This window comes from Salvelinus sp. IW2-2015, linkage group LG11, assembly GCF_002910315.2.
Source record: "Salvelinus sp. IW2-2015 linkage group LG11, ASM291031v2, whole genome shotgun sequence".
Classification (NCBI taxonomy): Eukaryota; Metazoa; Chordata; class Actinopteri; order Salmoniformes; family Salmonidae; genus Salvelinus; species Salvelinus sp. IW2-2015.
The window spans coordinates 33,573,916-33,640,232 of NC_036851.1; the positions used below are offsets into that span (position 1 = coordinate 33,573,916).

General features: G+C 42.2%; 3 protein-coding genes, 1 long non-coding RNA gene and 1 pseudogene across 5 annotated transcripts in view; 2 read left to right on the forward strand and 3 right to left on the reverse strand.

Moving 5' to 3' along the window:
• Positions 1-5,944: 5,944 nt before the first annotated feature.
• Positions 5,945-6,852, reverse strand: LOC111970638 (uncharacterized). The gene is made up of 3 exons (XR_002878139.2): positions 6,636-6,852; positions 6,293-6,355; positions 5,945-6,181 (listed from the first exon to the last, which is right to left on the reverse strand). It is a non-coding gene; the product is annotated as an uncharacterized lncRNA (long non-coding RNA).
• A 20,561-nt stretch (positions 6,853-27,413) lies between these two features.
• On the forward strand, positions 27,414-38,066 carry LOC111970248 (TBC1 domain family member 20). Of its 2 annotated transcripts, none has more exons than XM_023996889.2 (8): positions 27,414-27,665; positions 28,362-28,594; positions 28,728-28,808; positions 34,461-34,647; positions 34,997-35,098; positions 35,220-35,361; positions 35,836-36,020; positions 36,539-38,066. In XM_023996889.2, exons 2-8 carry the CDS (start codon positions 28,399-28,401, stop codon positions 36,804-36,806), a joined length of 1,161 nt encoding a protein of 386 aa, XP_023852657.1. In that variant the 5' UTR covers positions 27,414-27,665; positions 28,362-28,398; the 3' UTR covers positions 36,807-38,066. The 2 variants fall into 2 exon arrangements, with proteins under 2 accessions (XP_023852657.1, XP_023852656.1); XM_023996888.2 differs by having other exon boundaries at positions 28,409-28,594.
• A 6,019-nt stretch (positions 38,067-44,085) lies between these two features.
• On the reverse strand, positions 44,086-53,736 carry LOC111970692 (ranBP-type and C3HC4-type zinc finger-containing protein 1-like; annotated as a pseudogene).
• Positions 53,737-56,002: 2,266 nt separating this feature from the next.
• LOC111970249 (repressor of RNA polymerase III transcription MAF1 homolog) lies at positions 56,003-60,161 on the forward strand. The gene is made up of 7 exons (XM_023996890.2): positions 56,003-56,790; positions 57,005-57,133; positions 57,478-57,646; positions 58,055-58,176; positions 58,457-58,576; positions 59,379-59,468; positions 59,651-60,161. The coding sequence occupies exons 1-7, from the start codon at positions 56,708-56,710 to the stop codon at positions 59,676-59,678; spliced, it is 741 nt and encodes a 246-aa protein (XP_023852658.1). The 5' UTR covers positions 56,003-56,707; the 3' UTR covers positions 59,679-60,161.
• A 2,012-nt stretch (positions 60,162-62,173) lies between these two features.
• Positions 62,174-66,317, reverse strand: part of LOC111970250 (tribbles homolog 2) — a 10,228-nt gene continuing 6,084 nt past the window's right edge. Inside the window, exons 3-4 of the mRNA XM_023996892.2 lie at positions 65,645-65,937; positions 62,174-64,924 (exon numbers count right to left, since the gene is read on the reverse strand). Of these exons, the coding sequence (XP_023852660.1) occupies positions 64,453-64,924; positions 65,645-65,937 (765 nt within the window). The 3' untranslated portion in view covers positions 62,174-64,452. The remainder of the gene's footprint in view (positions 64,925-65,644; positions 65,938-66,317) is intronic.

Sequence of the window (66,317 nt, forward strand, 5' to 3'; positions counted from 1 at the left end):
AGACAAGTTTCATGGGAACGTTGCAAGAACATTGTGTCCAGTTTTCGGTGGGTTCTGAGAATATTCCATCAACGTCCTCCTAACCACTGTCCTAATAAGGGATAGCTCTAGGGCATGTGCTTATTGGACCAGTAGTTATGCTCTGTCCTGTCTAGAAGAAACCCTAACCTCTACTCCGTAGGCACATGTGTAGATCTGAAACAAAACAAATCAAATTTTATTTGTCACATGCGCCGAATACCTTACCGTGAAATGTTTACTTACAAGGCCTTAACCAACAATGCAGTTTTAAGAAAAATATTTACTAAACAAACTAAAGTAAAAAATAAGAGCATCAATAAAATAATAACGAGGCTATATACATGGGGTACCGGTACAGAGTCAGTGTGCGGGGGTACAGGTTAGTCGAGGTAATTGAAGTAATATGTACATGTAGGTAGGGGTAAAGTGACTATGCATTGATAATAGATAATAAACAGTGAGTAGCAGCAGCCTAAAAAAATGGGTGGGGGTCAATGCAAATAGCCCGGGTAGCCATTTGATCAGCTATTCAGCAGTCTTATGGCTTGGGGGTAGAAGCTGTTAAGAAGCCTTTTGGACCTAGACTTGGCGCTCCGGTACCTCTTGTCGTGTGGTAGCAGAGAGAACAGCCTATGACTAGGGTGGCTGGAGTCTTTGGCAATTTTTAGGGCCTCCTCTGACACCGCGTGGTATATAGGTCCTGGATGGCAGGAAGCTTGGCCCCAGTGATGTACACCAAGCGGTGATGCAACCAGTCAGGATGCTCTCGATGGTGCAGCTGTATAACTTGTTGACGATCTGCGGACCCATGCCATATCTTTTCGGTCTCCTGAGGGGGAATAGGCATTGTCGTGCCCTCTTCACGACTGTATTGGTGTGTTTGGACCATGATAGTTTGTTGATGATGTGGACACCAAGGATCTTGAAGCTCTCAACCTGCTCCGCTACAGCCCCGTCGATGAGAATGGGAGRGTGCTTAGCCCTCCTTTTCATGTAGTCCACAATCATCTCCTTTGTCTTGATCACGTTGAGGGAGAGGTTGGTGTCTTGGCACCACACTTCCAGGTCTCTGACCTCATCCCAATAGGCTGTCAAATAGTTGTCGGTGATCAGACCTACCAACGTTGTGTCGTTAGCGAACTTAATGGTATTGGAGTCGGGCTTGGCCACACAGTTATGGGTGAACAGGGAGTACAGTGGGGGACTTAGCATGCACCCCAAAGGGGCCCGTGTTGAGGATCAGCGTGGCAGATGTGTTGTTTTGTAAGGCTGTAAGCAAAGGCTGTAAGCAAAGACTAAGCAAAAAAGCTGTAAGCAAATGCACTTCGAAGTAGATCTCAGCTTTATTAAAAGTACACTCAATATTTGTTTTTATTGATAATAGTGATTCAGGWGTATCATCAAAACATGTTTAAAACTTCTTAAGACTAGGGGGCGATATTTTCGTTTTTGGCTAAAAACACGTACCCATTTGAAACTGCCTATTTCTCAGCCCCCGAAACTAGAATATGCATATAATTGTCCGATTAGGATAGAAAACACTCTGAAGTTTCCAAAACTGTAATTTCTTTGTCTGTGAGTTAAACAGAACTGATATTGCAGGCTAAAACCTGAGGAAAATCCAATCAGGAAGTGCCCCTGTTCTTGAAACCTCTCTGTTCCTATGCATCCCTATTGCCCATATAAAGGGATATCAACCAGACTTCTTTTTCTATGGCTTCCCTAAGGTGTCAACAGCCTTTAGACATAGTTTCAGGCTTTTATTTTGAAGAATGAGCGTGAACGACCACATTGCGTAAGTGGATAGGTGGGGGCTCTCAGAGTGAGTTGTGCGCAAAAGYGAAAGGCAGCCATTGTTACTCCCGGTCCTAGTGAAAAGCCAACTGTCCCGGTTGATATATTATCGAATAGATATTTGAAAAACACCCTGAGGATGGATTATAAAAAARGTTTGACATGTTTCTGTGGACATTATGGATATAATTTGGAATTTTTGTCMGCGTTGTCGRGACCGCTCTTTCCGGTGGATTCCTGGGCATAACGCATCAAACTAACGGAGGTATTTGGATATAAAAAATATCTTTATGGAACAAAAGGAACATTTGTTGTCTAACTGGGAGTCTCGTGAGTGAAAACATCCGAAGATCATCAAAGGTAAACGATTCATTTGATTGCTTTTCTGATTTTCGTGACCGAGTTACCTGATGRTAGGTGTACTTATTGTTTTGTCAAGCGATCGATAAACTTACACTAACGCTTGTATTGCTTTCGCTGTAAAGCATAATTTCAAAATCTGAGACGACAGATGGATTAACAAAAGGCTAAGCTGTGTTTTGCAATATTGCACTTGTGATTTCATGAAATTATATTATATTATATACCTGTGGCGCTAGGCTAGGCTATGCTAGTCAGCGTTTCTGATGACAATTATCCCGGATCCGGGATGGGTGGTTCAGAAAGGTTAAACATGCCCCACCAACATTAGACAACCCGTGGTTGTCATGGTAATGGGTGAAGTACTCCAGGGTTTTTGGGGTCAACTCTTGACTCCTGTGGTTGAAATCAAAGGAGCTGGCTCTTGCTCGACTCTGCGCACATGTACACACCACCTCATTATTGGGAGTCCTACTAGGAAAACTAATATTGCGTTATAGAGAGGATTGGCATGTGCATGAAGCTTTGCATTTGCTCATTAACTTAAGACAATAAAAGGCCTATTTTGTTTGAATATAGAAGGTGATGTGTAGGAACTAGAATATTTCAGTGATATTCCTGCTGTGGACTGCCTTGACAGATCCCATGGGATGACATGCTGCATTCTATGCTGATAAGCATTTTCTTTACCGTGTTATATAATTATTTTCCAAGCATGTGCGTTATTCCAGAGGACGATTCACACAGGATTAGTTTTTCCCCCCCAAAATGTATTTATTTAATTGACTCTTATGACGGAAACCTGGAGTTTTTTATTCTAGGCATGAATATATTGTAACGAAATGGTGACTGTCTTAACAATAGAACTGTAATAGGCTTTTCGGTATCACATGCACTTATGTCAGTCCCATTAAAGGGGAAAGGAAACAGTATGATTTAGAACGCCAGCTAACTGTAAATCGCCATATTGCATTGTTGCGTCACTGGCAGGAGAGAACATTTTGGAACTCCCCAAAATGCCTAGGGGTTTGAGAAATTCTACAAAAAGGAAAGCTTTATTTTTATACTGTAAACGCAGTAATGCAGATTTTGTCCTTCTTCAGGAAACTCATTCGGGTGAAAGTGATTTGAAATTTTGGAAAGCACAATGGGGAGATATGGCCTATTTCAGTCATGGATCAAATCATTCTGCTGGTGTTTTGACACTTATACACAAGTTTAAAGGTGACATTCTAGAATCCACATCTTCACAAGACGGCAGATGGGTCATAGTAACTGTTAAACTTGACAATGCTATTTTCATAATCTGTAATGTATACGGACATAACTCACATGCTCCTAATAAGACCCTTTTTACCCAATTTACCAGGAAAGTACAGGATTTAAACAACAAATACTCAGAGGCTTTTCTAATTATTTCAGGGGATTTTAACGAAACACCTGATGCATCTGCTGATCGTTTTCCTCCTAGAACGAGTCAAAACCCTCAAAATAGTAACATTATCATTACATTATGCAAGGATCTCTGTGTTGAGGATGCCTGGCGTTATTTCAATCCGGATGCTAAGGGTTATACCTGGACCAACAAAACTATGTCACGTAAATCTAGAATAGATTTATTCCTAATTTCTCCTTTTTTGTTACAATTTGTTATAGATGTAGATCATCAGTTGGCTCCCTTTTCTGATCATCACTTGATTTCCCTGAATTTACAAGCTACTAAAAAATCWAAAGGTACTCGAGGATATTGGAAATGAAACAATACACTTCTTAAAGATACTGATCTCATTGAAAACATCAAATCATTAGCTAAAGATATTTTTGCAAGAAAAGACTTGGGTCATGGWAGTAGATGGGAATTTTTCAAATATAAAGTCAGAGTGGTAGCCATTAAACGCGCCAAAGAGCTGGTGCAATTAAAGAACCATAGAGAAAAGGAGATGATGAGCAAGCTTGACAGTTTTCTAAAGAAAGATAATCTATCTGAAGAAGAGGAGTCTGTGTTCAGGTCTTTACAACTAGAATTAGAACAGACTTACACGGATCTGGCAAAGGGCGCCTTTGTAAGGTCAAGAGCAAAATTGATTGAAGAGGGGGAAAGAAACACTAGTTACATTTTTGCACTTGAAAAGAGAAACTACAAAAGAAAATCTATAACTGCACTCAAAATTAACGATGTTTTATGTTTTATCCATTACAATATCAGCATTTGTCAATTCCTTTTATGAAAACCTTTACAGCTCTCAATTTCAGGAAGATGGTTGTGAAAGTTACATTTGCCACATTCAGAATTGTGTCCCGGTAATTGAGGATGATTTCCACTCAGTTTGCGATTCACCTGTGTCAATTGGTGAAATTAGAGAGGCTCTGAATTCAATGAAAAAAGGGAAATCACCTGGCCCTGATGGCCTGTCAGTTGAATTCTATAGACAGTTTTGGGAGTTGCTAGAAGACCCGATTTTCAATATGTTTCAAGATTGCATTAATAATGGGGAAATGGTCTCCACTATGAAACAGGGCCTTATTTCATTGATTCCGAAGCCTGATAAAGACCCCTCTCTCATTGACAATTGGAGACCAATTACTTTATTAAATGTTGATTACAAATTGATTGCTCTGGTTTATGCCAAAAGATTAACGAAAGGAATAGATACCATTATAAATGAGAATCAAACAGGATTTATGAAGGGCCGTCACATAAGCTCTAACATTCGTTTAGTCTTGGACCTTATAGATTATTCAGATGCAATTGACTCAGATGCGGTTGTCCTATTTCTGGACTTCTGTAAAGCCTTTGACACAATTGAACATGACTTTCTCTTTAGGTCTCTTAAACTTTTTGGATTTGGTGAACATTTTATTAAAGTAATTTGCAAGTTTTACAAAGATATAAATAGTTCTGTGCTACTAAACCTTAATACTTCCAAAAGATTTAGTATCAACAGAAGTTGATACTACTTTGACCAAGCTAGTTGGCATGGTCAAAGTAGACTTTAATAATATATATGCCATTTAGCAGATGCCTTTATCCAAAGCGAACTGGGTACATGGTAGTGGAAACAGATCATAGAAACAGTATTACAATTTTGATATCATGGATGGTCAGTCCCTTCCACTACCTCTGTTATGAATTTGAGTGGTTATTGTTTCTACTGCTGATTGCCACTTTAAGAAGTTAAAATGCAGATTAAATACACACCAAAATATGTTACAGATACTATAAAAATGACCCATCACTCAGACAGTACACAGCATCCAGCACAGCGAACAATCAATCAAATCAAAGTTTATTTGTCACGTGCGCAGAATACAACAGGCGTAGTAGACCTTACAGTGAAATGCTTACTAACCAACAGTGCAAAAAAGGTATTAGGTGAACAATAGGTAAGTAAAGAAATAAAAACAGTAAAAAGATAGTGAAAAATAACAGTAGCGTAAAACCAAATGTATTTTATAAAAGCCCTTTTACATTCAAATAATAACCACAGTGGTTATAGACTAGAGGGTGCAACAGTTCAACACCTCAGGAGCAAATGTCAGTTCGCTTTTCATAGCTGAGCATTCATAGGTTGAGAGAGAGTCGAAACAGCAGAACCGGGACATGGTAGCACATCCATTGAAACGGGTAAAAATTCCACTCCGATTCCCTTTATGGATGGGTGTATCTTTGAATTCGCTGTTGACTGGCCTGCTCCTTCTCCATTTTCGGAACACCATCCCACTCCCCCAAAGTGATTGATAGTACATCTTGGCTCGCACTGTGATGATTGTGATTCTYAGCTCTCAGGTTCATATAGCGAGTTATGGTCTTCACTGATCTCACTCTCCATCAGCTCCATCTGGGGCGTATAGGGGCAGGCCTCGGTTGTATGCTGATGGTCGTGAGCTCAATCTAGCTGGGCCCGAGCTCTTTAGTGATGGTCCCGGTGGACCTCTTTTCCACCGCAGCACAGCAACACTCTGGCACCCAGAGGTCAGTTTAGCATGCTGTACTAACCGTTCTTTCCTGTTGGTAGAAAACAATTCAGGCATCTATTAGGCTACAGGTATATTCAAGAATCACTGCATATACTTGAAATAAACAATAGTCTTAGAAATAACATGGATTTGCATGTACCACCCCTGCCTCCTGCACAGTCTCCTCCAGGATGAAAACAGTTTCAGGGATGAAGATGTCATCCTGAAAACAAACAAACGTTTTGTTAAGACAACTGAACCCAAATATATTAGTTGGCATTAACAAGTTACCTGTCTTGTATGCTTTGTCAACACACACAAACACACCCACACAGTAAATACAGGGACATTTATTTTTCAGCAAACATTAGCTACGTCAACTTCAGTCTAGCTAAATGAGGTGGAGCTAACAAAACATTACAAAAACGAATCTGTCAACAAAATGTATTACAGTACTCGTCATCTGAGCTGGAAGCTAGCTACAGTAACTAACGTTAACTTACCTAATAACAGGGGTAACTACACGGATAAACTGTGTTGCAAATTTAGTTGCGGTTGAGTAACTTGCTAACATTAATTGCTGGGAAGGTGTTACACAAAACACAAAAGACGCAAACTTTCAACTACAGTTGCAACAAAGTGTTCCAGTGTCTAACGCTTGCCCAGTCAACAACAGTCCAGACCGGTTACCGTTACCTCAGCTCCATTGCAATGACTCACGTCGCCTCGTCTGTTCAGTTGGTTTTGCTTGACTCCAAAGTCAGCGATGTTGATTTTCTTTTCTTTCAGTTTATTAATTCGACCATTTAAAAAAAACAAGCACACGTAAAACTTAAAAGCCATACATGCACATGAATAAAATCATAGAAGATAACACAATAAAGTCTGGGACTTATTTCCATTGTGGTCCTCTTGAGACAAGATGGCTAGACAAGATCAAACACAGTATGGCAGTGAAATAATAAAACAAAAACATAGAAGAACATCTCATCATTCCAGTTACATCATAGGGGTTATTCATATGGGCACAGAAGACAAACATATTTTAACTTTATTTTTAAAGCTGTCCAGAGAGGACGTTGTTTTTATAGGCAGAGGCAACTCATTCCATTCTGAGGCTCCAGTATACAAGAAAGTACCTTTCCCAGCATTACTCCTGAACCTATATAAGCACACATCAGCAACACCTGATCTGGTGCTGGGATTGTGTGCATCCCTAACACGAGGAAAGTAAACTCACTTAGATATCTGGGCGCAGGACTATAAATACTCCTGTAAACCAAACCTAGTCTAATCTGGGACACCCTAGCCTCAACAGGCAGCCAGGTTAGTTCCTGAAAGCAGCTCCTGCCTATGTGAGTACGTAGACTCACCTTCAATACTACCCTGATCAGCTTATTCTGGGCTATCTGGAGCTTCCCCTTCATAAATTTAGATAAACCCCAAACCAGGAAGTACAAGCTGTCAGGACCCGGTTACGAACTCGGGTCTCCGGTGTGAGAAACAGTCACTTAGCAAACTGAGCCACTAATAGTCGGCAGAACCCAGAAGATGAGGCAGACACAGCAGTACTTGAGACAGTGTTTTAATAAAGAAAAAAGGAACGTTCTTCAGGCAAAAATATAAATCCACAACGTCAAAAGTAATTCCAAGAGAAAAAGGTAATCCTCCAAGTCAAAAGGTAAATCCACAAGGTGGTAGGTACAGCAGGAAAAAGCCTCAAAAGATAATCAAAAATAAATAAACGAGAACAAAACAGAGTACCACAAGAGAGTCCAACTGGCGCAACAAATGTTCACAGCATCACTAGGGCTGGGTGCTAACATTCAAACACAGAGCAAAGAACTGAGGAAAACTAAGGGTTTAAATACATTCAAGGGAAACGAGGCACAGGTGCAAATATTAACTGGAAACAAGGGAAAACAAAAGGGTCAAAAAAGCACAATGGGGGCATCTAGTGGTCAAAACCGGAACAATCCTGGCCAAATCCTGACACAAGCATAGTCAAAATGGCATTGAATGAGGGCAGTAGCTAGCACTTTCATGGAGTCCTTATCAAGCAGCTTGGACTTTCTAGCCAATAACTTAGTCCTGGCATTAACCTTCCCTAGCACCTTATTGGCCATGCTCACACCTCCCAAGCTTCCATCAAGGATACATCCCAAGTAGCTAACAGAGGTTTTAGTAGTCAGCACCTCACCCCCTAACTCCACTCTGATTTCAGACGACCTACACAATTTATGTCTGGATCCCAAAATAATTGCTTCAGTTTTCCCTAAGTGCAGAGATAGCTTATTATCTCCAAGCCGTTTGCTAATGTTAGTAAGCTCTGTGCTAAGTATGCTCTCCAACATAGTTTTGCTTTTGTGAGACACCAGAAGTGTAGAGTCATAAAGAAAAAGACGGCAAGAACAAGCATCTTTCATATCGTTAATATACAATAAAAACAGCAAAGGGCCAAACACGCTCCCCTGCGGAATGCCACAACTCATTGGTTTTGCCTGAGACAGTGAACCATTAACCTCTACTACTTGCTCCCTTCCTGATAAATAGGACTTTACCCAGCCTAGAGGGATACTGCGTAACCCCAGTGCCTCCAGTTTGGAGATTAGGAGACAGTGGTTAACTGTATCAAAGGCCTTCTGTAGGTCAAGCAGTACCATTCCACACAGATTTCCCTCATCAATCTCTTTCCTGATGAAGTCAGTCAAGTAAAGTAGACATGAATCAGTGGAGTATGTTTTTCTAAAACCCGACTGAAAATCATACCCGGTTTGTTAACATATTCATACATTTTCATACATTTGCTCATGTACAATTCTCTCCAGGATCTTTGATGTTACACAGAGATAGATACAGGCCTATAATTCCCAGGGTCAGACTTTATCCCCTTCTTATACAGAGGTACAACTTTAGCTTGTTTCATGTCCCTGGGAAAGGTGCCTTGTTCAAGAGAGAGATTAACYATATGCGTAATACAAGGGCCAATTTGCTCAGCAGAATCTATTAGAAACCTTGCAGGAATATTATCCAGGCCTGTGGAGTTGGAGCATTTAAGCTCTGCCAGCATACTGACTATTTTGGCTGTTGCTACCTTTGCAAAAGAAAAAGTTTGGTAGTACTACTACAGCCTAGTTCCTTAAATTATTTCCAAAGCTTTTTAGGGTCATTTTTGTTTTCAATTATTTTCTCAGCAAAGTAACCCCTCTTAGCTTCATCCATCCTGCTCTGTGCTTCATTTCTGTGATGTTTATATAGGACAAAATCATGCTGCTCTTGAGAGTTCTTACATTTCTTAAAGGCCTTATTCCTTGCTTGGATAGATTCTAGAATCTCATGATTAAACCAAGGGCTAGATCTCTGCTTTACCCTGACCCGTCTAAGGGGAGCCATCACATTCACCACATCAAGGAATCTACATTCATCAAGGAATCTACATTTAAAGACTTCCCAGGCACTGTCTACCCCTACACTATCTAGCACAGGTGACCAGTCAATTTTACCCACTTCCTCCCTAAACTTTTCTACACAGTATTTTGTTGAGTCCTCTGGTTCTAACGGTTTTGTGACACTTAAATATATCTTTAAAAATCCTCCTTGTGCAAAATGTAATAAAATGATCACTGATTCCATAGACTATTACTCCACTCTGTGATATTTTTGATTTATCAGACACCAATATTAAGTCAATTGTACTTTGCACTGTTTCACATATCCTGGTGGGATCTTTTATCATTTGGGTCAGAGCAAGTGATCTACAAAAGTGCATAAATACATTGTGGGTTGGGCTATTCTTTTTGCAGACATCAGTATTGAAATCCCCTAACAAAAGTATTTCCTTCAACAGGGAATCATTACAGTTTGACAACACAATTTCAAGACCTTCATAAAATGCATTCTGCTTGGGCGGCCTATAACACACCCACAACAAAATCGGTCGGTAATCCCTACACCATACCCTTCAATTTAAAAAGGAGGCGCAAGCAGAGGGCTTAGGCCTATGACTCCTTTCCATTCTGAAATTCCCGGTTGCCGCATCGAAAGGGCCCTTCATCGCGAAGTCTGCCTCCGCAAAATGCTGTCTGCAGATCCTGCTAGCTCGAGCTGGCACATCCTTCCTCTTCAGGACATGGAGCCACTTCTTCAAAAGTTGTGTGTCCTTGGGCAGCCGATGGTAGTTTACCGAGGGATTTTTTTGAGCCAATTCATAGAGCCTGGCGCTATACACTTCATATTTGAATTACTACTACATCTTCGTTGTCCGCCCCTAACCTCACTCTCTTTGATTCACTCTCCGCACGAAAACTCAATAGCACAGACAATTTGCTGATTCCTGCCAGTGACGCACTGGCGTCAGTCGTTACTATGGCAATTTAAAATGGCGCTAACCATAGCTCAAATTAACCTTGTCGGCAATCAAAATACTGAATATAGAGATGTTTTTATGTTAAATGCACATGTTTAGTATTAGTGGATTGAATACATCAATTTGCTTAGATTTACTTCCTAAAGTGTTTCCATTCCCCTTTAAGACTGCAGAACTGGCAGTMTACAAGCTTAACCTTTATTAACAGAGTACAACATGATACCTGAACTGGCATGAAACCTTCACCCACAGCTGTCCAAACATAGCTAACCCAAGGCCGCTAACCCACATATGGGGTAACTATTCCCCAACAAAAATTACGGGATGACTGACATCATCCTGTGAAAGAACGGCACCAATGCCCACATTTCTGGCATCTGTGTCCACAATGAATGGGTGCTGGAGGTTGGGGTATGCCAGGACTGAAGCCTTGATAAGTGCCTGGTGTAGTTCAGCGAATGTTGCCATGTAGTCATCATCCTTTTTTGTAAGGCGGCGTAGAGGGCTAGCTACTGTTTAAAAAAAATATATAARAATTTCACCTTTATTTAACCAGGTAGGCCAGTTGAGAACAAGTTCTCATTTACAATTGCGACCTGGCCAAGATAAAGCAAACCAGTGCGACAAAAACAACAACACAGAGTTACACATAAGCAAACATACAGTCAATAACACAATAGAAAAATCTATGTAGAGTGTGTGCAAATGTAGAAGAGTAGGGASGTAAGGCAATTACAATTTAGCATTGACACTGGAGTGATAGATGTGGKGATGAGGATGTGCAAGTAGAGATACTGGGGTGCAAAAGAGCAAAAGGATAAAAAGCAATATGGGGATGAGGCAGTTGGGTGTGCTATTCACAGATTGGCTGTGTAGAGGTACAGTGATCGGTAAACTGATCTGAAAGCTGATGCTTAAAGTTAGAGAGGGAGATATAAGACTCCAGCTTCAGTGATTTTTGCAATTCATTCCAGTGATTGGCAGCAGAGAACTGGAAGGAAAGGCGTCCAAAGGAAGTGTTGGCTTTGGGGATGACCAGTGAGATATACCTGCTGGAGCGCGTGCTATGGTTGGGTGTTGCTATGGTGACCAGTGAGCAGAGGTAAGGCGGGGCTTTACCTAGCATAGACCTATAGATGACCTGGAGCCAGTGGGTTTGGCGACGAATATGTGGCGAGAGCCAGCCAAGGAGAGCATACAGGTCGCAGTGGTGGGTAGTATATGAGGCTTTSGTGACAAAACGGATGGCACTGTGGTAGACTGCATCCAATTTGCTGAGTAGGGTGTTGGAGGCTATTTTGTAAATGAAGTCGAGGAACGGTATGATAGTCAGTTTTACGAGGGTATGTTTGGCAGCATGAGTGAAGGAGACTTTGTTGCGAAATAGGAAGCCGTTTCTAGATTTAATTTTGGATTGGAGATGCTTAATGTGAGTCTGGAAGGAGAGTTTACAGTCTAACCAGAGACCTTAGTATTTGTAGTTGTCCACATATTCTAAGTCAGAACCGTCCAGACTAGTGATACTAGTCAGGCGGGAGGGTGCGGGCAGCAATCGGTTGAAGAGCATGCACTTAGTTTTACTTGCATTTAAAAGCAGTTGGAGGCCATGGAAGCAGTGTTGTAGGGCATTGAAGCATGTTTGTAGATTTGTTAGCACAGTGTCCAAAGAAGGGCCAGATGAATACAGAATGGTGTCATCTTCGTAGAGGTGGATCAGAGAATCACCAGCAGCAAGAGCGACATCATTCATATATACAGAGAAAAGAGTCGGCCCGAGAATTTAACCCTGTGGCACCCCCATAGAGACTGCCAGAGGTCCGGACAACAGGCCCTTCGATTTGACACACTGAATTCTTGAATGTCCTTGAAGTCCTTGATGAACCTCCGTTAGTAAGAAGCTAGACCAACGAAGCTTCTCAACTGAGAGAGGTCCTTGAGGGTTGCCACTACCTTGGCTGGATCAGTTACGATTCCGTCTGCCCCGACGACATGGCCTAGGAACTTGACCTGCAGTAGGTGACACTTGGGGTGGAGCTTGAGTCCTGCCTGCCAGATGGCAAGTAGAARCTCATGCAGATTCATAAGAGATTCATGGATGTATAGCACATGCACAAGGACGTCATCCAGGTAGACCACACTCTTGTTGCAGGAGCGTTGCAGAGTATTTGCAGCAGTTGCTCCATAAGACGCTCAAAGGTTGGCGGAGCGTTGCAGAGCATGAAGGGCATCACGGTAAACTGCCACAGTCCTTGTCCAATCGAGAAGGCAGTCTTCGGCCTGGCTTCAGGGGCAAGCTCTACTTGCCAATAACTGCTGCGGAGGTCGAGGGAACTTAACCACTGTGACGCTGTGATGTAGTCCAGTTTTGGGCTCCCGAGTGGCGCAGCGGTCTAAGGCACTGCATCTCAGTGCTAGAGATGTCACTACAGACCCCGGTTAGATTCCAGGCTGTATTTCAATTGGGAGTACCATAGGGTGGTGCACAATTGGGCCAGTATTGTCCAGGTTACGGTTTGGCCGGGGTAGGCCGTCATTGTAAATAAGAATTTGTTCTTAACTGACTTGCCTGGCTAAATAAATAAAAATAAAATAATCTATGCATGGGAGGGGATAAGAATCCTTCCTGGTCACATAGTTCAACGCCATGAGCCATCCTTCTTCTTGACAAGGACTACCCAAGTTGGGCTGTTGGATGGCTCGATGAACCCTGTCTCCACCATCTCCCGGATCTTCTGCTCCTCTACCTCTCTCTTCGCCAGTGGCAAGCGATGGGGCCGCAAACGGATAGGTGCTGCGTCACCAGTATCGATAGAGTGCTGGTTCTCTGGCAGTCTTTGTCTCGTGCTGCAAAGACATCCACAAACTCTGCAAGCAGTGGTTCCAACTTATCCCACTGCTCAGGCTCCAACCTTTCCAAACATCTCTGCCCTAGTTCCCGCACAGTTAGCCGGGTAGCTTCCGAAGGTACGTCTACTGTGCCTCTGGTCACCTCCAAAGTCAACCCTTTGGAGGGCTTTACCTGCTCCTTCTCATCTGGGGGAAGGATCTTTGTGTTGCTGTCTGTCTCCAATTCCTTCCAAAACACCTGCGGCTCCCATTGTCTTCTTCCACTGCTCCAAAGTCCCATCACAGAGTCTTTCATCTGGAGTTTCCGCGTTTCAGCATCTAGCCATGCTCCCATTTGACTGAGGAAATCCAACCATAGTCATCTTGGATATCGGCCAACCAGAATTCGTGCTCCAAAAATACATTGCCGACAAGGACCTCCGGCCCTTCATGTCTGCAAGCTCCCGTCACAGTGTGAAGCCATACCGAGGTAGGGGTAAACCCAGAGGGGAAGGGCCCACTATGTCTTTAAGAACACCAGGCCGAACAAGGGATATCGTGGAACCGGTGTCAATCAACACCTGGCAGGCCTCACTGCTGATGCTGCATGGAAGGTAGAGGCCCTGCGTCTGGACCAAACGACCAACTTGATGTTCCGGCTCAAAGAGGGGGTCAGGAGACTGGGATGATGATGTTCCCCTCACTTCATCATCCCCCTGGCTTTTCCCGTCGACTCAGGGGTGGGCAAGGGGTGAGATTGGGATTCACAGTGACAAGAGTTGTGATCTTTCTGGCCACAGCGGAAACAGATTATCTCAGGCCGGCGTTGACCTCTCGAAGTGGACCGTCGTGGAGTCCACTGCGTGTGTGCCACCTTGGCTTGACAGACCCCCTCATCTGAGTCACTCTTAGTCTCCACCTCCGTTTCTACCCGCCATGTCCTTGGATAACCCGACTCTCTGGGCCCAAGATGTTTTCCACTCTTTCCGCTTCTTCCAGGGCCTTAGACAGGGTGGCAGGGGTGACCAGGGGCATCTGCTATTGGAGCCTCTCTGGTGTCAAGGCCCGGAGGAAGACATGTAGGGACAGTTAATCTTGATTAGCCGTAGCAAACTTGGGGTACGCTTGTCTGGCGTAATAACGCATATCTGCAGCCAGGGCACCAAGGCTCTCACCTCTATTTCTCCCGCAACCTGCTAACTTCACCCGCATGCTTTTGCTGTAATCTCTACTGCCAAACCTCTGCCTGAAGGTGGTAGTTAGGGCGGTATAGTACCTCCGCTGATCAGAGCTGAGTTCTAGTGAGCCTGTAACGCACGCGTCTCCAGGACCAGCTGCATAGCCATTTTCTCTTCAGCCCATTTATTTTGCCACACAGCTAGCTGAAACTAGGCTAGGTAGAGTTCCCAGGGCTCCCCTTCCCCATAGTGGGCAACCTTCACTGTCTGGTTGGGCACCTCATTCCTTCGACCACCACCACCATCGGTCCAGGTCCATCTACATGCCGCTGTGCAGGGCAACGAGGCACTGCACCTTCCTCCAGGTGGCGCAGTGGGGCGTGGAAAACAAGGAACCTCCACTGGCCTGGCACGGGGTGTTCTGGTATGAGCATGTTCCTTCTAGGCGCCGCTCATCATCCTTCCCCCACGTCCATTTGGGAGGGGTGCAGGGGGACCACTTCCCTCCAAGGCTCACCTCCTGGAGCAGAGTGCTCAGCTCCTCCACTTCCTGCTCAGTCTTCTTCGCTAGTTGCTTCTTGGTGTCATCCATTACAGCAAGGCTTGGGTGTATAGCTATCCCACTACCAAGGTATCAAAATTGTGACTGTCTTAACCATGTAACCCTAATAGACTCTTTGGTATCACATGCACTCATGTCAGACTCATTATGACAGAAGAAGTGGCAGTGTACAAGCTTCACCTTTATTAATAGAGTACAACATAATAAATGAACTGACATGACACTTTCACCCACGGTTGTCTCCAGATCCTCTAATAGGCTGCCACCGCTGTCTAGAAGATAATAGGCTACACTGATAGCATGGCTGCCAAATGTGTAGGTGTCCCTGTAATATTTAAATTGAGGAAGTGTCATTATTTTAACGATCATGGTAGACATCCTTTAATATACTTTTGGGGAATTTACTAGGTGTTGCAAGACAAGACATTGCAATATAGATTACCAAGATATAGCCCATGCACAGGGTTGGGGAGTAACAGATTACATGTAATCCATTACATGTAAGGAATTACAAAAAAACGGTAACTGTAATCAGTTACGTTACCAGCAAAAATATTGTAATCAGATTACAGATACTTTGAAAAACTAGATTACTTCGAGGATTACTTTTAAATTCAGGAAGGATCTCTGCGGAAAAAAATCTTTGACACTTTTCTGTTTTCTCAATGACATTCAAATCAGCATTGAACAAAGGCACAAGTTTAAGTTTGTTCCACCTGAGCGAGTCTGACCACAAATAAGAGACCAATATGATGCACACCAAATGTGTTTGATGGATCGCGGGAAAAGAGCAGGAATAGGCTTTTGTAGGCTACAGTTCAAGCTATGTCTTCCAATGGTGCGACTGCTTTCGGCCTCCAAAGATTATCCAGTTTGAATAAACGCTTGGAGGTAAGGATGACAGCAGTGGTGTAGTCTACGGCGATACGGATATAATTTATTATTGATATCTACATAGCGCATTGATATGAATCACACTGCTGCTCTCTCATGTATAGTTGAAGTCGGAAGTTTACATACACTTAGGTTGGAGTCATTAAAACTCATTTTTCAACCACTCCACAAATTTCTTGTTAACAAACTATAGTTTTGGCAAGTCGGTTAGGAATCTATTTTGTGCATGCACAAGTCATTTTTCCAACAATTGCTTACAGACAGATTATTTCACTTATAATTCTGATTCACAATTCCAGTGGGTCAGAAGTTTACATACACTAAGTTGACTGTGCCTTTCCAGCTTGGAGAATTCCAGAAATTATCTCATGGCTTTAGAAGCTTCTGATAGGCTAATTGACATCATTTGAATCAATTGGAGGTGTACTGTAGATGTATTCAAGGCCTACCTTCAAACTCAGTGCCTCTTTCGCTTGACATGGGAAAATAAAAGAAATCAGCCAAGACCTCAGAAAAAATTGTAGACTCCACAAGTCTGGTTCATCTTGGGAGCAATTTCCAAACGCCTGAAGGCGTTTGTCTGACAGGCATTCATTGTACAAACAACAGTGTGCAAGTTTAAACACCATGGGATGCAGCCGTCACACCGCTTAGGAGGAGACACATTCTGTCTCCTAGAGATGAACGTACTTGGTGCGAAAAGTGCAAATCAATCCCAGAACAACAGCAAAGGACCGTGTGAAGATGCTGGAGGAAACAGGTACAAAGTAGCTATATCCACAGTAAAAAGAGTCCTATATAGACATAACCTGAAAGGCGCTCAGCAAGGAAGACACCACTGCTCCAAAACGCCATAAAAAAGCCAGACTACGGTTTGCAACTGACATGGGGACAAAGATTGTACTATTTGGAGAAATGTCCTCTGGTCTGATGAAACAAAAATAGAACTGTTTGGCCATAATGACCATCGTTATGTTTGGAGGAAAGGGGATGCTTGCAAGCGAAGAACACCATCCCAACCGTGAAGCACAGGGGTGGCAGCATCATGTTGTGGGGGTGCTTTGCTGCAAGAGGGACTGGTTCACTTCACAAAATAGATGACATCATGAGGTGTAAAATTATGTGGATATATTGAAGCAACATCTCAATACATCAGTCAGGAAGTTAAAGCTTGGTCGCAAATGGGTCTTCCAAATGGACAATGACCCAAAGCATACTTCCAAAGTTGTGGCTTAATGGTTAAGGACATCAAAGTCAGGTATTGAGTGGCATCACAAAGCCTGACCTCAATCCAATAGAACATTTGTGGGCAGAACTGAAAAAGCGTGTGCGAGCAAGTAGGCCCAACCTGATTCAGTTACACCAGCTCTGTCGGAGGAATGGACCAAAATTCACCCAACTTATTGGGAAGCTTGTGGAAGGCAACTCCGGAACAGAGGGGCAACTCGCGACAGAGAGCAACTCCGGACTGAAGGGCAGCTCCGGACTAATGGCAGCTCCGGGCTGAGGGGCAGCTCATGATGGAGGGCAGTCATGACTGGGAGGGCAGTCATGATGGCGGGCAGCTCATGACTGGAGGGCAGCTCATGACTGGAGGGCAGCTCATGACTGGCTGGCGGCTCTGGCAGCTCCTGACTGCCTGGCGGCTCTGGCAGCTCCTGACTGTTAAACAATTTAAAGGCAATGCTACCAAAAACGAATTGAGTGTATGTAAACTTCTGACCCACTGGGAATGTGATGAAAGAAATAAAAGCTGAAATAAATAATTCTCTCTACGATTATTCTGACATTTCACATTCTTAAAATAAAGTGGTGATCCTAACTGACCTAAGACAGGGAATTTTTACTAGGATTAAATGTCAGAAACTGAGTTTAAATGTATTTAGCTAAGGTGTATGTTAACATTCCGACTTCAACTGTAGCTATTTGCGCCTTACGGATTGTGGCAGTTGTGGATGGCTGTTCACAAATCTAAATGTGTATTTGAACCCAATAACGGTTGAATTCAAGAAGTTTAAGCTGCCTATCAATCATTGTTATTTAAACCAGTGGACAGCCAGTGAAAAATGCGCATTTGCAAAAGTTGGGCTTTTATTACTCAATCTAATTTATAAATTATATAAATATATATATACACACGCACAAACACTACCGGTCAAAAGTTTTAGACCACCTACTCATTCAAGGTTTTTTCTTTATTTTTTACTATTTTCTACATTGTAGAATAATAATGAAGACATCAAAACTATGAAATAACACATATGGAATTATGTAGTAACCAAAAAAGTATTAAACTAATCTAAATACATTTTAGATTTTAGATTCTTCAAAGTAGCCACCCTTTGCCTTGATGACAGCTTTGCACACTCTTGGCATTCTCTCAACCAGCTTCACCTGGAATGCTTTTCCAACAGTCTTGAAGGAGTTCCCACACATGCTGAGCACTTGTTGGCTGCTTTTCCTTCACTCTGCGGTCCAACTCATCCCAAACCATCTCAATTGTGTTGAGGTCGGGTAATTGTGGAGGCCAGGTCATCTGATGCAGCACTCCATCACTCTCCTTCTTGGTCAAATAGCACTTACACAGCCTGGAGGTGTGTTGGGTAATTGTCCTGTTGAAAACCAAATGATAGTCCCACTAAGCGCAAACCAGATGGGATGGCGTATTGCTGCAGAATGCTGTGGTATCCATGCTGGTTAAGTGTGCCTTGAATTCTAAATAAATCACAGAAAGCGTCACCAGCAAAGCACCCCTACACCATCACACCACTTCATCCTTGCTTCACGGTGGGAACCACACATGCAGAGATCATCCGAAGCATTTTTTTGGGCTGCAATTTCTGAGGCTGGTAACTCAAATGAAATTTTCCCCTGCAGCAGAGGTAACTCTGGATCTTCCTTTCCTGTGGCAGTCCTCATGAGAGACAGTTTCATCATTGCACTTGATGGTTTTTGCGACTGCACATAAGGAAACTTTCAAAGTTCTTGAAATGTTCCGCACTGACTGACCTTCATGTTTTAAAGTAATGATGGACTGTCGTTTCTCTTTACTTATTTGAGTTGTTCTTGCCATAATATGGACTTTGTCTTTTACCACATTTTCTAKATTTGCCCATTTGCACATTTACATTTGTACATAGATTTTTCTATTTTTCTTTTCTATTGTGTTATTGACTGTACGTTAGTTTATGTGTAACTCTGTGTTGTTGTTTTTGTCGCACTACTTTGCTTTATCTTGGCCAGGTCGCAGTTGTAAATGAGAACTTGTTCTCAACTGGTCTACCTGGTTAAATAAAGGCACATTTAAAAAAAAAATTGGGCTATGTTCTGTATACCGTGTCACAACACAACTGATTGACTCAAACGCATTAAGAAGGAAACACATTCAAGAAATACACTTTTCACAAGGCACACCTGTTAATTAAAATGCATTCCAGACGACGACTTCATGAAGCTGGTTGAGCGCAGGCTAAMAGTGTTCAAAGCTGTCATCAATGCAAAGGGTGGCTACTTTGAATAATCTCAAATGTAAATTATATTTTCATTTGTTTAACACTTTTTTGGTTACTACATGATTCCATATGTGTTATTTCATAGTTTTGATGTCTTCACTATTATTCTACAATGTGGAAAATAGTAAAAATAAGGAAAAGCTCTTGAATGAGTAGGTGTGTCCAAACTTTTGACTGGTCTGTATATATCCATTGATTCTTGAATAATATAACTTAAAAATGCCTCATGAGCTCAGTGTCAGGTTTTGGCCAAGACTGTTCGGGTTTTGGTCACTAGATGTCCCCATTGCACCTTTTTTGTACCTTTTGTTTTTCTTGCTCTAATTATTGTTTGCACCTGTAGGTCATTCCCTTGTTAGTATTTAAACCCTGTGTGTTCCTCAGTTCTTTGCTCAGTGTTTGTAAGTTAGCACCCAGCCCKAGCCTTGTTTTATATAGATATTTCTCTTGTTGGATTTTCCAYAGGTTCTCTGGTTTAGTTCTTGTGRATTATTTGAGTAGTCTTTTGAGGTTTGTTTTTCCCTGCTGTTTTTTACCACTTTGTGGAGTTTCTTTTGTATTTTGGAGGATTTCCATTTTGTGCCTRTTGGCTTTATTTTTGGACYTTGTGGATTTAGTTTCTTTGCCTGAAGATTTTGTTCTTTAATTAAACCACCATCTCTAGTACTGCTGTGTCTGCCTCATCTTCTGGGTTCTGACGATTATTAGTGACTGTTTCTCGCACCGGGTCCTGACACTCAGTTCAACTGTCACACTCCATGAGAACCAAAAATATTTGCTTGTTTTACTCCAATGTTTGTAAGCATTGTAAATGTAAACAAACACTATATCACCTCATAACATYTTTAAAACAATAATTTTGACATCACATCATGGATGGTCAGTCCTTGTATCCATAGCTCTGTCTAATAATCTGGGAGTGGTTACATTTCTCCAGGCCCATCCCTCAGCTTTTTACCAAAACAGAGTCGGGGGGTCCGTTTTGCTATTGTTTCATCTGTGGATTTGCCCTTTAAACAGTTGCATATTATCAGATATCAAAGTGTCACCAACAAAAAGTTCAACAATAGACCAATAGCAAATGCAGCATATGGCATTCATTTTTCACATGTAAATAGCACTTTTCAGTAGTGCTCAAAGCATACCATTCCATGTGCGCAGTATTTATTTTTCAACTCGAATCACTGAGCCCAATCAGTCCTCCATGACAACAAAATAAACAACAGACTATTGTAAAGATATAATTTAATTGTATTGTTATATGTAGTAGAAAGCGATTTGTTAGAAGAAGCCTACATAACTAACCCATAAAGTAACATTTAACATCCAAATATGGCCAGCTATGTAAACTTTAACACTGATTTATCCTGCAATAGATGCCGTTCAATTGGTAACATATATTTTTGTCTTATTCAAATGGGGAAAGTAATCCAAAAGTAACTGAATGTAATCAGATTACGTTACTGAGTTTGGGTAATCCAAAAGTTGCATTACTGATTACAATTTTGGACAGGTAATTATTAACTGTAACGGATTACATTTAGAAAGTAACATAACCAACCCTGCCTATGCATACAGTTCCAACTGTCTGTCTGCCTAACCCTCCTCAAATCAAATACAATTTTATTGGTCACGTGCACATGGTTAACAGATGTTGTGAGTGTAGCGAAATGCTTGTGCTTCTAGTTCTGACAGTGCAGCAATATCAACAAGGAATTTAACAATTCCACAACAACTACTGAATACACACAAATCTAAGTAAATGGATGGAATCCCAGCTAGCACGGTGGATCTGGGCCGAATCCTCATTGCTTGCTGGGATAAGAATATGTACATATAAATATATAGATGAGCAATGACCGAGCGGCATAGGCAAGATGCAATAGATTGCATAAAATACAGTATATACATATGGGATGAGTAATGCAAGATATGTACACATTATTAAAGTGCCATTAATAAAGTGACTAGTGATCTCGTTGCTCTCTCCCCCACTGGCTCGCCTGCTCTTTCTCTTCTCTAAGAAAGATGCGAGTGTGTTCAGTCTTCGGTTCTGTTGGGTGTAGAATAGCTCATTCTACTAATTGATAGCCTCTACTTTGGTGAATTTGCGAGACATTGCAAACCAAGAAATTAATAGATACAGCATTACTATATACCTACATAATGATGGGACAATTGATACCGGAACTCCAATGCAGTTTTCACAGCACTACTGATCGACACAATGTGTGCAGTCCAAACACTTAATTGACACACCCCATCCCCTCAGCCCTCAAATTAAGTGGACGCTTCTGATGACGTTTCATGACGTTGGACGGGAATACACTTGCAGGGCAAGGAGGGCGGCAGGTAGTCTTAGGGCGTTGGATTAGTAACCGAAAGGTTGCAAGATCGAATACCCGAGCTGACAAGGTAAAAATCTGTCCTTCTGCCGCAGATCAAGGCAGTTTACCCACTGTTCCTAGGCCGTCATTGAAAATAAGAATTTGTTCTTAATTCTAGTTGCACACAATCCCGGATCCGGGAGCACCCCCATCAGTAAAAAAGCTGACTAGCATAGCCTAATCGTCTTTTGGTTGAAAGATGTCCTCTACTCCTGTAGAAATTAGCTGCTAACGCCGATGTACCGGAGAGGTGCCCAACTCGTGATAACGCCTGACAAAGAAWCTCCAGAAAATCGCAATAAACTGCWATYAACTGCTATAAGTCGGTTTAAATTAACTACCTTATGAAGTTAAGACAAAAAACAAATTAAATCAGAGCCGGAGATATAGAACTGCTAAACCGAAAGCTTTTGAAGACGCCATGCCGGTGTCCCTCATGCGTCAGGCGCCTCGTCGAAAAGGTCGGTACTTCCGTTCCAAGKGGTTTTATACTCCCCCAGATGGTGCTATCCGCTCCATTCAAAGTCTCACCGCTTACTGACATCTAGGGGAAGGCGTATGCAGTGCATGTAGCCCCATAGCTTATAAGGGAATTTATAAACCGACCCTGGAACAGAGACCTCAATTTCAGAAATCTCACTTCTTGACAGGAAGTGTGCTGTAGAATGAGTTCTGTTTCACTCAYAGAAATAATTKAAACGGTTTWAGAAACTAGAGAGTGTTTTCTATCCAATAGTAATAATAATATGCATATTGTACGAGCAAGAATTGAGTATGAGGCAGTTTAATCTGGGAACGAAAAATCTACAAAGTGTAAACAGCACCCCCTATTGAGAAAAGGTTTTAACTGACTTGCCTAGTTAAATAAAGGTAAAATAAAAAGGGAGGAGGGGGTGAGTTCAAGATGGCGGCATGAGAAGGTGTAACATTTCTAGCTGAGGAACAATTAAGTTTTTCTCAAAGTTTATAACTTTAGGCTGCAGTTGCAATTTTTTACCCACACAAAAAAGTATATCTAGCCATACAATGTAGCTATTTTGAATAATTTAGTAATTAATCAAACCATTGAAATAGTTTTGACGATTTCCAACGAACAAGCTAGCTATCGAAAAGTTTCAGCGTGTGTAGTTAAGTTACCTAGCTAACGTCTTCATAGCTAGTAGCATGGAATCAGGACATGACCAAACTGTTGCTGAGGTGATGGATGTTGAAACTTCCAAGGAGAAATGAGGCATTGCTGAAACTCACTCATATGCTTGCAGTGTAAAAAGAGGGGTGAATGTGATTCATACCCGAATACCCCAACCAAGGAGCAACTTCCAAAGAAGCTGAGAAGTGAACCATCACTGAGCCAACTACAGGACAACATTGTCCGCATCCTCACGGCTAAAATCAAAGAGAGCACAGATGACATCATGGATTTGGTGAAAAAGAACACTATCAGCATCGTTAACCTGAAGAAAGCGATTGATTTCAATGCTGAGGAAGTAAAACCTCTGAAGCATCAGAACGCAACATTAAAAATTCAGGTTGCAAAGCAGGAGAAGAAATTCATTGAAATGGAGTCAAGGTAAACGAGAATGATCGGTATGGTCGGAGATGGAATCTTCGAATTTATGGAATGGCAGAAAAATCTGACGAGAACATCAAAGCAAGAGTGAAGGACATTTGCAGGGCAATAGTCCCGGAGGAGGAGCGAAATGTTGTTGCAGGTTCTCTGGACGTAGTGCATCGCCTGGGTAGGCTGAGAGATGGGGAAAACAACCAGCCACCACGACCAGTGATCACGAGATTCATCTCCAGGACACACTGTATATTGTAACGGCGTTCCTCCTCCTCTTCATACGAAGAGGAGGAGCAGGGATCGAACCAAAATGCAGACTTGTGATTTGCCATAATATTTATTAAAGTAAAGACGAAAACACGAACTTCACTTAACTAAACAAAACAACAAACGGAGTAGACAAACCTGAACGTAAGGACTTACATGTAACGCAGAACGAACGAACAGGAAAATGACTACATAAAACGAAACGAACAAACAAACCGAAACAGTCCCGTATGGTGCAACATAGACACAGGAGACAACCACCCACGACAAACAATGTGAAAACACCTACCTTAATATGATTCTCAATCAGAGGAGATGAAAACCACCTGCCTCTAATTGAGAACCATATTAGGTACCCAAACCAACATAGAAACAGAAAACATAGACTGCCCACCCAAACTCACGTCCTGACCAGCTAACACATAAAACAACTAACAGAAAACAGGTCAGGAACGTGACATATATAGACTTTTTCTATTGTATTATTGACTGTTTGTTTATTCCATGTGTAACTCTGTGTTGTTGTTTGTGTCGCACTGCTTTGCTTTATCTTGGCCAGGTCACAGTTGTAAATGAGAACTTGTTCGAAACTAGCCTACCTGGTTAAATAAAGTTGAAATATATATATTTTTTAAATGTAAAGAACCACTAGGTACAGGCTAGCCAGAAGGCTCCAATGCTAGCCAGCTAGCTAACCAGCCATGTAATTTTAATAGAAAAGAGGCTAGCTAGCTATCATCAGCTTTGTAGCGGTTATACTATACCCAACACCTTGCTGTAGCATTCAAATTCTGTGAATATCATTTAGCTAGTATTTTTTAACAAATTTMATCCATATTTAGCTAGTATTTTTCAACAAATTTGATCCATACTTAGCACATTGGGAAGCGTGCTTCCAGACCGGAACCCTGTGAAACGTAAAAGTGCATTCCAGAACAACAACACTTGATTGGTTAGAAGAAAAAACCCTTCCCGTGAAATGGAAGTGAATGAGGGCGAATTATAAATATAAATATATGGATATGCAATGGCCGTGCGGCCTATGCAAGATGCAGTAGATGGTGTAGAATACAGTACATACATATGAGATGAGTAATGTAGGATATGTAAACATTATTAAAGTGCCGTTATTTAAAGTGACTAGTGATACATTTATTAAAGTGGCCAGAGATTTCAGTCTGTATGTTCTCTCTGTGTTAGTGATGGCTGTTTAACAGTCTGATGTCCTTGAGATAGAAGCTGTTTTTAGTCTCTCAGTCCCAGCTTTGATGCACTTGTACTGACCTCGCCTTCTGGATGATAGCGGGGTGAACACGCAGATACTCGGGTGGTTGTTGTCCTTGATGATCTTTTTGACCTTCCTGTGACATCGGGTGCTGTAGGTGTCCTGGAGGGCAGGTAGTTTGTCCCCGGTGATGCGTTGTGCAGATCGCACTACTGTCTGGAGAGCCTTGCGGTTGAGGGCGGTGCAGTTGCCATACCAGGCAGTGTTACAGCCCGACAGGATGCTCTCGATTGTGCATCTGTAAAAGTTTGTGACTGTTCCTTGGTATTTGTAGTTGTCCACATATTCTAAGTCAGAACCGTCCAGAGTAGTGATGCTGGACGGGCGGACAGATGCGGGCAGCGATCGGTTGAAGAGCATGCATTTAGTTTTACTTGCATTTAAGAGCAGTTGGAGGCCACGGACGGAGAGTTATATGGCATTGAAGCTRGTCTGGAGGTTAGTTAACACAGTGTCCAAAGAAGGGCCATCTTGCTCCTTTGCACCCCAGTATCTCTACTTGCACATTCATCTTCTGCACAATCTACCATTCCAGTGTTTAATTGCTATATTGTAATTACTTCGCCACCATGGCTTATTTATTGCCTTACCTCTCTTATCCTACCTCATTTGCACATGCTGTATATAMATTTTTCTACTGTATTATTGATTGTGTGTTTGTTTATTCCATGTGTAACTGTGTTGTTGTATGTGTCGAACTGCTTTGCTTTATCTTGGCCAGGTCGCAGTTGCAAATGAGAACTTGTTCTCAACTAGCCTACCTGGTTGAAAAAAAGGTGAAATAAAAAATGTTAAAAAAACAAAAAAACAAAAAAACATTAACTAGCTAGCTATAATATCACATAGACATTTTCAGGAAAAGCATGGATAGAGCTAGCTGTTATCTGTAGTAACATTATTGTTTGAAACCACCACATGCACATCATCTGTATCTGTGTTACATTCCAATTTGTAAGTCGCTCTGGATAAGAGCGTCTGCTAAATGACTTAAATGTAAATGTAAATATGATGTTTTAATATATTTGTATTGTAATGCTATCTGTCTCAAGTTGTACAAATCATCAGCATGAAGAATATTTATTTTTGTTAAATTGTCAAGTGGACTGAATTCTCATTAAAATAATGTTGGGCTTTTCTTTCAGATCTGCTAAGCACACCTCTGGTAGCCACACAACCACTGCCTCAGAGTGGGTAAGCTCCTTCCTGGCTGGCCCTGTCCAGGGGTGACATTGGTGACAGTGTCTCCCATCCCCCCTGTCTCAGTCCCCAGTAATTATTCTGCAATAGCTTATGTGCTGGGGGGCTAGGGTCAACTTGTTTTATCTGGACCCTTATTCACAAAGCTTCTTAGAGTAGGAGTGCTGATCTAGGATCAGTTTTTACTTTTAGATCATAATGAATGAAATTATATTAACTTGTGGGACCTGACCCTAGATCAGCACTTCTACTCTTCTAGCGCATTTCCATACACAATTTACCCCAGTGTTTTAACCAAAAGGCTCAGACTTTTCTGTTTCCATCTACTTGGTCCGGCACCCATGTCTCACTGGGCTATGGCTCCTGCGAACCTGCTCTCACTTGGGGCCAAAGCCAGGCCACTGGTACTTTTCAGATTTCATTTACATAACAATGGCTAATACCTTCTCACAAGGCAACTGTTTTGATTATGCAGAGGCTGTTGATTCTGCTCTTCACAAGTCCTCACTGTCAGCCCTAGTATAACACAAGGGTGTGTACACTACACCCTTCTTTAGAAACGAAAACTTTATTATTGAAATGAAACTGTTCCATGAAAATGTACATATAAAAATAATCYGAGGCGCAACGTTGGTTTTTAGAAGTGGGGGGGCATTATTATTATGATTAATTTTTTATCCTATCGGATAAACACTCCAAACAGCCTACCAAACCGCTCGGAGGCGGTCCTCATGGTCCTAATATTTTGTGAACTGTATGACTTAYATAAGGAGAGATTGTGTGAAAAGGTCAGAGAGGCTGGACAGGGTTGGGGTGGTGTAGTGGGGGAAGAAAAGTGGAGGGAAGTGGTGTCTAGGGCTCTAGTTCACTTTCTTAGAGAAACAGAACACATMAAGATAATTTAATGTACTTTAAGAAGGCCCTTGTCTTGTTTTGCACACTTTGTACAGAATAATAAAATGCAGTACTACAGGATATTTCTTAACGTAGCTCTTTATTAGCTAGCTATAACTGGCATGTTCACYTATCGCCAACCAGGATCAAACTGACCATGACCTAACCATTTTGGTGGTCTTAACCAATCATAGCATAGTATGATATGGCGGTAAAATGCATCCAATTATAATTCAGTATGTTTACACATATGAATATTACAGCCGTGACCTTCCACACACTCCAGTACAGTAGGTGGCGGTGCAAACACCTTAAATGTTGGCTGCGATCCGACAACCCAATCCCAAAGAAGAAGAAAGCAGCAGCAGCTAGCTASCTTGTGCAGGCAATAATGATATGGCCTATTTCACTGGACCAGCTTGGCAACTGGCTATCTCTCTAGTTTGTAGGAGTGACCATTTGTAATGTATTATCAATTTGCTGGAGGAAGAAAATTATATCGATCGAGTAATCTACGATGACAATAGGACTAGCGTGGAAACCATGAAAAGATCTAGAAGTGTTGGTGCGTCTTCACCTTTGAATGGGATAGGAAAACAAGGTATTGCTAGATAGCGTAATGGACAGTRGTTTTTTAAAATATATATATATATGTTTTTAGTTAACGTTAGCTAGTTACCTGAATTAGTCGAGAAGGTGTCTCTGTCTAACTAGTTAGCTATTTGTCATGTTTGCACGTAATTCGTGTTAGATTAGCTAGCTAGCGAATGTCACGAGCTGGAAAATGTAGCTAGCTAACTAGCTAATTGCATTAACGTTCGCTAACGTTAGCTAAAAACACATAATTGACTGGTAAGGTTACCCATTGATTTTGAGACATGGTCTCCTAAGTCTTAAATCGAACACAAGGACAACAATAAATACTAGTAGTACTTACTGGCTTCCTTGAAAGACATGTTAGGTACCTAAATAACTTATATTTCTTCATAGTGTAAACACAGAATTATTCCCATTGTGTGGCATAGTGGCATCACTATCAAGCAAAGTGCAGGGGGACTGTCTTACAAATCCAGGCATAAGGTCATGAATTGGGCTCACTACTACATTACATGATGGCTGGCAACTCTGAGAATGTGGTTATTTTACTGGAGTGCTCCCTCACTTTAGCGAGCTGGGAGTCTGCAGTTCAGTTTTGTGAGGGATGTACTTGGTTGTCTGATGTCCGTTTGGCCTCTCCGCTTCCGAGTATAGCTATCTCAGGAGGATGTTCTGGCTAATGGCCACTGTGTTACTGTAGCTGCTGTGGGTTGAGGGACCTCAGCTGAACCGTTGTCATGTGGACAGATGGCGACTCCCGGAGGAAGAGGAAGGTGGCAGAGATCTCTCAGGCCCTGAATGTGACGCCGGTGGATGTGGCGGCACTAAGGAGGATGGCCATCAGTGAGGGGGGGCTGCTCACAGACGAGATCCGCTGTAAAGTGTGGCCCCGGCTGCTGAACGTGCCCACCGACACCCTGCCTGAGAAACCAGGTAAGCTGCCTGGGCAGTGGGCACTGCTGCTGACAGACCATAGATGCCACTGAGGCTACAAAGGCAAAGGGTACTAGACCACAATTAAGTGCAGGGGCACATATTCACCCTTTTCTCATTGTCTTTTCTCCAGAYGATATAGAGAGGGAGAATAATAAGGACTATAACCAGGTGCTGTTGGATGTCCAGCGTTCCCTTAAAAGATTCCCTCCTGGTGAGTGACACACATTTGTATTTATTAGGGATCCCCATTAGCCAAGGCAGCAGATACTCTTCCTGGGGTCCAAACACATTAAGGCACTCACATAAWWWWWWWTTATTTAACATTTATTTAACTAGGCAAGTCAGTTAAGAACAAATTCTTATTTACAATAATGGCCTACTGGGGAACAGTGTGTTAACTGCCTTGTTCAGGGGCAGAACGACAGATTATTTTTTACCTTGTCAGCTCTGGGATTCGATCCAGCAACTTTTTGGGTTACTGGCCCAACGCTCTAACCACTAGGGTTACCTGCCTCCCCACATTACACATAAAACAAAATATAAAACAGTACATCATATAACATTGTTACACCACTACATATCTACAACACAAAATGTATGATACCACCATACAACAATATTACAATGTGCGTGTGTGTGTAGAGTGCATTTGCTAGCGCCTGTATGCGTCTGTCTGTACCTGTGTCTCTTCAGTCCCTGCTGTTCCATACGGTGTATTTTTATCTTTTTTTTGTTATCAGATTCTACTGCTTGCATCAGTTACTTGATGTGGAATAGAGTTTCATGTAGTCATGGCTCTATGTAGTACTGTCGCCTCCCATAGTCTGTTCTGGACTTGGATTGTGAAGAGACCTCCTGTGGCATGTCTTGTGGGCTATGCATGCACACCTCAGACCGTGCTCTTAGAATAGCACTAAATCATGTCAGGTTGTGTTTTGTCATTGTCTGTTTTGGCTGTCCCTCTTGAATTTGACTTGTGTGATGTAGATGTACAGGCTACGCAACCCTGTCATTTTGTATGTTTCTTTTGGAGGGTGTTCTATGTGTCACTGCTTTCTTTATTAAAGCAGCAGCTATCCTAGCGGTTGGAGCATTGGGCCAGTAACCTAAAGGTTGGTAGTTTAAATCCCCTAGCCGACAAGGTGCAAATCTGCCGGTGTGCCCTTGAGTATAGCACTTAACCCTAATTGCTGCAATGTTGCTAATGGCGGAACCTGCCCGTGACACCTCTCAGAGGGTGTCTCGGGGAGTTGGGATATGCAAAAAGCACATGGACAAATATGCACCCACCTAATAATACTAATTATTATTATTAAGAAAGTCATTATTAAGAAATTCTTCTTTATCAAAAATTGATAAAGAAGAATCTGATTTACTGGGCGCTTTGACATACTGCCATGCTTGTTTCTCGGGTATGGCCCGGGAAAATTTGGCCATTTTTGTCAATTAAGGGCATGATGGTTTTATAGTGAAATCCTGCACGGAGTCTTCACCGTGCGCTGCCACTTTAAGAGCGCAGCAGCAGTCAGGAAGGAGGAAATAAAGATGTCTGTTCCGGCTCTGTGTAGGGGCTATCGGTTAGCGCGGCAGTTTGACGGTGTGTGCAACTCTGCAGAAGTATTGTAGTTTCAGCGTGCTTAGTTTATATACACTGCTCAAAAAAATAAAGGGAACACTTAAACAACACAATGTAACTCCAAGTCAATCACACTTCTATGAAATCAAACTGTCCACTTAGGAAGCAACACTGATTGACAATAAATTTCACATGCTGTTGTGCAAATGGAATAGACAAAAGGTGGAAATTATAGGCAATTAGCAAGACAACCCCCAAAAAAGGAGTGATTCTGCAGTGTGACCACAGACAACTTCTCAGTTCCTATGCTTCCTGGCTGATGTTTTGGTCACTTTTGAATGCTGGCGGTGCTCTCACTCTAGTGGTAGCATGAGACGGAGTCTACAACCCACACAGTGGCTCAGGTAGTGCAGTTCATCCAGGATGGCACATCAATGCGAGCTGTGGCAAAAAGGTTTGCTGTGTCTGTCAGCGTAGTGTCCAGAGCATGGAGGCGCTACCAGGAGACAGGCCAGTACATCAAGAGACGTGGAGGAGGCCGTAGGAGGGCACAACCCAGCAGCAGGACCGCTACCTCGCCTTTGTGCAAGAAGGTGCCACTGCCAGAGCCCTGCAAAATGACCTCCAGCAGGCCACAAATGTGCATGTGTCAGCATATGGTCTCACAAGGGGTCTGAGGATCTCATCTCGGTACCTAATGGCAGTCAGGCTACCTCTGGCGAGCACATGGAGGGCTGTGCGCCCACAAAGAAATGCCACCCACACCATGACTGACCCACCGCCAAACCGGTCATGCTGGAGGATGTTGCAGGCGACAGAACGTTCTCCACGGCGTCTCCAGACTCTGTCACGTCTGTCACATGTGTCCATGTGCTCAGTGTGAACCCTCTTTCATTTGTGAAGAGCACAGGGCGCCAGTGGCGAATTTGCCAATTTGGTGTTCCTGGCAAATGCCAAACGTCCTGCACGGTGCTGGGCTGTAAGCACAACCCCCACCTGTGGACGTCGGGCCCTCATACCACCCTCATGGAGTCTGTTTTCTGACCGTTTGAGCAGCCACATGCACATTTGTGGCCTGCTGGAGGTCATTTTGCAGGACTCTGGCAGTGCACCTTCTTGCACAAGGCGGAGGTAGCGGTCCTGCTGCTGGGTTGTTGCCCTCCTACGGCCTCCTCCACGCTCTCCTGATGTACTGGCCTGTCTCCTGGTAGCGCCTCCATGCTCTGGACACTACGCTGACAGACACAGCAAACCTTTTTGCCACAGCTCGCATTGATGTGCCATCCTGGATGAACTGCACTACCTGAGCCACTTGTGTGGGTTGTAGACTCCGTCTCATGCTACCACTAGAGTGAGAGCACCGCCAGCATTCAAAAGTGACCAAAACATCAGCCAGGAAGCATAGGAACTGAGAAGTTGTCTGTGGTCACCACCTGCAGAATCACTCCTTTTTGGGGGTGTCTTGCTAATTGCCTATAATTTCCACCTTTTGTCTATTCCATTTGCACAACAGATGTGAAATATTGTCAATCAGTGTTGCTTCCTAAGTGGACAGTTTGATTTCAAGAAGTGTGATTGACTTGGAGTTACATTGTGTTGTTTAAGTGTTCCCTTTATTTTTTTGAGCAGTGTTTATTATATATAATATTATATATATATAAATAAAATAAAAAAAGTTTGATCGTCTTTATCGCGCTACTCCTGATGCGTTAGAACCGTTCAAGCCTCGGATCACATGGATTACTAGTTGTTGCAAGCTTTTGTCCAACCAACCAATGATTGTGTCAGATGGGCGAATGCACGTTCAAGCCTAGATGCAACAGCTAAGATCATCTCTTTCTATCTCCTTCAGTTCTTTACACTGAAATAATTTCTCTCTTTGTGCTGCGTTCCCTTTTATTTTCAGTCCTTTTGGTGAACTAATAATGAACTTTTTGACATTTTAGTTAAAGGGAGGTTGCGTGAGTTTGTTTTATTGTTTGAACTGTTGATTTTGTGTGGGACTATTGACGTTTAAGCCAATAAGCTTTTTGGACATTATAAGGCCTTCTGTTTTGTCTATGAACACATTCACACACACACACACACACATTCATACCCCCCTCACTCCTCCACTGGGTGGTAATACAGTATATTGCAAATTCTCTAAGGTTTATGACTGGGTTCGTTCTTGTCAATTGTTTCTATTTAGTTGCAATTGAATTGCTCTGTCATTATTCTTGTATGAGGTTTTATTGATCTGGTTACCCCTGTGCTGTAGCTTGTTTTTAGATGTGTTTTTGCCAGATATAATTTCTGGCCAACAGGCTACACTCTAGGCAATCTCTTCTGCTGATGTGTGTSTGTGTCTGGTAGTGGTACTATCTTTACCCCTCTAACAATACCGCTATAGAACTGGCACCCGAACAGGGACCCCTGGAGAAAAGCACCTATAGTTGTATAATACAGAATACTACCGTGGGAGCTCATAGTCTCCTGTTGACATCAGTGCATAAAGGCCAAGTTATACATTTATTTCTCTAGTTGAGGAAATCAGCTGGGCCTTTTGACTTGTGACCTATTTTATTTATTTCACCTTTATTTAACCAGGTAGGCCAGTTGAGAACAAGTTCTCATTTACAACTGCAACCTGGCCGAGATAAAGCAAAGCAGTGTGACACAAACAACACAGATTTACACATGAGATAAACAAACGTACAGTCAATAACACAATAGAGGGCCTCCCGGGTGGGGCAGTACTGGAGCGCAGTGCTAGCTGTGTCACCAGAGATTCTGGGTTCGGGCCCAGCCGGCCGCGACCGGGAGGTCCATGGGGCGACGCACAATTGGCCCAGCGTCGTCCGAGTTAGGGAGGGTTTGGCCTGGCAGGGATATCCTTGTCTCATCGCGCACTAGCGACTCCTGTGTCGGGCCAGGTCGCCAGGTGTACGGTGTTTCCTCCGACACATTGGTGCGGCTGGCTCCCGGGTAGGATGTGCATTGTGTCAAGAAGCAGTGCGACTAGGTTGGGTTGTGTTTCGGGGGACGCATGGCTCTCGACCTTCACCTCTCCCGAGTCCGTACGGGAGTTTCAGCGATGAGACAAGACTGTAACTACTACCAATTGGATACCACGAAATTTGGGAGAGAAAAATAAATAAAATATAACACAATAGAATAGCTGTATAGTGTGTGCAAATGAAGTAAGGAGGTATGGCAATAAATAGGCCAATGGTGGCGAAGTAATTACAATTTAACAGTTTGAACTGGAGTGATATATGTGCAGATGAGGATGTGCAAGTAGAAATACTGGTGTGCAAAAGAGCAGAAAAACAAATATGGGGTAAGGTAGGTAGTTGGTTGGATGGGCTATTTACAGATGGGCTGTGTACAGCTGCAGCGATCGGTAAGCTGCTCTGACAGCTGATGCTTAAAGTTAGTGAAGGAGATATAAGTCTCCAACTTCAGTGATATTTTTTTTTTTTGCAATTCGTTCCAGTCATTTGCAGCAGAAAACTTTAAGGAAAGGCGGGCAAAGTAGGTGTTGGCTTTGGGAATGACCAGTGAAATATACCTGCTGGAGCGCGTACTACGGGGGTGGGTGTTGCTATGGTGACCAGTGAGCGGAGCTTTACTTAGCAAAGACTTGTAGATGACCTGGAGCCAGTGGGTTTGGCYACGAATATGTAGCGAGGACCAGCCAACGAGAGCATACAGGTCGCAGTGGTGGGTAGTATATGGGGCTTTGGTGACAAAACGGATGGCACTGTGATAGACTGCATCCAATTTGCTGAGTAGAGTGTTGGAGGCTATTTTGTAAATTACATCGTCGAGGATCGGTAGGATAGTCAGTTTTACGAGGGTATGTTTGGCAGCATGAGTGAAGGAGGCTTTGTTGCAAAATAGGAAGCTGATTCTAGATTTAATTTTGGATTGGAGATGCTTAATATGAGTCTGGAAGGAGAGTTTACAATCTAGCCAGACACCTAGGTATTTATAGTTGTCCACATATTCTAAGTCAGAACCGTCCAGAGTAGTGATGCTAGGCGGGCGGGTGTGGGCAGTGATTGGTTGAAGAGCATGCATTTTGTTTTACTAGCATTTTTCAGAGCAGTTGGAGGCCACAGAAGGAGTGTTGTATGGCGTTGAAGTTTGTCTGGAGGTTTGTTAAGTGTCCAAAGAAGGGCCAGAGGTATACAGAATGGTGAGGTGGATCAAGAGGTGGAGGTGGATCAAAGAATCACCCGCAGAAAGAGTGACATAATTTATATATAGAGAGAAGTGTCTTTGACCCCTCTCCCTGTGTAGGCATGCCAGACAAGCAGCGTGAGGACCTCCAGGAGGAGCTGATTGACATCATCCTGCGGGTGCTGGGAAGGAACACCCAGCTGCACTACTACCAGGGCTACCACGACATCGTGGTCACCTTCCTGCTTGTGCTGGACGAGCGTCTGGCCACCGCTCTGGTAGAGAAACTCTCTACGCACCACCTCAGGTGGGTCTTTGTCTGTTTTGGTGTTCCATTCACACAGGAGCTTGGCTTTAAAATGGGGGTTAAGTAGAAGGGGAATCCATTTTGAAAAGAGAACGTAGCCAGTTGCAATACAACCATTTGTTTTAGCTATTGTAGTGTGCCGGTTTAAATGACTGTGTAAACTGCACACAATTGGTCAGATGAGTCATCCTAAACAGTTGCTATTGGAGACGAGTCATCTTGAAGCATTTCATTTGAATTACACACACAGTACTACTTTCTATGTTTATGATTGGCAAACTGTCATGTTGATTCTCTAATCCTGGTTCAATTTGTCACGTTGTGGTCCTCTGCTGTTCCTTTACTGCAGGGACTTTATGGACCCCACCATGGACAACACTAAACACATCCTTAACTATCTGATGCCAATCATCGAGAGGATCAACCCAGAGGTGCATGACTTCATGCAACAGTAAGCATCTCTTCTCTTGTTCTGTTAGTACAATCAGTAGTTAGTCAAATAATTAATGAGCACAACTAATGAAGATACAATACCAGTAAGTAAAATTATGTTCCACTGAATGTGTCTCCAGGGCAGAGGTGGGCACCATCTTTGCCCTTAGCTGGCTCATCACCTGGTTTGGCCACGTCCTATCAGATTTCCGCCACGTTGTGCGGTTGTATGACTTCTTCCTGGCCTGCCATCCTCTGATGCCAATCTACTTTGCTGCTGTGGTGAGTGTCCTCTAAAGTGGAGCCCAACATAACCCTCTCTTTTTTTCTTTTCTTTGGGGGCTAGATCATTCTTAGAGTTCAAATGTGCCTCACAAATCAAGTGTTTGCTTATGAAAAACATATTTTTATTTTTGCAGCAGAGCTTAGCTGACCACTTATGCTGTGCTCTTGTTTTTGGACAATAGCTTCTAAATTGCCCCTGAGGAGTTTGATAAAACTGTATTGAATTCAATAGATTCATAGACCAGGGTTTCCCAAACTTTTTGCCCTAGCACTAAACATCTGATTCAAATAATCAAACCTTGATGAGTTGGTTATTTGAATCAGCTGTGTAGTGATAGGGKAAAAAKCAAAACGTACACCCAGGGGGGGCCTCAATACAGAGTTTGGGAAACCCTGGCATAGGCCATAGACCGCATGCTGTTAACGAGTTGTTGTATTGTGTGCGCACTGTTTGGTCGGTGTCTATTCCAGATTGTGCTGTACCGAGAGGACGAGGTGTTGGATTGTGAGTGTGACATGGCGTCGGTGCATCACCTCCTGTCCCAGATCCCCCAGGACCTGCCCTACGAGACACTCATCAGCCGTGCAGGAGACCTCTTTGTCCAGTTCCCCCCCTCCGAGCTGGCCAGGGAGGCTGCCCAACAGTACAGTCAACAGTAAGATTGTCTACCTCCTTTCTCGCTTGTCTCTTTTTGCCACGTAGTCTCCCATGSBCCCCCCCCCCCCCCCCACAGATGCTTTACCTCCTATATCTCCTGTCTGTCTTTTGCTCTATTCGCCCCCTCCCTCTGCTCCCTGCTGTTGAGTCACATTCCCTCAACACGCTCGGGTGAGATGGTGTGAACTGTCGCTTTAATAACCTGATACTAAGAGAATTCTGTCCCCTCCTTCTCATTAGCCTGTACAACTGTTACTATCATGTACTTATTCCCAYCATATTTAAACAATAACACATGAATTTTAACTTATACATACCCCAAGCTAAGGTACTGTATATTTAGGAAAATACATGTCCTTCCTTCTGATGTTTGTTCTCCTATACCACTAGTAGTATAGGTGAACTATAGAACTAGTTTGTTGTAGAAGTAACAAGGTTTGCCCCAAACAGCTGTGAATTCCCCTGCGTTATCCCAGCAGTAGCTGGCTGGTGTTAATGTTTTCCTTGGTCTCTCAGGACAGCAGCTTCCACCTTTAAAGACTTTGACCTGGTCTCAGAGCAGCAGCGGCCTGACTCAGTGCTGCGAAGGCGGCTGAGGGAGAAGCAGGCGCTGGAAGGAGCAGCTGCAGGGGCCATGGTGGCGACGGCACAACCCACTGTGGCCCGACGCTTCGTCCGACTGGCCGTCATGGGGCTCACTGTGGCCCTGGGGGCAGCCGCCCTCACCCTGGTCAACACAGCCCTGGAGTGGGTGCCCAAACTGGACTTGCATCTCTTCCCCTGAGAGAGAGAGCGAGGGGGGACTTGGAGGGAACAAGTGGGGGCTGACGTACAGACTTAAACAGGGCGGCTATTACAGCAGAAGACGTACACAAGAGGGAAAGAGAATATGGAGTTCTGTTCCCTATTATGAAGGACGAGAATGGAACAGAGACTTGACTGTTAACTTTGTCTTTAACTTATATTTGTAAATAAAATAACTGGATACTGATAAATGTTGTGCACAGAGGGATTAAGCTACTTATGTGATGGCAAGCGGCAACTATTAAGGCTTTGGGTTACTAGTTGAAGAGCAGTCACTGGGGTCGAAACTGCTGCCAATGAAGAGCGTGTGTGATTGTGTCCGAGATTTAACTCACCCTTGCCCCTATGTAGTGCACTGTATAGGGTGCCAATTCAGATGCTGTGTGTGTATGCTATTCGGTTCAAGGGTGAGTTAAATGAACCTCTGAGCCTCACATGGGCCATGTTTGCACAAGGACAGAGTTCTCGCAAGCCCCCCMGGCCRGGTSRCCCCCCCCCCCCCCTGGCAGATCAAGTCAAATTGCCTGCCCTAAGAACACGTCCTTTTCATTACTGTACCAAGACCAAATACTCCCATCTTTGTATGTTTAGCACTTCATTGTATCATTTTCTAAAGCATTAAGTTATGCACAAACACACCACCCATATTTATCATGGAGGACAATTTGCGTAAGTTATTTTCCATAGCATGCCTAAAATAGGTTAGCTTTGTGATCTCGGACAAAGCACCAATGGCACTGCCAGATATCCCATAAGCCCTGACTGGATCCCATGCTTTTATTGTACAATAATTAAATCCTATTTTGTTAGTTACACATGTCTTCACATTTCAGCAGAACTCATTATACTCACCAAATGGCTTGGTTGAAGAAATGACAAGGTTTTTGCACATTTAATTTTTAGCAATGTCACTTGAGCTTGTTGGCAGAGTTTTTTAAAAATGTGACGCATTGGACCTGCTCATTTGTTCAACAGAAATACATGTGTATAATCATGCGTAGTCGACTTGATTGCGACACAGATACTCAGTGGTGCCTATTTTGGATATCAAACAATACAGCTCCATCAGTCTTATTTGCAATAGATGGATTTTGTTGCACAGAAATGGCCTCATTCTGTATCATTGCACTAAATGTTTTTTTCTGCCTTTTATGTTGATTTCTGTTATATTTGTCATGAGAATAATTAAAACATTTACAAGATCAAAGCAAATAAACTGCCTAGGTTGAGTGGACAATTGTATCTGTTTATTCCCTATGTGTTTATCGCTACCTTATACAGTATTTCTTTAGGGTCAATGCAGTCTATTTACGGTATATACAGTCTCTGCTTACACTAAGGGCTAAAAATGAATCTTCCAAGCAGTAAAAGTAGAACATCTCTTTTTTCATCAAGAAAAGTTGTTCTTTATTCCCAAAGTAAATCATGCTTTACATTCGTCAAACATTTTATTGTAGACATTGTGCTCTGCAATGGTATTATCCTTTTAAAAAAGTACTTAATGAACACAAGACTTGCATTATACTGCAGTGTTAAATATAAGAAATTGTCTACACTGAACAGATTGGCTGTAGTCATCAATGACAAAAATGTATGGCTTCTGCTTGGAGTGTTCAAACAAACACATCCAAGATCAGGCTGGAGGAATGGTCAAACCATACTACAGAAGTCATTTGATTGTTCATTACCACCTTTTGATAACAACTTATAAAATCTAACACAACAAATGAATGTTAAATACTCCATTACAGTTGTACATGCTCCGTCAAAAGGGAAATTAATCTGCTTGACTTGTTGCTGTGTATAGTTATCCCCGTTATAATATGTATCTTTTACAATGTCTAGTATTGATGAATTAAGGTCATGACTAGCACTTTATGGAGACCCGTCTCAGTTTACTGCTTGAGTTAAACAATTAGCCAACATTGACATTTATTTTCTACATCAAAGACAATATTCAATATTCTTCCAGGGTCGGAGACTCTTGCCATTCAACAAAAACATAAACAAAGAAAACAAGCATCTTGAATTTATATCACAACCTTGTTTTGTTCAAACGGAGTGTCCCCTGTCAGATAAAGGTGGTGATATGCCAAATTACAAATTATTTAGCATGTACAGTGCAAAATAATATCAATCTCCCAACTAGGTAATACAATTAGTGATATAGCAATGTCCTTTGAACCATCAATTAAACACTAGGATAATGTTATTCTGTTATGTTATTCTCATATCTGGAATCATCAGACACTCAATGGTGTTCAAAGTTCCAACAAAAACAATAATATAAAGTGCCTTTGGAAGTAAGACCAGCCAGTGTCTTCACAAAGAACTGAACATAATCCTAACAAGTTATGTGCACAACTCAAGGTTTTACACAAATCATCTCTTGACATCAGTGCATGAGTTTTTCAAAATCCAGGTTAGGATTGAACCCTTGCCCTGGGTTGACACGGGAACAGCACTCCCGCAGGATTCCTGTAGGAACGAGAGTGAAACTCCAGAGTTAAGTTCCGGACAGGTCGGGACAGGATCAACAGTCCACAGGAAGTACAGGAATCAATTATTATTTTTGTTATAAGTCGTTTTAGAAGGTCATATTGTTTAGATTTTTTMGGGCCCCTGTCCCTCCCATCAGTAACACGTGTTCTTCAGTCTTCAATCACTACCTTTATCAGCAGGCAGGCATAAAACAGTAGCTAGCTAAAGGGTCTCTCATCTCGTGAGCGCTGAGCATGCGGTTAAAATGAGCAAGGGACAGGAGTGATTTGTATCGGGACAGGACAAGAAAGTAATAGAACTGTTATGGCGTTATATAATTGTTGCGGGATCAGTATAGTACGGGACAAAATTGACAGGATAAGACACAGGAATGAATTCTCACTCCCGTGTCAACCTCTAGTCGGGCCCCCCCAGATAGCATATGAACACATCAGTTGGGAGCCCCCTGTAGGTCGGCGCCCCCAGACAGCGTATGAACACGTCGGTTATTGACCCTCAGGTGTTCAAGGCCCACCCAGATAGTATATGAACTCGTTGGTTATGGGCCCCCTGGAGGTCACTGAAACCCCAGATAGCATATGAACACGTCATAAACCATGGCAAAATGTGTAGAATTGCAGGAAATTAATTTTAAAGAGCGACAGCCCCTAAAAAGCCACTTCTCGTTTTGAAAACTGCCTATGTGGCATCGAAATGAGACATAAACATTTATTCTAGTGTCAAAATTGACTACAGTATAAAATATAATAATTTTGGTAATAAAGTCAGTCTTGTCCAAAACTGAGATTTGTAAGATGGTAGTAAAAATTGGTGTCACGGAATGAAGGGTACCCTAACAGTTTTCCTTGGGTTGGGTTTATTTCAATGCTGCCAACAGCTGGCAGCACCCAAGTAATCATCAATTTGGGGAGCAGTTGCACGGGACCGATCGATCGTAACACCCATGGTCAATTTGGTTTGACATTCGATATACCTATGGGGCTAGTTAGGGACCATCAGTAAATTACAAAATATATATGGGACAATATTTTTTAAATGTCAATAGTTCCAAATTTCAACGACTTAACCTCAAACCAACTATAAAGTTCCTTCATAAAATGTTCACACCCCTTGAATTCTTCCCATTTTTTTTGTTACAGCCTGAATATAAATTGATTAAATTTAGATTTTGTGTCAATGGCCTACACACAATACCCAATAAGWGGAATTATGTTTTTGGAAATGTTTACAAATTCATTAAAAATGACAAGCTGAAATGTCTTGAGTCAATAAGTATTCAAAAATAAATAAATAATAATAACTTTTTTATGGCAAGCCTAAATAAGTTCAGGAGTCAAAATTTGCTTAACAAGTCACATAATAAGTTGCATGGACTCACTGTGTGCAATAACAGGTTTTAATTTTTTCTCTGTACCCCACACATACAATTATCTGTATGGTCCCTCAGTCGAGCAGTGAATTTCAAACATTATATTCAACCACAAAGACCAGTGAGGTTTTCCAATGCCTCGCAAAGAAGCACACCTATAGGTAGATGGGTAAAAAACTTAAAAGCAGACATTGAATATCCTTTCAGCAAGGTGAAGTTATTAATTACACTTTGGATGGTGTATCAATACACCCAGTCACTGTAAAGATACAGGCGTCCTTCCTAACTCATTCGCCGGAGAGGAAGGAAACCTCTCAGGGATTTCACCATGAGGCCAATGGGACTTTAAAACATTACAGAGTTTAATGGTTGTGATAGGAGATAACTGAGGATGGATCAACAACATTGTAGTTACAATAAAGCACTAAAGTGAAACTGCAAAACATGTGGCAAAGAAATGAACTTTTTGTCCTGAATACAAAGCGTTATATTTGGGGCAAATCCAACACAACACATCACTGAGGACCACTTTTCATATTTTCGAGCATGGTGGTGGCTGCATTATGTTATGGGTATGCTTGTTTTTTAGGATAAAAATAAACTAATAGAGCTAAGCAAAGGCAAAATCCTTTAGGAAAACCTGGTTTTCCAACAAACACTGGGAGACAAATTCACCTTTCAGCAGGACAATAACCTAAAACACAAGGCCAAACATACACTGGAGTTGCTTACCAAGACGACATGAGTGGCCTAGTTACAGTTTTGACTTAAATCGTCTTGAAAATCTATGGCAAGACTTAAAAATGTCTGTCTAGCAATGATCAACAACCAACTTGACTTGAATAATTGTTTTAATAATAATGCGCAATTATTGTACAATTCAGCTGTGCAAAGCTCTTAGAGACTTACCCAGAAAAACTCACAGCTGTAATTGCTGCCAATTCTAACATTTATTGACTCAGGGGTGAATACTTATGTAAATTAGATATTTCTGTATTTCATTTTCAATACATTTGCAAACATTAAAAAATATATGTTTTCACTGTCATTATGGGGTATTGTGTGTAGATGGGTGAGAAAAAAATWATATTTAATCCATTTTGAATTCAAGCTGTAACACAACAAATGTGAAATAAGTCAAGGGTAAATTGTATAAATTCATATAAAATATTTAAAGCATTTAATGAGACAACTAAAAGATGTGCAACATGAAAATATAGTTCCATTTATATTGTGTAATTTATTGACGGTCCCTAACTAGCCCCAGAGATAGGCTATCTAATGTCCAACCAACTTTGCCACGGTCACACACCAGCCGGCTGAAGCTACACTACCGTTCAAAGGTTTGGGGTCACTTAGAAATGTCCTTGTTTTTGAAAGAAAAGCACATTTTTCGTTCATTAAAATAACATCAAATTGATCAGAAATACAGTGTAGACATTGTTAATGTTGTAAATAACTAAAACATGGCAAAATGTGTAGAATTSTAGGAAATGTGCTGTTTTCCTGCCCTGTAATTGAGGATGGAAAATGAGTCATCCTTGCCTGGGTTTGTACCATAGAGAATGATAGAGGACTCTTCTTGTATCTGTCCCATTTTGGTGTCTGTGCACACACGAGTAGTGCCAATGAGGCCAACTCCATTTTGAAGTGGTCCATTTTCTTATTCAACTACTTCTGAGTTGGTAAACAAACTGAAAGGGTCCACACCGCCACCTGGAGTGTGTTATTTGAACAGGTATAAAGCCAAGGTTGGCGATTTACTGCCACCTGCAGTTATGGAATGTTTGCTCACAAGCATAATTCATTGGCTGGTCCCTCCTGATGACCTGGATGGAATTATGTAATCCTTCCTTAACCCATAAGAAGTCCCACCCAGTTGACTACTTCAAAATGATAAAAGTCCTCAATGGCGCAGCTCATGCTAAAACAGGCTTTTGGGCACTCGAGTCCTCTATGATTCTTTATGGTGTGTCCCCATATGGACTACCCACCCAGCACTACGTTGAGATGGAGTGGGGCCCCTCAGTGGCAGTTCTGGCATTTAGGGTGGCAACGCACCCCATTGACTCAACATCAACAGCTTCCTGAGTTGTCTCTGAGTTGTAGCTCGTAAAAATCGGTTGCAACACTCACTACCGAGTTCCAAACTGCCTCTGGAAGCAACGTCAGCACAATAACTGTTTGTCGTGATCTTCATGAAATGGGTTTCCATGTAGCAGCAGCACACAAGCCTAAGATCATCATTCGCAATGCCAAGCGTCAGCTGGAGTGGTGTAAAGCTCACTGCCATTGGACTCTGGAGCAGTGGAAAAGCGTTCTCTGGAGTGATGAATCACGCTTCCCCATCTGGCAGTACGACGGACGAATCTGGGTTTGGTGGATGCCAGGAGACTGCTACCTACCTAAATGCATAATGCCAACTGTAAAGTTTGGTGGAGGAGGAATAATGGTCTGGGGCTGTTTTTCATGGTTCAGGCTAGCCCCCTTAGTTCCAGTTAATGGAAATCTTATCTTATCTTAGCCTTACAGCATACATGACATTCTAGACGATTCTAAGCTTCCAACTTTGCAGCAACAGTTTGGGGAAGGACATTTCCTGTTTCAGCATGACAATGCCCCCGTGCACAAAGCAAGGTCCATACAGAAATGGTTTGTCGAGTTCGATGTGAACAAACTTGACTGGCCTGCACAGAGCCCTGACCTCAACTCCATCGAACATCTTTGGGATGAATTGGAACGCCGACTGCGAGCCGGGGCAAATTGCCCAACATCAGTGCTCGACCTCACTAATGCTCTTGTAGCTAAATGGAAGCAAGTCTCCGCAGCAATCTAGTGGAAAGCCTTCCCAGAAGAGTGGAGGCTGTTAWAGCAGCAAAAGGGGGACCAACTCCATATTAATGCCCATGATTTTGGAATGAGATGTTTGACGAGCAGGTGTCCACATACTTTTGGTAATGTAGTGTATTTTAGGTTATCACTGGGAAGTGTTTACCTACTTAGATGTAAAATGAGAAATCAGATGGATTCTATCTGATCTAAGATATCTGAATGCCTTAATAAAGAGTATAACAGTCAAACTGGGCATGGTAAGTTTATCTTAGCTCAAATTTGGTGACCATAGTGATATGTTTGAAATGGAGCCGTAGGGTAGGTCTAAGAAGAATAGTCTAGTATGGTGAGGTATTAGAGTGGGGAGGCAGAGTAGCTGTAACTGTAAGAGTACAGTTTGTAGTAGGTGTATTTATAAGAGTAACTGTAACTGAAGAGTAATTGTCTTATGTTCGGAGTAGCTGTAAATGTCAGAATAACTGTAACTGAAGAGTAATTGTCTTATGTTCGGAGTAGCTGTAAATGTCAGAATATCTGTAACTGAAGAGTAATTGTCTTATGTTCGGAGTAGCTGTAAATGTCAGAATAACTGTAACTGAAGAGTAATTGTCTTATCTTAAGAGTAGCTGTAAACGTCAGAGTAACTGTAACTGTCGGATTAACAGTAACTGTAAAAGAAACTGTCTTACGTTTGGTCCCCAGCGAGCCGGCCGGGTGACCCAGTAGATCTCCGTCTTACACATCAGTCAGAAGATCCAGTCACAGCCATCCTGCTTCTGAATTATTACTTTGGACAGTGCATGGCCTCCACGTTCTGCAGTAAGGACTATCGAAGAAGACAACAGAAGCTCACGGTTAGGTTTACCCATAGATATCATATCACAGTTCAATAGTGTAATAAGCCAATTGTAGGTTTAATCAAGGTCAAGTTCACCTTTAGACTTCTCATAATAGTTCAGTAGTGTAATAGGCCGATAGTATGTTTCATCAAAACTCCCTATAGGCTTCATATTGCAGTTCAGTAGTGTAATAGGCTGATAGTATCTCATGTTCAATCAAAAACAGGTTTGGTGGGAATCCACTGGGATTCTCTGCCTCAAACTCTATAACAGGGGCTGAGTCACTGGTGCTCTTTTATCACTGACATGATCTTCCTGTCCGGGTTAGCGCTCCCCCTTGGGTTTGTGCCGTGGGGGACATCTTCGTGGGCTATACTCGGCCTTGTCTCAGGATAGTAAGATATCCCTCTAGTGGTGCTCTCTCTCTCTCTCTCTCTCTCTCTCTCTCTCTCTCTCTCTCTCTCTCTCTCTCTCTCTCTACCTCTCTCTACCTGAGCCCTAGGACCATGCCTCAGGACTACCTGGCCTGATGACTCCTTGCTGTCCCCAGTCCACCTGGTCGTGCTGCTGCTCCAGTTTCAACTGTTCTGTCTGCGGCTATGGAACCGTGACCTGTTCACCAGACGTGCTACCTTGTCCCAGACCTGCTGTTTTCAACTCTCTGGAGACAGCAGGAGCGGTAGAGATAAAAAATATATATTTCACCTTTATTTAACCAGGTAGGCCAGTTGAGAACAAGTTCTCATTTACAACTGCGACCTGACCTGGATACTTTGAATGATCGACTATGAAAAGCCAACTGACATTTACTCCTGAGGTGCTGACCTGTTGCACCCTCTACAACCACTGTGATTCTTATTATTTAACCCTGCTGGTCATCTATGAACATTTGAACATCTTGGCCATGTTCTGTTATAATCTCCACCCGGCACAGCCAGAAGAGGACTGGCCCCCCCTCATAGCCTGGTTCCTCTCTAGGTTTCTTCCTACGTTCCGGCCTTTCTAGGGAGTTTTTCCTATGTCCTTCTACACCTGCATTGCTTGCTGTTTGGGGTTTTAGGCTGGGTTTCTGTACAGCACTACGTGACATCAGCTGATTGATTGAAATGGTGAGCAGAAACAGGGCTCTACCACTTAGAGGGAAATAACTATCTGTCTGTTACCACATTACCTCCAGCATCTGTGTGGTCTGTTTGCAGCCATGTCTTTCTCAGCTCTGATCCGGAGATTGTCTTGAAACTCCTTGCAGTTTCTGTCTTTGTGGATGGCCTTAAAAAGAGGTAGACAAAAAGGTTGTTGTCCAGGCACCCATCTTTATCATTTATTTTAGCATTCAAGGGTGGACCAGGGAGGAGGAGTGAGAGAGAAAGTTGACATACCTTGCAGAGGAGACAGTTGTTCTCTGCAGAGCTCACACATAAGCTCGTTGACTTTGTCCTCAAAGATGCCCCAAAGATGCCCCAGCCAGCGCAGTCAGGAGTTTTGCACTGGTAGCTGTCTCACTCCTCGTCTCAGTGATACTGAGCCTCAGCTCTAGAAACTTCCGGGGCTCCTCCTGAGAGAGAAGCTAAAGAGACAAAGAACAGGTCACTGTGTAAAGTACAACAGAATCGACTAAATATGTGTTATGGTGATGTGTATCTTTCACATAAATTATACAAGGTAATGTCATCACTTGATACAGATAACCATCGTGAGATAGCCTGGGTACAGGCCTGTTTTTTCTTTAACCAACAAAGCATAAACAGACTGGCTGCCAGGCTAGGAGTGAGAGCACCAGCAGGACTCACAGATTTGATCTCCCGGTCATGCAGCTTGCTATCACAGCTGTAGTTTTCGTCCTCATAAGGGCAGGTCACTTCTGCATCCATATTGTTCACTATGGTTACTTTAAGACACTCCCAGTTTAGAGAACACACCCAAATAACAAGGTATTTAACCTGTACACATCTCTAATTACTTTATTATTTAGATGGCAGTGTTGTTAGTTTTTTATTTATTACAGATGAAACATTCACAGAAACATATTTAATATTGATACAAGGTGAGTAAGACAACAATCCTATTAGATTTCCATTTATTTCAGATTAAACATAAATTAGTATTTCATGTCTATATTATTAATAGCAGTGGAGCGACAGTGATCTACTCAAGAGAATACCAGCCAGGGCTTTGTCTCAATAGTTGTAGCTTTATTTCTTTGTGCACGAGACAATGGAAGCCAGTAGTCAAGATGTGTCATACATGCAGAAAACATGCAGGCAATACCGCAGTGTGGCTCCCTCCACTGGCGGAATGGAGCAGTAGCAGATAGGACAGTCCAGCTCCTCTGTGTTGGAGACGAGGCTGTGGGCGTCCGTTMCCACCACTCAGGACATTCCTCTCCCGCTCTTCCTCCAATGCTTTTATCATCCCACTTACTTAAGTATATTTGAGCGATTACATTTACTTTTGAGACTTAAGTACATTTTAAACCAAATAATTTCAGACTTTTACTCAAATAGTATTTTACTGGGTGACTCACTTTTACTTGAGTCATTTTCTATTAAGGTATCTTTACTTTTACTCAAGTATGGGTACTTTTTCCACCACAGCAAATYTGTTTATATCCCTGTTAATGAGCCTTTCTCCTTTGCCAAGATAATCCATCCACCTGACAGGTGTGGCATATCAAGAAGCTGATTAAACAGCATGATCATTACGTAGGTGCATCTTGTGCTGGGGGACAATAAAAGGTCACTTTAAAATGTGCAGTTTTGTCACACAACACAAAGCCACAGARGTCTCAAGCTTTGAGGGAGCGTGCAATTGGCATGCTGACTGCAGGAATGTCCACCAGAACTGTTGCCAATACAATGCTCAGTATTGTTCATTTCTCTACCATAAGCTGCCTCCAACGTAATTTTAGAGAATTTAGCAGTACATTTAACCTGCCTCACAACCGCAGACCTCATGTCACCAGACCAGCCCAGGACCTCCACATCCGGCTTCTTCACCTGTGTGATTGTCTGAGGGTGGGTGGGGGTGCTGAGGAGTGTTTATGACTGTAATAAAGCCCTTTTGTGGGAGAAAACTCATTCTGATTGGCTGGGCCTGGCTCACCAGTGGGTGGGACAGGCTGCCAAGTGTTTTTTTGTTGTTGTATTTAACCTTTAGTTAACAAGGCAAGTCAGTTAAGAACAAATTCTTATTTACAATGACGGCCTACCAAAAGGCAAAAAGCCTCCTGCGGGGACAGGGGCTGAGATTAAATATAAAAAATTAAATATAAATATAGGACAAAACACACATCACGACAAGAGAGACACCACACCACTACATAACGAAATACCTATAGTAAGACAACATCATAGCATGACAGCAACACATCAAAACACAACATGACAACAACATGGTAGCAACACAACATGGCAGCAGCACAACATGGTGGCAGGACAAAACATGGTACAAACATTATTGGGCACAGACAGCAGCACAAAGGGCAAGAAGGTAGAGACAACAATACATCACGCGAAGCAGCTACAACTGTCAGTAAGCTCAAGACTGAGTCTTTGAATGAAGAGATGGAGATAAAATGGTCCAGTTTTAGTGTTTTTTGCAGCTCGTTCCAGTCGCTATGCCCTCCCAAGCCCACCCATGGCTGCACCCCTGCCCAGACCTGTGAAATTCATAGATCCGGCCTAATTMATTTATTTCAATTGACTGATGTCCTTACATGAACTTTAACTTAGTAAAATCTTTAAAATTGTTGCATGTTGCATATTTTTGCTCAGTATAGTAGTGGAATAAGAAAAACCCACACAAGTCTCTTTTTAGCTATATTTAATGATGACATGATCTTATATCTTGCATCCATGTACAGTACAAAGCATTCACCTGCTGGTACTGTAAAGTGGCCATCTCCTCTAGCTGGAGTCTCTGCTAACCTCCTGCTTATCAGGCTGGTAAACCTTGGGCCTGCTGGAGGTCATTTTGCAGGGCTCTGGCAGTGCACCTCCTTGCACAAAGGCGGAGGTAGCGGTCCTGCTGCTGGGTTGTTGCCCTCCTACGGCCTCCTCCACGTCTCCTGATGTACTGGCCTGTCTCCTGGTAGCGCCTCCATGCTCTGGACACTACGCTGACAGACACAGCAAACCTTTTTGCCACAGCTCGCATTGATGTGCCATCCTGGATGAACTGCACTACCTGAGCCACTTGTGTGGGTTGTAGACTCCGTCTCATGCTTACCACTAGAGTGAGAGCACCGCCAGCATTCAAAAGTGACCAAAACATCAGCCAGGAAGCATAGGAACTGAGAAGTTGTCTGTGGTCACCACCTGCAGAATCACTCCTTTTTTGGGGGTGTCTTGCTAATTGCCTATAATTTCCACCTTTTGTCTATTCCATTTGCACAACAGCATGTGAAATTTATTGTCAATCAGTGTTGCTTCCTAAGTGGACAGTTTGATTTCATAGAAGTGTGATTGACTTGGAGTTACATTGTGTTGTTTAAGTGTTCCCTTTATTTTTTTGAGCAGTGTATATATATATTTTTTAATTTGTGCGAAAATGTAATGGGGTTTGCAAGCTTTTTTCTAATGGGTTTTTCGAGCTTCTGAATCTGGTGTGTAAATCTTGCCAGTCGATGGCGATGTTTCAAATAGGCCTATTCATCACTATCACTAGCTATCAGTAGCTAAGGGAAGAAATCTGTGGGCAAGCGCAGAACCATAGGCGTGAACAACAGCGGCAGCAAAAGGTAAAGCCCTGTATGGGATTGTTTTGAGTACATTGCTGGAAAGGACAAAAGAAAATGTATTGCAGTGTCAGAAGATGGTAGCGTGTGTAGAACAGAGATAAAAGGGAAAACCCAACCTACCTCAAAGTTAATCTATACAGCGCCCACAAAGAATCATACAAACAGTTTCAGAATAAAGACAAGAAAGACAGCCAACAGCTATTCGTAGCTGCAAGTCAACGGCAACCAGTAGCTGCACATCAGGACAACCAACTTGAACAGTTTGCATGAAAAGAGCAGAAACATGGCAACCTCATTCAAATGAGTTTACAAAAATAAAAGCAATGGTTAATTTATTCATCCAGTCTGGCAAGACTGAGGCCTGGCACGGGTTGATTGCTTTGCAAATGGATACAGCAATCCTTAAAGTTAAGGAGATTCTGAAAGAGGCATGAAAAACAACCCTGTGTGTTTACGGATGGAGCAAGAAATGACTGACTGCTTCTTTTATATGCATATCAGTCTACTTCTATCACCCCTCCTCCAACAAGGCACAGCATAGGCAAGGCACAACAGATCACCGACCATTTCGAATCCCACCGTACCTTCTCCTCTATGCAATCTGGTTTCCGAGCTGGTCATGGGTGCACCTCAGCCACGCTCAAGATCCTAAATGATATCATAATCGCCATCGACAAAAGACAATACTGTGCAGCCGCATTGATCGACCTGGCCAAGGCTTTCGACTCTGTCAATCACTGCATTCTTATCAGCAGACTCAACAGCCTTGGTTTCTCAAATGTCTGCCTCGCCTGGTTCACCAACTACTTCTCAGACAGAGTTCAGTGTGTCAAATCGGAGGGCCTGTTGTCCGGACCTCTGGCAGTCTCTATGGGGGTGCCACAGGGTTCAATTCTCGGGCCGACTCTTTTCTCTGTATACATCAATGATGTCGCTCTTGCMGCCGGTGATTCTCTGATCCACTTCTACGTAGACGACACCATTCTGTATACTTCTGGCCCTTCTTTTTGGACACTGTGTTAACTAACCTCCAGACGAGCTTCAATGCCATACAACTCTCCTTCCGTGGCCTCCAACTGCTCTTGAATGCAAGTAAAACTAAATGCATGCTCTTCAACCGATCGCTGCCCGCACCTGCCCGCCCGCCTAGCATCATTACTGGATGGTTCAGACTTAGAATATGTGGACAACTACAAATACCTAGGTGTCTGGTTAGACTGTAAACTCTCCTTCCAGACTCATATTAAGCATCTCCAATCCTAAATTAAATCTGAATTTGCAACAAAGTCTCCTTCACTCATGCTGCCAAACATACCCTCGTAAAGCTGACTATCCTACCGATCCTTGACTTCGGCGATGTCATTTACAAAATAGCCTCCAACACTCTACTCAGAAAATTGGATGCAGTCTATCACAGTGCCATCTGTTTTGCCACCAAAGCCCCATATACTACCCACCACTGCGACCTATATGCTCTCGTTGGCTGGCCCTCACTTCATATTCGTCGCCAAACCCACTGGCTCCAGGTCATCTATAAGTCCTTGATAGGTAAGGCCCCACCTTACCTCAGCTCACTGATCACCATAGCAGCACCCACCCATAGCACGCACTCCAGCAGGTATATTTCACTGGTCACCCCCAAAGCCAATTCCTCCTTTTGGCTGCCTTTCCTTCCAGTTCTCTGCTGCCAATGACTGGAACGAATTGCAAAAATCATTGAAGRTGGAGACATATCTCCCTCACTAACTTTAAGCATCAACTATCAGAGCAGCTTACAGATCATTGCACCTGTACATAGCCCACCTGTAAATAGTCCATCCAACTACCTCATCCCCATATTGTTATTTATTTTATTTATATATGTTATTATTTTTGCTCCTTTGCACCCCAGTATCTCTACTTGCACATTCATCTTCTGCACATCTATCACTCCAGTGTTTATTTGTGAAATTGTAATTATTTCGCCACTATGGCCTATTTATTGCCTTACCTCCCTAATCTTACTTAATTTGCACACACTGTATATAGACTTTTCTATTGTGTTATTGACTGTACGTTTATTTATTCCATGTGTAACTCTGTGTTGTTGTTTGTGTCACACTGCTTTGTGTCACACTGCCAGGTCGCAGTTGTAAATAAGAACTTGTTCTCGACGGGCTTACCTGGTTAAATAAAGGTGAAATTAAAATGAAATGTAAAAATGCGTTGCTCAACATCCATCGGARTTAGCATCCACACACCGTAGAGGTAATTGACAGCACATTGGACACATGGGACATACCAGAGGAGAAGATCCTACTTGTCGTAACTGAGAACGGGGCGAACATAGTCAAGGCTATCAAGCCATTACAAAAGAGGCAAGAGAAAACCTGTGATCAACAACAACCAGAGCTGGCCATAGCTTCGAAAGGCGTGGCAGAAATGTATGAATCCAAGTCAGACACTGACGATTATCCTTTAATATCCAAGTCACATTAAGACTGATTTATAATTTAAACCTAACCAAACCTATAACCTGACACATCACCTTATGTATTACTGCCCCCCCAGTGACAAGAAGCGATATCCCCAAAAAACACAACTTGTAACATATATGCAGGGAGTCAGGAAGCAGGTGGAGAAGGTGAGTTTAATACTAAGAAACATGAAGATAATCAAAACAGGAGTAACGTACAGAACGTAAACAAAACCAATACTGCCTGAAGATTGAGGCTACTGAAGGCTAAATAAAGGGAGCGTAATCAGGGTGATAATGAAGTCCAGGTGTGCGTAACAAAGGGTAGAAGGTGTGCGCAATGATGGCTGCTAGCTGTGCATAATGTGGGTTGCCTGGACGGGGGTTAGTAGACCTGGTGTGAGAGAGCGGGAGTAGGCGTAACTATAGGCCTACAGCACATAAATGGCTCCTAGCCTCCCACGCATAAGGCTACACTAAAACTGAAACTTGATAATATAATCACAAAATATAAATAATTGTATGAACTCAAAATCAATAAAAACTAGTAAATCAAGTCTGAAATCTAACTGAAACTAAACTGAATTTCAAATATTAATATAAAAACTACAATAAAACTACAATAACCTTGGTGTAAACTATTTGTTTTTGTTTTATTTGAAGTTATACATTTGAAGTTATTTCTGTTGGAGTTTACACATAGGGAATATGCTGGCTTGCCGGGTCTTCCATATTATGTCACATCCCGCAAAAAAAAATCTGACTTCGGCATTCTTCGGAATTCTGATCGGTTTTATTTAATAACTCAAAAGATGTTAAAGGAAGGTGTAACCTTTCATTGGGACTTTTGATGCGTATACTAATGAAAATCCATATATTACATGTGGTTACATTTAGGCTACCTATCCTTTAAGTGTGCATGTGTGTGTCACAAGCTGATATACTGACAACCTGTGGGCCTTGCTCAGTATAATAGGTTATTTTTGGAAGACCAACTGGTGCTGTAGGGTGGAGTGTCCTTACGGTCTAGCCGATGGTGCTCCTCCTGGTTCAGTTGATCCCAGCTGAGGTTGACAGCATGGGCAAACTTGATGTACAAGTAGGCCTGGTCTTCATTCTTCCTCAACCAATGGCTGAGTGTTAGTCCTGGGCCAGACGCTTCCCGATCACCCAGCTCTGCAGAGATGGATTAAATTCATAGTTAGTATTGATCTGTAGAGAGATTCAACAATACATGGGAGCTCTGTCTCTACTTGTTTTCATACAAATATGTGTATTAAAGACAATGAATAAATATCAGAGAAAAAATATATGACATATTTAAAAAATAAATATGATATCGTTCAATTGCTGTTGATGAAAATGGAGTTGCATCAATAATTTGTTTTACCTTCTCTTTCATATCTGAAACGGTCATGTCGAGTGTTATCAACAAGGCAACAGGAACATAGTTATCTGAATGTGCATCCCCGACTCCCAACTACAAACTGCAGCAAAGCAACCAGAAAAGGTAACTGGGTCTGAATTACTCTGCACTTAAACACATTTACAAAGGTTTTACTATTCATTCAGTTTTTCAAGAGAAAGGTGGGAGCTAAAGTGTAAAGTAAGTAATCCACAATCCCTTGTACCTCGTGGTTACATGTCGATTATTCCACTTGTGTTTGCTCTCATATGCAGTATAGGCCAATCCTATGTAATGTTAAGTATGACCAACAGAACACTACTAKATGATTCCACATACCGAATAGAGTCCTGGGAGTAAGCCTTGTGGGAGATCCTGACAGACATTGGTACACACAACTCTGCCAGCTGCTCCAAGCGCCTCTTGGCTTCCTCTTTGTCACCACAGCTGATGGCCTCACTCAACAACTGGGCTAGCTCCTCCACTGCAATAGAAAAATAACCTTTTCATCAATGCATAGAACAATGCTAATTTAAACTTAGTCAGAGACCAGATATTGCATGTGCTGATTTTCACATATTATGTCATATTATGTGTCACTATCATTGCTCTTTGGCCCTTTATTGACCTGCCTATTTAGACATTATCAGGAAATCAGAAATGAGAACCACACAGACATAAGCTAAGCCTAACTTTATTATGAATAACCTTTATTCTTACCCTCCTTTTAATCTTAAATTGCTTGTGAACGTCACCTCATGAGAAGACATAGTTTGACCTATTTTATGAAATTACAAGCAAAAGAAAATCATGATACAAAGAATAACACAAAGTGAAAAACAACATTATGCAAAATGGAAACGTTCACTTTGACAGCACCCTTTCACTTTGACAGCACACTAAGGACAATATTTATATTGTATTGTAAACTAAATAACGTGATATTTTAGCCATAATTATACTTTAGCTATAAGTATCCAGAGGCTAACAAAATTGAGTGAAATTTGCATAGAATGGGTCAGGGTCACACACTCACTACAGCACTGAGCTTCAAATTGGTAAAAGTGCAAAGCGGATTCTCAGCCGATCAGCATTCAGTTAAGTAATATGGCTATCAGACTTCTTCATACAGTTTCCACATCTGTTGACAATAAACCAACCTTTCCTTCGCCTCAAAATTTGAATGTAATTATAGAACTTGAACCTTCTATTTACGTGTGTAGCTATTATCAAGATCAGAAGCAGTAGCGGTGAGTGGGTAAAATCACTGGTGAAGCCAACCTCTGTCCAGTGAAGTCCACAAAGCATATTGCATGTACTGTACAGTAACAGACAGTTACATGACCTACATCATGGTCAAGCAAGTTAATGTTTCTGACATTTTCGGACCACTAAACAACTATTGATTTAGAACCACAGAGAGTTACAGCAAGTCGTAAAGAAAACAGGAGGTGCCTCCACTATACCAGCACCATTTCACGTTTAAACGTTTCAACATCATCAGATCACCTCTGCTTAGTCTAATACAGTGACAATTAAAAGATACACCCAATTTAGTCCAATCAACGTAAGCTAAATATGATGTGGCTGTCCATGATTCTGATTTCTGTGTGCGTGTGCGCATTTGTGCAAGTAGAAAACATGTTGACTCACCCTACTTGTAGAGAAACGCCAATGCCATCCTCCTCTCTTTGATGTTGATGAAACGGTCTATCACTCTGTCATACTGTAAAACACTTCTATTTTTTGTTGTCCTAGGCTACCTGGCTAAAATGCTCGCTCTCTAACCTAACTTCCATGAATGGGCAACTTTAGCTAGTTAACATTAGCCTTCTACATCTAGCTACATATTGCACTTCCATCCTCTCAGGCCAGGGGCACAACAATGTATGAATTAATGGTTGGATCAGAATCGCATTATAGTTATTGGCCAGTATGGGGAATTACGTAAAACCACAAGTCCAAATCCCTATCTCCATCCATGGCTAATTTAGGAAAGGGAATATTTAGCTAGATGGCTAGCCAGCCACCGGAGGACAACAACACAACGAGATGCAACAATTCAATTTTTTCAATCAATGAGGTATGATAGGAGTGAGGCCAAATCCAAGCTGGCTTCCTTTGACATCTTTTTTTTGCTACGCCAGGACTCGCTCAGTTTAGCTCAAGGCTAATTGGCTCATTTTTTGTATACTTTTTTGTCAAGGGAGACCGGATGCTCGCTGGCTTCCTTGGCCTTCAATGCTTAGGGCGGCAGCAATATCATACTTGTTTGGACCAGACTGCAATATCATACTCGTTTGGACCAGACTGCAATATCATACTCGTTTGGACCAGACTGCAATATCATACTCGTTTGGACCAGACTGCAATATCATACTCGTTTGGACCAGACTGCATCAGGTAGATGGCTTACACGTAGAGTGACAGAGGGGCGCTGTTTTGCTCGCCGTATGCTTTCTCGTGTGAGATACATTCAGCCTCTTGCGAATTGAAGGCAAATTATGAAACACAGACAGTCGAAATATTTTTTTTTTTTAGTATTGGTCCATTTTTGGGGGGGAAGCCTTCCCTTTGCATCCATGAATACACGTCACTGATCAGAAGTCTAAATGAAAAGCGAAACGAAACGTAGCTATATTCAGGAAATACGTTTTAAAGGAGCAATTTGCACATTCCAATTTATGACATATCAGTACTGTACATATATAGTGATGACATACTGCCGTTTAATGATATCCATATAGACCAATACGTATTTTAATAATTTAAATATATTTGTGTGTGTGTTTTAACTAGCTAACTAACTAATGCAAGTGAAAGTCTGTAGCTGGACGATGAGCAAGGGAGTGTTATAATAACTAGCTACGTCTTTGCATGTTTATCTGGCCCCCATGGCGCCCTCTCGAGGAAATATCCGGTAAAAGAGGAACTGGCCTTGGAGAGAAGAAGGAAGTGRAGTTACATTGAGGAAGGATCAAAACATCTAAACTGGGTTGCCGTTTTTACAAACAAATTCAGGTGCATAGCGAAGGCGAAAGGCTTCGAGAAGCCTGGGATTTCTCTTCAAATTCTGATACAAAAGCTGGGATGAAGAACTGTCTATCTAATTTCAGTTTATTTAATGGCAGGTATTGGAAATTTCACAGTAAAAAGGAAGACATTTTTATCAGACATATAAGTGCCATAAGCCCTCGACAAAGATCTTTACATCATCCGTAAATTAATCATGCAATATTTAATTTAAAGTTTGTGATTGAAATTGATTACTTTGGTATTGCATTAAGTGAGCGCTAGATACAACAAACTGTTTTGTGCGCGCGAGCTGAGGATCTCCACGGCCAGTTAGCTCTGTGGTCGGAGGTATTTAAATTCAAGGCAATCATTGTTATTGCACGAAATGTTTCCAGCTGGATACAGTAAGGCCTGAAAAGTTTGTGCGTTCGCTGTTTTTTGAACGACACATTTGACCGAGTTTATTTGATGTGGGKCAGTGCATAGTTAATTGTTAGGTTCGTTAAATTCGTACGACCATTGTTGAATATCTAACTAACGTGTAAGACAGATGATTGCGAAAAAGACAAGTGTCATTTTGTTTATCAGAATTGGCGACCTGACCTCCTGGTGGTGGCAGATTGTAGCCTTTACGGTCGTCTCTAAGCCTAGGGGCTAGATAGGGGATGAGTATATGCATTTTAAACACTTAATATTTTGCATAATAAAAATAAATAAACTGTCAAGATGAAACTCCTGGAGAATTCTAGTTTTGAAGCCATAAACACAAGACTCACCATTGAAACGGGGGACTGTCAGATAATAGGAAGGTAAGTTATCAACATGTCCATGGTGCCAATAGCCCATTTGCTATGTAGACCTACAAATGGACAACATTTGCACAGAATTGGCCAACATTTCAATGCCTCACTATGAAGATCTAACGTAACTGAACTGTGTTACACAGGAAATAGATTTTCAGCAACCACATCATTTGTTTAAGTGTATCCATGATGTGATGAACCATGCTCTGTCTTTTCTCAGGATCGAGAGCTACTCTTGCAAGATGGCAGGCGAGGACAAGCAGATGTTCAAGCAGTTCTGTCAGGAGGGACTGCCTCATGTCCTGGAAGCCCTGTCCCCTCCACAGTCCTCAGGAATAAGCCCCAACAAGTAAGACTTCAGTCCACACTACACCATAGGAACTCAGAGGTCTATTCAGTAATGGGGAGAAATGGTCAGTGTTTTGTAGATAAATGTAGCTAATGCATGTAGAGCACACACTAAAGTAGATGTATAACATAGTGATAGTAAATTGAATATGTTCTAGTCATTACACTTCTATCTGTATTATGTAATGCCCATGGCCTGGTCACATGAAGACCTAGAAGAATCATGTAGTTCCTGTCAAGCACAGTTCAAATGACAAGAATGCACTACAAGTATGAATGAGTTTGGACTGAGCATGTTCATAACACTAACAAGTGTGTGTCTGTGGTTTTGTGCTGTGGTTGCAGGTTGAGCCAGAGTCAGAGTGGAGATGAGGGGGAAGGGCCTCTCTCTGACAAGTGCAGCAGGAAGACCCTCTTTTACCTGATCGCCACCCTCAACGAATCCTTCCGCCCCGACTATGACTTCAGCCGCACGAAGAGCCACGACTTTAGCAGAGAGCCCAGCGTTAACTGGGTGAGGATTTATTTAACATCTCCTACCTACACAACAGTGCCTGTACCTGTACATGCCTCGCGTTGCTGTTATGAATTGCTTACACCCGAACCACCATATTCTGCTGGTTTTGCATCGTGGCTTTCACTACACAGCAGCATGAGTTGATTGGGCTTGATGTGCCGAGGCAGCTTGTACACAACCCAAAGCCTGTCTGGTCTTATATGGAATGAGACTGTAATCCATTACCTGGAGGACAAAAGGCTACGCAAGGGGACTAACATATTAACAAAAAAATGTCAAGTATAGCACACAGTGCTTGAAACTATATGTCTAGTCAGGGACAGTCTTTGCTGAATTCTTACCTGGCTGGATATACACGAAAGTTATGCATTTGTATGCCATTATTAACATAGTGTGTGACTTCAGGTGTTCAACGCGGTGAACAGTAGTCTGTCGGCGGCGGTCGGGGAGGATTATAGTCTGCTTCAGCCCCAGCTGTGGGAGGCCATCGACGCTGAGATCTGCCTGACCGAGTGTGACATCTACAGGTGAGCAACGCCACTTTTTCTTAACGATAGAGAGGGTATGTGTGGTCCGGAGTTGGCAGAACTATTACTAGAAACTCTGGCACAAGCATCAGAGTGCTAGGTGGAGCCACTACCATATTGCTTACAATCCTTTCAGATATATGACCAGTGTCTTGGGGAGTGGTACTGTTTTCACAGAGCAATAATCAATTTTCTGTGTTATTTTGTTTTCCGTTGAGGGGAGGCATACATGCAATTTGTAAACAAGAATGTAAAGGCCATATTGTTTTGGACGTTGCAGCTACAACCCAGACCTGGACTCTGACCCGTACGGAGAGGAGGGCAACATGTGGTCCTTCAACTATTTCTTCTACAACACAAGGCTGAAGAGGATTGTCTTCTTCACATGCCGCTCGGTCAGGTAAGACTGAAGTCTGAAAAACACATCACTACCGTTTTTTCCTCTGTACTGAAAGTACTCCACCTTGAAAAGTTGACTGCTGACTACACAATTATTTGGGATTGTATTAACAGTTGACATATGAACAAAATAAAAAATTACGTTTTTGAGTGAACTATACCCTTTTAACTTCTAATGTCCATTTGACGTGTCAGTTATATGGGTATGGTATTCTTTTATCTGAGTGGAAATCATCTGTTTATAATCTGTACATGGTTGGTCATAGACAATATAACTGCATACTGACAATATTTTATTTATTTAATTGTACCTTTATTTAACTAGGCAAGTCAGTTAAGAACAATTTCTTATTTACAATGATGGCCTAGCCCGGCCAAACTCTAACCCTGACAATGCTGGGCCAATTGTGCGCCGCCCTATGAGACTCCCAATCACGGCCGGTTGTGATACAGCCTGGAATCAAACCAGGGTCTGTAGTGACGCTTCTAGCACTGAGATGCAGTGCCTGAGACCGCCACGTCACTCGGGAGCAATAAATACTTTGCTCAAAGCTAAATGGATACATGTATAAGTGTCCTAGGCAGTCATTCAAAATAGCCAAAGAACCAGGGAAGGGATAGAAATTAAGCTAGCCCCGTGCTAGTACTTTTCACTCTGGGCTAGTAGAAAATGAGCCAGACCAGTGACATCTGAATGTTTACTGGCCAATGTCCAAAATACTTATATGCCATCCCTGAAATAATTGCTTATACATTGAAGTGGTCTATAGTGAGCAACATTTGCTTTTGTCTCCGTGTGTTAGTTTATTCATGGCACCACGGGACTCTGGCATTGGCAATGAACTGGACCTGGAGCTGGATGAAGATTTTTATGAGAACATGGATGAAGATAGGTAAAGAGGGCACACAGCCTGCATTCTTCATAGAAAACCCTAAAATATGATAAAGCATGAAACTGTTTTACTTTCTTTTAAGTGTCAAGTTATTTTGTATGTTGAATTAGTACTGTTCATGGTTGCATCATTTGGGTCTGTCTAATCTTTTAATCTAAACCATGTATTTTTTTTTCGATCAGCGGGTATGGTGCCCTGTGTGCCCAGTGAAGCACCAGTCCCAGTCTCATACAGGACCAGACAGTATACTGGATGTCTGTCTGTACCCACGTCACTACCATTTATTTTACAACTCATCTAAAACTCATCATATTTCGTGTTGGGATTTTACTTCTGTTTTTTTCTCTGACTTTGTGTGGTGAACCTCACTGTATTTTACTGTGGAAATCAGACTATGAGCTTGGAGATCTGTTACTCATGTTCAGATGAGGATTATTCCCATTTATTTGTGTTTATCATTTTAATTTTCCATCGCTACGTTCTCCTTACCTTGTTTATCAGAAGCAAAAGCTTTGTTTTGTGTGTTTGACCTGGTATTAGAGCATGTCCTGGCACTCATTAATTTGCAACATATTTCACATTCTCTATGCTGGTTTTGATAATGCATTAATTAAGCAAAGTTTTTGATTTTTATTATGTTTTTCAAGCTTTACCATTCCAAAGTGTGAGCTGTTCTCATACCAAATTGGCACTCAAGGTTTAGGTATAGGACCATTCTCAGACTGCATGCTTGAGCGCATGTTTGAACACCAGGGGGCAGACTCAATTTAGGTGTCCTCCACTGTAGCTACATCCATAAAACTGCTGTTTGCCGATGGCCAAACAATACTGTCATTTCAATCTCAGCTGATGGAAAAGTCATATAACAGCTTGAATCAGTCTGCCTCTTGGTGATGTTCTACCTTCCATACCAATGCTACTCAAGCCTACAATTGTTTATTTGTTTTTATTTAGCGACAAGTGCAGTCTATAGTTTTATGGGTCAAGCCAGCAAATACGATTCTGCTGCATATCTGTTCCAAAAGCACTCCAGAATCTAGTCTTGATTCTCAATTCCATGGTGTGTTTTAAGGACTTGTGTGACATGTGACTTCTCATATGTAGTACAAACTCTGCTTGTAGAGTATACTGTTTGAATTTACATATCTTGTATTTTAATATAACTTAAAGCCTTTTTTAGGTATTGCTTTAGTTTAAGCATTTTTTTGTGTGTTTAGTTAGAGCGGTGCCCCCTGTGTGTGGCATTTTGAAATGTAATTTTAGACTTAGTTTCAAGACAAATCTAAACATCTGATTTATAATTTCCACTGCAAAAACTCCCTGTAGAGATCAGTGATGCCTATGGTCCAACATTCCTGATCAAATTAAGCATGTACTGAATATGCAATAATGCATTTGTGACTAATGGGTGGACTGAAGAGCAAGGCTGGTCCCGTGTGGCTCAGTTGGTAGAGCATGGCGCTTGCAACGCCAGGGTTGTGGGTTCATTCCCCACGGGGGGACCAGGATGAATATGTATGATGAATATGTATGAACTTTCCAATTTGTAAGTCGCTCTGGATAAGAGCGTCAGCTAAATGACTTAAATGTAAATGTACCTATTTAGGCTCAGTAGTGAGTGGTTGGTTAGTCATCTTTCAATGGTCACAGCTCCTGTATCAGTATTTTGGTTGTCCTATTGACTACCAGCTGGACAGTGTTACTGTATGTGGCATACGTCTTGCTCTTGCCCGTTTTTGTATAAGTAAAATGTGAAAGACTCATCCTTCGTACATTAGGTACAAAATGGTAGAACGATACAGTAGGTATTGTAAAGTTTCATCTTGTCCCTTCCTTCTATGTGATGTATATCTATCTGCATCTAGTGACGTTGAAACCACAAACCTATTCCTGAATTTGATTTCAAATGTCAACAACATCCTAAGTTATCAACATATTGACTTTTGACAAACATACTTTGTGCAGGTAGACATGTCTACAGTACACATTTTCTTGTTGATTATCTTTGTCTACAGAGCAGCTGTTTTAGACTTTCAACACTGATTTGTTCAATGTGGCCCATGTGTAAAAATAAGGTGGTTGTCATGGCAAGGACATGCAGGCTTATTGCCTCCGACTTCCGGATGATATGGTCCAATTAAATACTAAGAAGCGAGATAATATTGTTGCGGAAGTCGGCTAACTCTTGCATCATTGGCACATTTATTTTAGTCTTGTGCTAATGACTGGCAGCTTACAAGACCTCATACTTCTGGTTTTATTTCACTAAACTTGTATCCATTTGATTTGTCACCAACTCACCATGTACAATAAAGGTCTTGACTAAAACTGCCTCGCTTCCCTGTTTTTATTACACTGATTAAATAATGTAGATGTGTAATTCTTTTGAAAAACTTGGGTGAGATTTGTTTTCCTTTCAAAATTGGTGTAATCCAACCAGTACAGGGTTTGGGACTAGCTAGTAGATCAGTACTATAAATTGTGAACAGTAGCAATAATCATAGATCTCTTTAATATGAATTGGTCATAACCTCTGTCCTTGTACGCTACTCTTGATAATATTCAGGTCCCCTGTACATCCTAGTATTGATCAAAGCTGAATCAAGTTCTGTGGGTTTGTAGATTTAAATAATATTTATCTGACCCTGAAAACAGAAATAGAGATTGGGTAATGAACAAGTTTGTTACAATCTCCAARGACAAAGTTTGGTCTTATCACAAAAAAACATTTATTGGCAAACCGTTTGAAGGATTTATTTTTACTGGAAAATGACAATACTTTTACATAAGTACATCCACAACCCTCCAACCTAAGAAAAACAAATGTAGTGTACTTTCCTTTGCATCATATATAAATATATATAAAAATGTATTTAAAGTCTCACAAGATCTATGGCATAGTGAAGTAGGATCTGAGATCTATTTAGGGTTAGCGAACTGCATGCAGGCATCACGACTAACACCACACATTACTGTGTAATGTATGTGATGCCTTTGTTCAGGTCAACAGATACGAAACAGTCTCACCATTATATGGGTGTTTAAAGTACACTACAGCACTGTATCCTTCAGGATCTAACCCACTGCACTATATACTATGGACATTAACTCACGCTTGAGGTCATGACGACTACACTTGTCTAGGGATCTAGGACACCACGCTGAACTATCACTGAATCACAGCTCACTAAACCTGGATCATCACACCATACGTAATAACTGAGGGTAGCTTGATTCTTTGGTAAAGAAAAGCTTGGTGAACTTCTGATAGGGATATAAGAGAGGGGAGGGGGTCTACAACAAACTGTGGTTATGAAAACAAGGCACTTTAATGGTTGAAACAATCCAGATTTGTCAATCAAATATGTAAACAACAGTACACACACAAACACACACACAAAGGCACAAAACGTGCTTCAAGTATTCTAGGATTTTGTCAAGTTCAGAGGCATCKGGTATCAGTCCTGTCAGATATATACTGAACAAAAATAAAAACGCAACATGTAAAGAAGATCACATGTTTCATGTGCACAATTGGCCCAACATCGTCCGGGTTTGGCCGGGGTAGGCTGTCATTGTAAATAACAATTTGTTCTTAACTTACTTGCCTAGTTAAATACGTGTTACAGTTCATGAGCTGAAATAAAAGATCCCAGACATTTTCCATAAGACAAAATGCTTTTCTCAAATCTTGTGCACAAATTTGTTTACATCCCTGTTCGTGAGCATTTCTCCTTTGTGGCATATCAATAAGCTGATTAAACAGCATGATAATAACACAGGTGCACCTGCTGCTGAGGACAATAAAATGCAGTTTTGTCACACAACGTCACAGATGTACAATTGGCATGCTGACTGCAGGAATGTCCAACAGAGCTGTTGCCAGAGATTGAATTTTAATTTCTCTACCATAAGCCGCCTCCAACGTCATTTTAGAAAATTTGGCCGTACGTCTAACCGGCCTCAGGACCGCAGACCTCATGTAACCACGCCAGCCCAGGACCTCCACATCCGGCTTCTTCACCTGTGGAATCGTCTGAGGGGGGGGGGGGGGGGGGGCTGAGGACTATTTCTGTCTGTAATTAAGCTATTTTGTGGGGAAAACCTAATTGGCTGGGCCTGGCTCTGCAGTGGGCTCCTCCTGCGCCCCTGCCCAGTCATGTGAAATCCATAGATTAGGGACAAATTAATTCATTTCAGTTGACTGATTTCCTTCTATGAACTGTAACTCAGTAAAATCTTTGAAATTGTTGCGTTTACATTTTTGTTCAGTATACAGCTTCAATTTAGTGTTCCCAACGGAGTTGCTCACAATCAAAAATGGGTCAAATTACTGCTTCCAGCAAAAAGGGAATACTGCTAGACAGTCTGCTTCTATATGGGGCAAGGGATCTCAAGGACTGTTTTCACCTGTTATTCCCATTGAGTCAACAAAACAATTTACATTGGTTAAAGGACAATAGTCGGGTAGCTTTTGAAAAGCGCTTTTCTTGAGGTTACACTGCAGTATGGAAATAACTGCATTGGACCCTTGACAAGCAGATATACATCTAACTCGAAGGAGGCGTCTGTTACACGTGGCCAGGAGATACAGTAGTTAGTAGTTACTGCTTTGTGTAACCGCAATGTTACTACCTAAACAAATACATGCTTCATGACACCGAACTATATAATACATTTGGTAACAATTTGGATTAAGGGCCCTGCATAACACGTTGACAACTTCTTCAAAAGCACAACTTCAACATCTATACATGCTAATGTCTAACAACAGATTAACAAAGCTTTGACTGCTTTGATACCAAACTGCAGTTAGACATTAGCATAAGAGGTTTACTTTGGAAATATGTAATGCCATATGACTATGTTATGTTTCTTAAGTGTCAGGTAGGTAGGAAAAAACCCTGCATTACCAGTAGTCCCTCTATGGAGATGATACTGCTCTACTTGCATCACTGGGACAGAGGACATTTTTTTWTTTATTCTAGAAACAGCCTGTGTCCTTAGTATCTTCTGTGTAGTTGGGGACCACTTGGTCAGTGCAGTTCCTGGGGTTGAGGTGCATGTTGGGAGGTGTTGTGTTATTGGAACAGTTCAGCCACGGGTGGAGCAGCAATTCTGAGGCCTCCAGTCTCTCCAAGGGTGCTTTACGCAGCATGCAGCACACCAGCGACTTAGCCCGCACCGAGAGCGACTCTGGCACTGTGAAGGTCCCCCGGCGGATCTTACTAAAGAGAGCGGCAGGTTCCACATCCTGGAACGGGTAGCGACCCACCAGCATGGTGTACAGCACCACGCCCATGCTCCAGACATCAGCAGCCTTCCCTGAGTACGAGTGGTGTGAGTTGAGGATCTCGGGGCCCACGTAGGCCGGGCAGCCGTGCTTGTCCGTAAGAGAGTCGTCGTCCCCGTGGAGCAGACAGGAGTCTTCCAGGTTCTGAAGAACAAGCTTGGTCCTGAAAGGAAGGAGAACCAGAGAGAGATATTGAGTCATCATCATACCGCCATGGTGCGACATGTTTTCTGCTTTGTGTTATTCATCGATGGTGCACTGGGTCATATGCATAATACACCTTACATAACTCTGTCTGGAATGACACCTGTGTTTACGGGGTGGGAGAAATATAGCCCTAGTCATATGACATAGCTGTTATGATGGTGTGATAAAGGCATCATGAGGAGCTTTAGTGCCATTTTGACAGTTTCTTAACTAAATGGCCTTCTTTAGCAGTGACATAATGCAACTGAACTTAGTCCACATATGCCTGGCTGATGTGTCTCAAGTAAACATTTAGATGACGAATTTGGGCCACGTCTCAGTCACTACTGTAAGTCAATCCAACCTGCAAACAGAACATCCAATGACCATGTTCCTCAGCTAAAATTAGGTTAAGTTAATTATGGGGCAACCAGATTKATTTATTCTTGAAGAATATAACTTATCCCATCAGAACCCAAAATAATAGCATGTTTTACTCCAATGATAGTAAACAAAGTCAATATAAACAAACACTGTATAGCCTCAAAACATGTTTAAAACTAGAATATTTATACAATATATGGTTAGTCGTTACATTTATTAATCCCTCAGCTTTTTACTGAAACGGGTGGGGAGGAGCTTTGTTATCGTTTCAACTGCTGATTGCCACTTTAAAAGAAGCGCATAAACTACTAACCTCTGCTGGTCTACGAAGACAAACTTGCGCAGCTTGAGGTCGCGCAGGACCACCCCATGCTCATGACAGTGTGCCACCGCCACCGCCATCTGGCGGAAGAGAAGCACCGCCTCCTCCTCCTGGAGCCGCTTGCATGTGCGCACGTACGAGTGCATGTCGCCGTAGTTGCGCTGAAAGAAGACAAAGACGCTGTGCTCGCCTGTTATCACCTCGGCGATGCGGCAGATGTTGTCGTGGGGCAGCAGGCGGACGTAGGGGGCGATGAACTCCTGGTACCGCCTCATAGAGAACACCTGGTAGTGGAGATGGGGTAGAGTTAGGTTAGAGGTCATAGTTCATAAGGTCATGGTCAAATTACAAACTATATGAATGTCTTCTCCTGAGGGTAATGTACCCACTCGAGTGAACTCGTTGTCAAATAAAGTCACACCAAAAGGATATGTGTATAGGTCAACTTCACTGTAAGCTAAGGTTTCCCAAACTTTGTCCTGGGGCCCCACCTGGGTGCACGTTTTGGTTTTTGGCAAAAGCCAGAAATGTGCACCCAGGGAGACCCCAGGACCAAGTTTGGGAAACCCTGCTATAAGCCAGTAGTGACAATTAAATGACTGGACTAAGCCAACACAGCATGCTCATTGCGCACGCCACTCCATCACTGGAACCACACACCCCC

Bases quoted from the DNA above. Each gene is read 5' to 3' on its own strand.
- LOC111970249 (XM_023996890.2), top strand. From the start codon at position 56,708: ATGAAACTCCTGGAGAATTCTAGTTTTGAAGCCATAAACACAAGACTC. The intron at 57,647-58,054 runs GTGAGGATTTAT...GTGTGACTTCAG, and splicing joins GAGAGCCCAGCGTTAACTGG to GTGTTCAACGCGGTGAACAG. The intron at 58,177-58,456 runs GTGAGCAACGCC...TGGACGTTGCAG, and splicing joins ACCGAGTGTGACATCTACAG to CTACAACCCAGACCTGGACT.